General features: G+C 36.9%; 2 protein-coding genes across 3 annotated transcripts; both read left to right on the top strand.

Moving 5' to 3' along the window:
* The first annotated feature begins 25859 nt into the window (after nt 1–25859).
* LOC128858880 (uncharacterized) lies at nt 25860–33275 on the top strand. The gene is made up of 2 exons (XM_054095432.1): nt 25860–26446; nt 31430–33275. Exons 1-2 carry the CDS (start codon nt 26433–26435, stop codon nt 32952–32954), a joined length of 1539 nt encoding a protein of 512 aa, XP_053951407.1. The 5' UTR covers nt 25860–26432; the 3' UTR covers nt 32955–33275.
* A 5418-nt stretch (nt 33276–38693) lies between these two features.
* Nucleotides 38694–54593, top strand: LOC128858879 (uncharacterized). 2 transcript variants are annotated; one of them, XR_008454067.1, is made up of 3 exons: nt 38696–38777; nt 51425–51680; nt 51743–54593. XR_008454067.1 is itself a non-coding variant. In XM_054095431.1 (2 exons), exon 2 carries the CDS (start codon nt 47106–47108, stop codon nt 49788–49790), a length of 2685 nt encoding a protein of 894 aa, XP_053951406.1. In that variant the 5' UTR covers nt 38694–38777; nt 47053–47105; the 3' UTR covers nt 49791–51402. The 2 variants fall into 2 exon arrangements, 1 of the variants encoding a protein (XP_053951406.1); XM_054095431.1 differs by lacking the exons at nt 51425–51680; nt 51743–54593 and adding an exon at nt 47053–51402 and having other exon boundaries at nt 38694–38777.
* Nucleotides 54594–60693: the final 6100 nt, after the last annotated feature.

Below are 60693 nucleotides of genomic sequence, written 5' to 3'. Positions count from 1 at the left end.
ATAACGGTTTGATGACTCATGCCCAGCTCTTGGCCGATGCTACGGCTGCTACTATGCCGGTCTCTTTCGATCAATTCAGCGATTTTATCGCAATTTTTGACGACAGGCCTTCCGGACCGTGGCGCATCTTCGATCACCTCTGCACCAGAACGAAAACGTTGAAACCATCGTTGTGCGGTGGAAATGGAAACTGTATCGGGTCCATAAACTGCACAAATTTTATTGGCAGCATGAGATGCATTTTTGCCTTTATCGTAGTAGTACTGTAAAATATGCCGTGTTTTCTCTTTATTTTGCTCCATGTTTGCGACGCTATAACTCACGAACGACTAAAAGCAAACAACAATTAATCAAACACGTGTTAGCACGTGAAAAGAGCTTTCCAAAAAGCTCTAGCGTGAACCGATGCGACGAATACAACTAGAACTACGCGCTTGCAAAGACAAGCTTGCGGAATTACCGCAAGACTTTTTTTGACAACCTTATATTAAACAATTTTTCCCTTCTTTTTCTAATTACTTTTGAAAATTTTAGAAATTTTTTCCCTTTTTCCCTACTTGAGAAAATTTAAAAAAAAATTCCAGTCCTAGTTTGCCTTTTTGTAGGAAAAGTGTTTTTTTCGTTTTGTTTTTGTTTTTTGGTGGGCGAGGTAGGACAGCGAACGTCGTCTACTGCGTCGTGTGGTGTGACTACTAAAACAGTCCCTTCTCCTCTTCTGGTGAAACTGCCCTCCCGGGATTATTTCCTGCATCACTTCGGGAGAGCCCAGAGCGACGCCCATGAAATGGACCAGTTCTATTAACACACGTCTGGATCCACCAAGCTTGTAGCCAGCTTCATGCTATATACTCGTCTTCTTATGTCTCTGTCGGTGAGCTTTCACTTTGTTATACTTCGTCGAGACCTATTTTGTTTTCTCCGTTGTGCCAATTTTGTAATCAAACATTATTGTTGCATTCATGTACTGCGTTTCTATTTTCGATGCTTATCAGCTCAGCTAAAGCTCCCTGATCTGCTCTTCGTGTGCGTGTGAGGCTTAGTACTCTAGTAAACGTGAAAAATAATCCGAAGGTGTGTCCAAGATCATACCGTTAATCGGCTCTCAGCGACTTTAAAGAAATTAGTTGATGGGCTCTTCTAGCAGGGGTATTGAATCGGTTTGTTTACGAAAAAACTGAGATTGTGTTGGTGATATATGAAAAAATCAATCCAGTCCAAGGCGAATTTATTACAGGTGACAGCAAACACATATAAGTAAAACCCTACATGTATTTGTTGTTGCGTTTGGTTCAACCATCACGTCAAAATCAGCAAGCAAATGTAAACATACCAAACAAACAAGCAGAAACAAAGCACAGAGAACGTTCATTAACGTTCTCTGCAAAGCATATCATTTTGACGTAAGCCATACCTACGGTGAAAAATTCAGCTGGGTGAATGCTGTCACCTTAATAAATCCACGTTGATCCAGTCTATGCTCGTATTGCTTCGTTGCCGCCTGAACAACTACTTATTGGACGAGTGTGTTGATACACGAGAAATGAGCGAGCATAATTCTGCTGCTCAGTAGTTCGGCGTGGCTGCCGAAGTTACTCGCTCAATTTCGATTTTCACCATAGCAGATTAGCTATGCCTGGTGATCTATCAACCTTGCCTAATAAATACATACACGAAGGATTAAGGTGGGGAAAGCTTTGAGATATTTGAATTTTAGTGCAGCTTCTCTCAGTCCGATGTCCGATCGAAATTTATTCACCTACTCGCTGTCTCCGAAATTCCGTAATTGATATTTTTTGTTCGGTTACTTAGGAGCACCTGACCTAATGCGTTAGTTGGGCATGTTTTCATTGCTGCTGTTATACCGATGCAGATGAGGCGGTACAATTTGTTGAGATTATTTACTGCTTTTCGTTGCTTAACCTTAGGGCACCATGCCATGCAAGATTTAAGTACTTTAGTGAATGTCCAGTAATTTATTCTGGGGTTCTATTCTCTTCTGTTTTTCCAAAACCCTTGCGCGGGCAAAGAATACCCTTTCGGCTTTGTAGTAACTTTCTCAAGATAAGAGATCCAAGTGAGAGTCTTGTCAAGGTTGATACCCAGGTAGTTCGCTTCTGTGGGGAGTTTAAGAGTGGATTCATTTAGGAGAGGACATTTAATGTTGTTGTTCCTTTTTCTAATGAACGACACTAGCGCAGTTTTAGATTGGGTAATAGAGAGCCCTTTGACGGTGCGCCATTTGTTTATTATATTGAGGGCTTGTGTTGCATGCAGTTGTAAATGGCCTCCTCATGGCAGCCTACTATGTACCCTATGATTAAAAAGTACCGCAAATGTTTAATTTGAACGAACCGCGCACATAGGAACTGGTCCATATCTTTTTTTTTTATGTTGGTAGGACTGTAAGACACACATCTGTCACTTTTTAGCGCCCTCGGATCATTAGTGCCTTCCTGGCGTTTGTTTACATCAGTCAACTTTTTTCCATGTGTCGCATTTTACCATGGATAATTTTGTTCAACAAAAAGTTTGTTTGAAATTTTGTGTTGCGAACGAAATTTCGTGTTCTAATGCACTGAAAATGTTGCAAAAAGCATTTGGCGAATCTGCTCAATCAAGAACTAAGCATACGAGTCTTATAAAGACTTTAAAAGTGGTCGTACATCGATATCGAACACCGACGATAACGTGAAGAAAGTAAAAGAAATCGTGCTTGAAAATTGTCATACCAGCTTAAGAGAGATTTCTAGTGAACTTGGCATTTCATATGGTACGGCATAACACATTGTGCTTGATGTTTTGGGTATGAGACGCGCTACAGCCAGACTCTTTCCGAAGGACCTGATTTTCGTGCAAAAACTCCACCGAAAGATAGTTGCTGAGGAGATGATTTCTGAAGCCCAAAGCGATCCAACAAAGGTTGAGACGGATAAATACTGGCGACCAGGCATGGATCTATGAATTTGACATGGAAACCAAGCAACTATCGTCTGAGTGGCGCTTCGAAGACGAGGCGAGACAGAAAAAATCGCGCCAAAGCTGCTCAAAGGTGAAAGTGATGTTGGCTGTTTTCTTCGATTGCCAAGGCGTAGTGCACCATGAGTACCTTCCATCGGGCCAGATAGTCAATAAAGAATATTATTTATCTGTTTTGAAGGGTTTGAGAGATGCTGTACGTCGCAAACGGCCGGAAATATGGACAAACAATTCTTGGTTTTTGCATGATGGTAACACGCCATCGCACCGAGCTCAAATTGTGCCGCATTATTTGACCAAACACCAAGTAAATACCATCGTGCAAGCACCATATTCACCTGATATGGCCCCACGCGACTTCTGTTTGTTTCCCGGAAGGCGATTGCAGTCGATAGAGGAGATCAAAAAGAATGCGACGAAGGAGCTGAAGGCCATCCCTTCGTTCGCCTACCATTGTCGCATGGAGGACTGGGTTAAACGTTGGCCTATGTGTGTTGTTTCAGACGGGTCATATTTGGAAGGAGATAAAGTAAATTTGCCTGAAATTTGACTCTGTTTTGTTTTATTTAAACATTCCCGGTACTTTCTGATCATAAGAGGCTTGCCATTGTCTGCCGAGGAGGGACCGCTATTAGAAAAAAACTTTTTCTATCATTTTGGTGTTTTATGCACGGAGACTCAAAACTACACACTCCCGAATGGTAATCGGGGACCAATCCATTCGGCTACGGCGGCCGCAAAATATGCTGCCCTAACCTTATTTTTCTTTTTGCTAATTTTCTTAAATCTTTCTCTCAATGGTTCCATCGTATTTTTATTTGCATGCCTGTTTGTTAAATGCAACTCACCAACTTTAAAACCAAATATCTTGCAGTTTATTGATTCGTTTAGCAATATTTCGCCTATTATGTAGTTATTCAAGCGCCCACAGCTGAAATGTTAACCAACATTATTGCGCAAATGCCTATAAATTCAACTTGTCCATTCGCTATTGAACAGTCATTTATCATATCTACTTGAAGAAACTCACAATGGTCGTGTGACAGACAGCTGCGGAGAAAATAGCCTCCCACTCCGCAGGGATTTAAAGCCAAACTAAGATTTTCAAGAAATTCATACTCGCATGCGCAAGCCATAATTCACATTCGACTATGGCACGACTTTCAACAAATTATGTAAATTTTTCACCAACCGTTTTGGTCGATAGCCAGCTGTGCTGGGGTGTATGAGCGAGCGGTTGAGCTGATGCAAATCGCATCACACAGTGGACACTTTGCGACTTTTCCCAGCGAGTCCCAAAGTAAACTAACGAAGCATGATTTGTTGCGGAAAAGTAAAGGAAATTTGTAAAGTGGCAGGCAATATTTTCAGCTTCTCTGGATTTTTGCATATTTTTCAATATTTTGAAAGTAGAAAAAAAAAATAAAACATCAAGAAAAATAAGGAAAAATAAGGAAAAAATAAGGCTAGAGATGGCGACTCCTTGTTTGGGCAAGTAAAAGTGAAAACGCGCGAGTGGAGAGGACACACAGCCACAGCCAAAAGTAAGCACGACATTTACCGCCAAAGTGTTTACATGCGCCGCCAGTTGGTGAAACCACAGCACGAATCCAACCCATTGGGTTAGTCATTCAAAGCAAGAGTTCGTTCGTTTATGGCCCGCTACACTTCATAACTAATAGCCGAACTAAGCGATTTGATGGACCAGAAAAATGATGACTTCTTCTTCAACATCGCCTGCTTACACTTGCCTGCTTGCCGGGTCTGCATGAGGGATGGTTGTTTGGCTCGTCTGCACTGCCACTTCTGCGCTGCCTAAGCTTTCGCTAGAGTACATATTTTTTTATTTATGTTTTTATTGTCTGTCTGTTTACTTTCGTATTAGTTTGGGTTGTGCTGTTTACAGCCAGCAAGTTTTTTGAGGGTTAAAAGATGCGCGGCAGTGGACTCTAGCGCATGTGCGTAGTGTTGTGTGTGTGTGCTTTGTGTAGAATTGTGGTGTATTTAGTGTTTAATGTGTCACTGATATCCTTCTTACGATACATTTGTAAGCTGGCATATTGTTGTTGTCGCCACAATAGTCAATCGGCCTAATATTCTCAAGCGTACTCATCGGACTCGACAAGCATGAGACCCAGGTAGCAAGTAATGTTCATTGGGAGGTCCAAAAGAGATGTTAAGTTCAGCTGAGTTAGCGAGATTGGATGAAAATGTCTTGAGAACCTCTTCGTGAAAAAGAAATCCCGCAAAGCTCTCCACTTTGATCCTCTTAGAGATATATGTATAGAGTCCGTTTCATGGCGTATCTTATGCTGAAAATATTGTATTCGTGTAGAGGAATAAGTTTCCGTATACCTGCTGTATTCTGTTCCTCGAAGTATAGTCTTTTTCATGCGACTATATTATTTTTTACATTTTTTTTTAACTCCTATTGGAGCATAGGGGGTCTGCCAAAATGCCAGAAATGCCGCAGAAATAAGTTTCCGAGTACTTTTTGTGATCTGCGTGACATACAGAAAAATGCTTTCCTCGGCAATTTGAAATAGTCAGTGATCTGATACATTGAGCGATTTCTGCGTCAGCAAGTACGTGAATTTAAAGCTCTCTGAGCTCACAACGGGTAAAATTGAACTTTTTCTCAAACTTCAATTTGGCCTTCAGCTATGGAGAAAATTGAAATGGAGCGAGATCTTCGGTTGCCTCGCAAGCAGTATTTTGCTCGCTCGTTTTATACATATTCACGCGCTCGCCCAATTAGTTGTTGTTCAGACGGTAACAAAGCAACATCAGCGAAGGTTGTGTTGATTTTTTCATATAGCACCAACACAATCTCAGTTTTTTCCTAAACAAATCTCTCAGCCAATCAGTTGATGCTTTTAAAATCACTGAGAGCCGGTTAACGGTCTGATCTTGTACTGACCTCTGAAATCTGTTCACTATGCGAGCTATCGTAGTGTACTCAACGGTCATACTCTCGGGCTTTAAGAAGATAGATGAACGAGAAAGAGTAAATGCTTTCAACAGCGGCATGGCAGAAGATATTGAAGGGGTATCAAACAAGTTAGCGTTCTACAGTGGTGTAACTATGTATAATTTATTGCATACGTGCGCTTAACAGCTAAACAACTGTAATCTCATGTGCTCGTTTTTCTTATTAACCTGTGCACTCAAGAATGAGAAATTACAAGATTACGACAACCCGGAGAGTAATTGTGGCTGGAACGTACCATAAGAATAGATAAACAAGAAATAGAAGGGCGTAGTAGGGGAAATGTGCTGGTGTATAACAATAAAAATGTAAATGTTACCTCAGTAAATCAGCTGATCCTTTCAAATTCGCTGAGAGCCAGTTTACAGTATGATATTTTGTTAACCATGGAATGAAATGATAATAGATTGGGCTCAACTGGCTAAACAGTTAACTGTAAAACGAAAAGTTTTATGAAGCATAGAATTTGCTGCAAAACATCGGAAATCTATACGGCGAATCTGATGATGTGAAGAAGGATGAGCGATAGAGCAACTGCAGCTGGATGGAACTGTACTTTATTTACAAAATCGAGCAAATGGAATAAAGAAAAAGTGGTACGATGAGTTCTTATAACTAAGGATTTTTTCAAAACGCATAAATTCTTCACCTTTGAGCACTTAACAGACGAAAATAATCGCTTGATTCTTAAAGTCACTAGAAGCGTACCAGTGTGAAACTAGTGAATTTCCAGCAGGGTTGCTCAACATTTTTATTAATTTTACTTCGCCATGTGAACTTTGGGACGCAAGTGCCTAAATACATTAATATGTACATATGTATGTGTGTATGTATGTACATAAAATGCAGTGAATCGGTTAAATGTTGTGGAAGATAATCTAATTTGGTCACTTATATGCGAGTATTTGAATATTATTTGCTATTTTAACATTAAACATTAAATGTAAACGCGTGCTAGACTTCAGCGCGTACATATGTACATATAATATTTTCAACCACCCAACTGCCATTGTTGTCTAAATAAGAGAAAAATACTTTAAATAGTTGTTGCAGGTTACTTTTGGTTATGAAATTTGTGGCATGAGAATTTGAAAATTTATTTCCTGCAAATTATGACAGCTGTTGCATTATTACTTAAAACAAAAAAGCGATGGAATAAAAGAAAGAAAAATAGCTGAGCTTAATACTCCATTAGTTACTTCGATCATTTCTCAGCGTTTTCCGTTAGATGACTTTGCCCCACGATATATGCCTTACATCAGATCAGAGTGTGTACCGATTTAAAGATAGAATTACGTCTAAAGAAGCGTTTTTACAGTTTTGTGTTTGATTCAGCCAGCTGGGCGTTCTGCAGCGTTCTATGTTGGAGGTGGCAAGGAGAAAATTCGATGCAATCTTCCGTACCGCAACGACCATCGTGAAAAGTCGGAGTTAAAGATAGTGAAACAATTTCAGAGGTCTGACGAAGGTCAGTCCCTTAACCAGCTCTCAGTGAGCTTGAAAGAATCAGCTGATGGACTGACGTAACTCGGCTCATAACAAGAATAGAGTAGTTGTTGTTGCTTGTTTGCCCATTGCTTCTTGCACTACGCAGCCGAAAAGCATCACGCAAAGGCAAAGCTTTTTGCTAAGCCGACGATGATAGATATCAGGTTTGCTCTTTAGGTATGGTGAAAAAAAATGTTTGAGGGAACTTTAGATTCTACGCCATTCGTTTTGTGTTTCACAAAATTTAGTTTTAGCTTAGTGTCAAATTCGCTCAGAGAAAAATAACGGTCTGCTAGGTAGTATACTTCCAAAAATCTTTTCACCATGTTGCTAAGCTGCATTGCAAATCTTAACGAGTAGTTATGGCGACACTCATCAGCTGCTTAAGGTATTCCGTTAATAATAATATCTGCTGCAACTGCGCTGCTTTCAAATGCATTGAGCTGAGCCTGAGCAGAGGCTAATTCCCTGCGAAGAGCCAAAACATCAGTGAATCTGCTCTCAACGGTAGTCACTCTTCTCTAAATTTGCCGTTTCAACAGCCTCTCTCTCTTCTGAAGTGACCATTACTGCAGTCAATTGTTCGATGATTGAGTCTCTCAGCTCTTCCATTTTTGTTTCGATGCTCTCTAAAGTGGATTTATTATAGGTGACAGCATTCACCCAGCTGAATTTTTCGCCGTAGATATGGCTTACGTCAAAATGATATGCTCTGTTTGTATGTATTGGTATGTTTACATTCGTATGTTTACATTTGATTACTGATTTTGAAGTGATGCTTGGACCAAACGCAACAACAAATACATGTAGGGGTTTACTTATATGTGGTTGCTGTCACCTATAATAAATTCGCCTTGATTCTCTCCAACATAGTTCATGCAGGCGTCAGTTTTCAGGGGAGATGCAGGTTTTCTCGTTGGTTTTTTTATTGATGACATACTTGTACGCACCTTTTAACTATTCGTGGCAAAAAAAGCGCTGGTATGTCAGCTGAATCAACACGTATGTAGATTTCTATGTCAGCAACTGGAACAATTGGCGGATCAGCAACACTCGGCATATTTCGCAAAAATACACTTAAGAGCACAAACAAAAACACGTCTTACTCAGCTGATTGCATATTATGTAAAAAAGTACTCGTGGTGAGAAGATGTTTAGAGGTGTTCTATGTAGCAGACCGTTATTCGGCTCTGAGCGAATTTGACAGAATAGCCTGATGGGCTGGTAATGAATGGTTTTGCACAAAAATAATAAAGATTACCCAAACAATTTGAATTTTCGTTGCTTTATTTCATCTTAAAATCCGATACCTCTAAATTGGTCCGAATTTCTTTTCGGCAATCAGTTTTGAAACCCCAAAGATTGCTTCAGCCAGTGGGTTTAACATTTAATCGTGTTAAATTATGTACATAAATGCATGGATATGAATTCTAAATCACCTGAAATTAATTTCATTGCCGTCATACAATCGCATACGTAGGAGTTTAATTATGATTGACTCATATCCTGTTGGTAATTCTAACTAACAGCGCACATAGAAGTGTATATAATCGAATTACAAAACTTTATGTACAGACTTCGGCACCATCTGCGCCGGAACTTAGTACTAATTGTGGTTTAAATTACCACAACAAAGATTTATAGTGCCACCCAGTCGGCAGGTAATGAAGGCTGTAGTAGTGAAGCATGATTTTCAAAGCACTACAAACAGAAATAGCTCGGTTGAGTGGTACTGCCATCGATATTGCGCTTCAACGTAACCGCCGCCGTATCTGCTCTTTTTTTGCCCATTTGCTTTAAATGAATTTCTGCAGCGTGAAGTCCTCTTGAATAATGCTTTAGAATAATAGACCTTTCAAAGCGGATAATAGAACTAAAAATGAGCCACTCACTGGTGTGTAGGTCTCAATTCTTTATCTGCATTTCACCTCTTTCTTATTCCATATCAGGTCTACTTCAACGCACATAAAGTACTTACCGGACTAGTTGCCACAATAGTCGGCTCTACAGTTAGCGGAACTAGCGCCGGTTTAAAATAAAAAAAAAAACAATATGTTTCATTGAGTGAAAATTTAATTTTCAGAAATTTATATTCAATGGTAATACCACCTTAATCAAAAAGTTCCCGGAATATATTCAGAAAATTCAAAATACAAGTTTATTGCTCAAAAGTGATATTTGTTCCAGCTCATGAAACATTTCTGGAACTCGGTACTTGCGGTATATTCATCAGAGCCGGCTTCGATTTTTTCCTTACTTCATTTTGGCTGCTGAAACGCGTTCCCAGTAGTGGTTTTTTGACTCCATATTTAATGCGAAAAATTCTGCTTTATTCAAGTTTTGTGATTTTCGTCATACAAGAAGTAACAAAATAAACATTTATTCCATAAATATACATATATGTTTAAGCGATAACAATATTTTAGTTTAGCCAATTATTGTACAATATTTTTTGCAATTCTTTTTAAATATGTAGTGTGACTTAATTCATTTATTTTCTTAATAATTCTTCGCAGCTGTTTGTTTTTTTTTATTATTCTCCTTTTTTTCTAACTCTTTCTCCATTTTCTTTTCTTGATATTTGAGTTTTCGCTAAAATAAGTTCCTTTTGCAAACTTAGCACAAGATGGTAAAATTGCGAGTTTCTTCTTCCAACAATAACTTTCAGCTGGCGATGCCACGCTTCAATATTGTTTTGTGTTCTAGGAAACGTTTCTGTTTGCGATACATTATGGTCATGCACTGTCCAAAACTCGGTAGAATACTTGGAAGCATTATTATTTAGTATATCAATCTAATTTTTCAAACCAAACTAGTACATTTTTTACACTTTCATCATCGCAGTTATTAAGTAATGTTTGAAAGGAATTCGGTATTTCGCTTGGAGGTACGAAAGCTGAGCTATTAATCATTCGGACTTGCAGTGCGAATTCCACCGAAGTCCCATATTTTTGAGCCAATCTATACATATTATTACATACAATCTATACATATATTATACATACACAACCATAAAAGAGGCTTTCATTACCTCTCCTTCTGAACTTTTCGCCATATTAGTTGTCCAAAATGGAACAAACAGCCACGTAAATCAGTATTTGGGAAATATTGCTTAAATGCCGATATGATACCCATTTCGAAATCGTAAATTATACCCTGAGAGCATAAATTTAGTTCATGGTTACCTGTAATCGTCAGCAACTCGTTAAAAACAGCGACATATGACTTCAACGTTTTTTTGCTCATCGAGCAAAAAACGAGAGGCACGATTTCGCCATGTACTCCGCCATCTATCGAAAAAAGTTGCCTTATAACGCGAGGAACAACATGGAAAGTTCCATCAACAGCCCAGCAGTCACTGCTACTCAGCATTTCCAATGAAGATTTTGAATTATAAAAAATTCATCATCGACCCCCTTTTCTGCTAAGACAAAAGCTCGCCTTCAAGGACATATAAATTTAGTGGCATATCAATATCGTCTACAGTTTTTGCTTCTTTCATGTTCCATTTCTTTTTTCTAGTCCGCATTATTTTACTTTTTTGGGCCATTTTAGAAGGTAAAGCATCACGGCTATCGCTCGTAGTTAGCGCAATGGTTTCTCGAATTATCTGGCTAGCCGTCAAGCATGTTTTTTTAGATAACTCTTTAAGCTTTATATTAGCATCGCGAAGAAAGCCTTCCACTGCCTCAGGGGTATGGGTATGTACACCGGACCTTTTAATCACACAATGGATACCGTCTTTTAATTCAGTCACCAATCGAGATTTACAGTGACACGCTATTCTTTTGGAACACGACCAATTATAAGTCCTTTGTTTTGTTATTCTTTCTAAATAATAGAAATACCCATCAACACCCAACATTTCCTTATTTGTTTTCAAAATTCTTATTTCGGACATTTTTATCAATATAATATTAAACCACGCTCTTTCACAAAAAGTCAGCACTTAACAGAAGGTAAACAAACAATATAAGAACCGTTGTAGAGAGGTGTGGTGAAATTGTAATTCCTCATTTGTGATAGAAGTTCTCATCTCCAGGTAATATTTGATTGCAAACATATGTATGTACATACCAATGTATAACTGTTGTCAACTATAATTAATGTAGGTATGTATATATGTACGAATATGTTAAAAACAATGGGGCGCATATACTCAAATTGTGTAAAAAGTTTTACTAACAAATAACCATACCTAAATTTGACAATGAATATCCCACAATGTTCTGTATTACAAAATTCTGCATTAAAATATAATGTTAACAAAGTTAAAGGGGTAATGTAATTATTTTGAAAAAGTACGCAAAATCCTCGAGGGTGCAAAATCCTCGAGTTGTTTTCGCACAAATCCTTTCTCTTTTTGGCGAACTGCTTCACGAAACGTCTCAAAACACTCAAATAAAGGTACTTATGAACTGTCTGACCTTCTGAAAAAAAATGTTGGTGTAAAATACCGTTGTAATTCATAAACACCGTGAGCATTGCTCTCTTCATTGACTGAAAACGACGTGGTTTTTTCGTCTGGGTTCATTCGGCGCTCTTCTCTCACTTGCCTATTGTACGAATTGCATGTCGTACTCATTAACTCACGTCTAGACTACAGTAATGATGCGTTTGATGAACGTTGTGGGTCGGACTCAGCCTTGCAAAGCATGTCTTTTTTCTTATATTACACTGTAATATTTCAAATCCAACGCGGCTAAACCTGCCTTAATCGGAACGACCCTGATTTATGTTCGGATTCGGCCAAGTATTTCTAATTCACTGGAGAATGCTAACATTTATAGATAATGTTTTTGCTAATATAAACACCAACAGCAACAACTTGGCGAACTATTCTCTGGGACGAATTCTTTGAGTGGTGCACTTCGAATTCGTCATTGCTGGATTTTCTGAATTCGTCAGGTTAGACACCGACTCAAGAAAAATGCTTCTCTATTCCATGAATTTCGTATGCTCAGTCATTATTTTTGGAGTTTTTAACCGAAAATGTAGAGAAGAAGAATACTATACAACATCTTCTCTCTCTGCCTATTCGGCTTTGTCAATCTCTCATTATTTACAGATTTATTTGAAGATTTTGATGAGCTTAGATGCGTAGTTAAACAATGAAAGTATGATCAAGAAGCGAAAGATAGGAAGTGAAAAATAAGGTGAAAGAAGAAATGAGTAAACATCACTATTGCTCAATAGCATTCCTGCGACACGTGACGATCGCTGATTGGTCGATAAAAAAGTTAAGAAAACTGGGAGAGGTCTAGCGAAGCGGGAGCCATGTGCGCAAAGGAGCATAACGTGAATAGAGGGCCGAGCGATAAGAACTAAGTTTTTAATCCGTTTGTATAAAATTAGATTTAATAAATGAGATCTTTTAAAAAGTTAGTTCTGCTCACAACGTGCGTTTTAACTCAACTTGAATTTAAAAGAAAATTCCGATATCACGAGCTACTGCATTGTCATGAAATATGTATAGTCGATGCGCCTCCTGCGCCGGCTAATCTCGCCATTGCGCCTAATTTCAATAATGCTAGTGTACTAGGACCAAAGGGTTTCCGAGAGTGCACACGCAGAAATGGAGCTCCATCTGTTCTACGCTTTTCTGAGAAATAAGTTGTGCAATTCCCCTTGAAAAACGGTCAAGGGGATGCCGATAACCGCATACGAGACCTTTGAGACCAATTCTGATCAATTCTCTGAATTCTGATGAGCAATTTCATTTCTCTCTATGTTCCTATGTCGTGGAGAACACAGATCAGAGAAATTTTACCTGTACACCCGACAGAATTTAACTCTTCCTTACAGTAGTTGACCAGTTTGGATCTGTACCATGGCGTCATTTAAATTTAACTACTTCGGTTAAAGTGATCAACTAGTAAAAAAAGTATACAAGTGTAGGGGAAATTAGTATCTATAATATAGTAGTGTGCACCTCTGCTTTTCTCCCCTCTTCACATCGGTTTTTCCCCTCCTCTCCACTTATCTTATTTTCTTTCCTTGTTTTTATTTCCTTTCTTTTCATGAAATGCATTATTTATAGAGCTGCTCATCTTACGTATACATATGTACATAGGTACATACGTACGTACATATGTATGTATGTATCCATGCATATTTCATAGTCGCCAGCTCTGTCAATACAAAATCAAAAGCCACTTTTCAATTAACGCAGAGAGCAATGCACATCCAGTCCTATTACAACAATAACAACCCACATCGGTAACTTCCAAACAAGCGTACAACATACACACACACACACACACGTATACATTGTAGAAGCTATGATGATGATGGACTGTATGCACACATCCATACATATTTACTCGCATGCATGAACAAATATGTATGTCTATGCTACTCGTACCCATGCATGCATATGCACCTACACATTCGGAAGGTATAATTAAAATATTGATAACCAATCAAATCTGCAGCAACAACACAAAAACCATTACAACAACAATAGCAAAGCGGACGATTTTCGTAGATTTCAAAAGTTGCATATGACCATTGAAGATGGCAAAACAAAAGACACAAAAACAACTATAGTTGATGCTATTAAACACCGTTAGGAGAATTTTCGATCAGCTTGAAAAGGCCCTGTGAGAAAATGAAAACATTTTTGCAAATTGAAATTGAAAAGATTATAGCAAACACTTTTCATTTTATTTGATTTCAATTTATACTTTACCTAAAAAATTTAATAATTTTCCTTCAGACTACTTAAATCTATCAAAGAAAAATATACTTAATGTAATATTTCGAACCACGATGGAGAGGATAATACGATGGTGCCGATCGTGAAACCACTACTTTGCTCTCAGTCATTTGACAATATCAGCTGATTTTCGTGGAGTCACTCTGGTGCAATTGGAGGTCAGTGTGACCAGATTACCATTTTAATAATTTCATTCGGCATTTCTTTTGATCTCTAGCCTTGGAGTTTTCGTCCTTTCGCATTTTCCCAGCCTCTTTATAATGAAAATGTGATGTTTATTATTACGTAAAATGTAATTGTTTTTTAAATCAATTCAATAATTCACTCAGTTCTATTTAGCTTTAATTTTTTATCATCTGGTCACCTTGCCGGAAATTGCGTTTATTGTTCGTGATTCTGATTATTCGTGTCTTATTTATGTGTGACATTTCTGCGTTAAATTAAAAATTCTTTTACAAATTTTCTTTTTCTTCTCCTTCAAGCAGTCATATGTCTCTCTCACAACTGCAGTGCTGCTTAGTTTTGGATATAAAAAAACACTAAAATGCTCATTTAAAGAGTTACATACATCCAGAATTTTCAAAAAATCGATTTTCTATTTCGATATTTCGAGAGTATAGTATCTTAAGAATATATTGTGAAATTTTTATGCGGAAATTCCCAATACTATAGCTTCTACATCCCATTAACTAGGTAGAGAGCGGTCCGCGCGCTCCTGAACCTCAAACTTTCAACTCATTTTTCTCGAAACTACTTTTGAATTATATGAATTACTTACTTTTTCCTTCTCACACGAATACAATTATTGTGATAGCACTGAATTTAGCATTTCCTACGCGGCAATGGCTTTTGTATATATAATATTCATGTACGTGCATATGTAATTTTTCGAACAAGTAACCCCTGCTCCGCAGTGAATCCATTTAACAGTTTACAATAACAAATATTTGCATACTTGTGTCAGCAAAATTGCAGTAAATTGCAAAATTGAAACGCACTTGAGCGAGCTGTAAATGTGTACACAATAAACGTATGTACCTTTACGAGGCCATACGAGCACTTATACATACATACCTACATACCATCACCTATGAGAGCAGTAAATTCATATACATATGTATGTGTATATATGCATATTTGAATGTGTATACGACTTGCTCCCACCCGAATGCATGCCGCTTGTTAAATTTTCATCAACATTATCATCGAATGGCCTTCGTCCATTGCAGCGCTCCACCTTTCTTTGGTAGACAGTTACCGCATTCAATAAACCCGATAAACACTCAGTCAATCATCAACGCAGTCATATTTTTCTGCCCGCTTATCGGCTTATAGATGGTACATACCGCCCCTACCTTTCTCCTTCTGCGGTTGTTTTTATGAAAATGTTGCTCTCTCTCTGTGTACACCTTTCACACATCCTCTTCATTCATCACTCGCATTCGATCGCTTTACTTTTGTATTGTATATTTTCCAATTTTCATTTGACATTTTGCCCATGACAGCACTGCCAACGGTATTTCGCCGCCATATTGTGAATTGCGTGGCTTGCTGCCTTGAATATGTGGGCAAATCGGTCCACCTGTTCTTTCAACCAGCGAATTCTATAACCCATAACCCGCTATTCATTGCGCGTCCAACAATGCGCGTGGCCATGTCCGCTCGTGCCTATGTGCCTGCACGTCACCCGCATCACAATTTGTCACTCCCTCTTTTTTGTTTGCTCCATAGTGGCTTTGGAGTTTCCGCTTTTGATTAATAACAGCGAACATATTTGATTGACCGGCAGAAAAGATGCCTTCACGTGGTCATGATTGCACTTTTTTGGGAACAGAGTATGGGAGATTTTAAAACTAGGCGCGATTAAATTATTAAATTGAAATTCCGGGAGTTTATAAAACTAAGGGGAAAATGCAAAAAAAAAAAAAAAATAATGGAAATAAGGGAAGAAAGAAAACATAAAATTAAACGAAATATTAAGCATTAAATTAAATTCCAATAAATTTTACTTAATTAAAAATAATAAAAAATAAAATAAAAAACAGAAGTTAAATGTAAGAATAAAAATAAATATAAAACCTAAATTTACCTAAATAAATTAAAATAAATGGAAATAGAGCAAAATAAGAAATAACAAAATTAAAAATAGTATAAAATATAATCCAGTAAAAAATAAAAAAATAATATAGTATTTAATTTAAACAGAATATACAAAAAATATAAAACAAAGTAAAGAAAATTAAATAAAAATAAATAAAACAAGAAATAATATAAAATATATGTAAATTGAAAAAAATATATACAGGGATACAAATAAATTTAAAAACAAGAATACAAACAAACACAAAAATACAATAAAATGAAAAAGTAAAAAAATTAAACATAAAATCTATGTAAAATAAAAATAATATACAATAAAAAATAGTTCAATAAAAGAATTTAATTAAAGCTAATTAATTTAAAGAAAAAGAAACTAAAATACAAATAATAAAAACAAAATAAAATGGGAATTACACCAAACACAATAAAAAACAGAAATGGAAAACAATAATAAAAATAAGAACGAAAATAAATATAAAACGGAAATACAAATAAACAAAATGTAATAAAACAATACAACAAAAAAAAAATAAATAAAATTTAATTTAAATCAAATAAAATGAAATAGTAATTATATAAAATGGAATAAAAAAACAGATATGAAAAAAATGTAAGAACGAAAATAAATAAATAAAAAAAACAAATTTAATAAAAATAAAAGATAAAAAAAATTGATTTTAAATAAAATAAAATAAAAGTGTATCAAATAAAATTTAAAAAATATATATATATAAAAATAAATATAAGAACGAAAAGATGTATAAAACGAAAATACAAATACACAAAATTTTTAATAATAAAAAATTAAAATTCAAAATAAAAAAAAATGAATTTAAATGAAATAAAATAAAACCAGAAAAACAGACATGAAAAAAAATTGGAACGAAAAAAAATATATAAAAAAAATATGATTAAACTAAATTTGATAATAAAAAAATAAAATAAGCAAATTAAATAAATTTGAGTTTAAATCAAATAAAATAAAATGAAATTATACTAAATAAAATAAGAAACAATAGGTATGAAAATAAATATAAAACAAAAATATTATAAAATAAATAACAAATGTAAGAAAAGATAAAAAAACTGAAATAAAACAATTAAACAAAAATAAACCAAACAGAAATAAAAATAATAATAAGAACAAATATACAAATAAAAATGAAATAAAATATTGTTATTATTAATCGAACAACATAAAAGAATAAAAGAAAATTAATTAAAATATAATCAAATAAAACAAGATTTAATTTAAACGACATAAACAAAAATAACAATAAAATAAAAATAAAAAAATGTGTAAAATAAACATAAATATTTATGCTCGCTTTAAAAAAAATTGAAAACATTAAAAACCAAAAAAAGCAAAATAAAATAAAGTTTCATACAAAATAAAATTTATTTTAAATACGAAGAACAAAAAATAGGATAAAAAACAGAAATAGAAGTGCATGTAAAAATAAAAATAACATAAAAATACAAATAAATAAAACAAATTTAGGAAATTAAACAAAAATATTGTACAATAAAATAAATAGAAATAAAAAATTAAATAAAGTTTTATTATTATTATAATATTAATAGCACAAAATAATATAAATTAATTAACATAAAATAAAATTTAATTTAGGTGACATAAAATAAATTACAGTAAATTAAAAAAAAATAAAAAATTATACAAATTAAAACAAACATATTTGTATGCATAAAAATTAAAAAAAAAAAAAATTTATAATTAATTTTAATTAATTAAAAGTAATTAATAAAAAAAGCAAAAAGTGGAATGAAAAAAACAGGAATAACAGTACATGTAAGTATAAAAATAAATATGAACGAAAATACAAATAAATAAAATAAAATGACACAAAAAAAAAATTAAAAATAGAAAAAATGTAATTAAATAATAAGCATGCAAATTTTTTGATTAAAAATAAAAAAGAAAATTTTGTAAAAATACAAAATAAAAATTAAATCAAAATAAAGTTTAATATAAAATAAGATTTATTTCCAAGCAAGTAAAATAAAAAATGGAATGCCAAACCAAAAATAAAAGTGAAATAATACAAAAATTGGAAAAATGTAATTAAATAATAAGCATAAAAAATTTTTATCAAAAAATTTTTTTTTGGAAAACTGCAAAATAAAGTAAGTTAACCCAAATACACTTATGTGATTAAATCAATCGAAGAGGTACATTTAAATTAGATTAGATTAAAATGAATTGAGTAATTCTATATCCTTCAATCCTTCACATAAATAGTTGCAATACCATCACCTCCTTTCACCACTCCTACACTTCTTTCTCGATTAAACAGGACTCACTCATTCAATCACTTACTCATTGACTATATCACTCACGCAATTACTCGCCACTCCCGCACACACACACACTTATAGCGACTTTATCGCAATAAATTTTCAATCAGCAAATTGCTAACGTGATTCCCTTATTGCCAAACTTACTATTCACATTACATTCGCTACAATCACCATTCTTCGCCCTGGAATCATACCACACATATACATACACACATACAGCCATGCACAAGTGAGTGTATCCCGCATATACCCTGCAGGCAAAGTCTGAAGGTGTGTTTTGAAATTTTTTAATTCCCAATTATGCAACTCAATTTTGTTTACTCTGTAGTAAAATTCTAATTATGCAAATTCTACTGTTAAATCGAACTTAAATCTTGGCGAGAATTGCGGAACTCCACACATTGTGCCGAACTGAAGAAGCACCTCTCCCGTGGTGCAGCTGTTTGCATAGGTTCTATAGACTTAACCTATTCGTGCCTCTTCGTGAGACGAGACTAGCTTTATGCAAATTATTCCGAACAGTTTAATGACAAATCTTCAGTTCCTGGGTAATAGAATAAATGCTTACATGCCGATCCAATTCGACGATTTCTATGATTTTATCAATAAGTAAATGGTCGTCCTAACAAAACGGAAGAGTTGGGCGCTTCAATGGACGACCCATGTAGTTGGAATGCTAGTTTTTCTACCTGTTGTATAGTTTCGCCACTGCTTCTATTGCTTTTAGCTAACTCAAACGCCCTTTGAAGGCATTTGCGGAGTAAAGGCGCGTTTTAGCTGTGGTGAGTAAGAGGCCTCAGAGAGTAGTTTAGAGTAAATAGTAATCAGGATTAGGACATAGGCAGGGGGTACGTCTTGCCGAGAGATATCAATGTTGAAGATTCATTTCAAGAGGAAATCAACCAGACGAGTTTATTATTATTATTTAGAACTGGGTTTTCACTGCAGGTTACACTCAAGAGCCATTAATATTTTCCAAGATAACAGGTGGCTGGCTGCTTTATCTGCCTTAAACTTTAATATATAGAACTATATACCATATAAATACTAGGTTCGGGAATAAGTTCGTAGCGTTTTTACCGAACACTTTTATTTGAACAAAAAACAATAATCATATTAATAAGTTAATCAATTATATATTCGCCGTATTTGTTTACAACCTCTTCCCATCTCTCGACCAATTTGTTGTTGCTGTTCCGCCAAAAATCGCCTGGTCTGGTGTCGAAGAAGTTGTTGAGCCTCTTCGTGATCGAAGGTAACGCCCTCTATATGGCTTGACAAGGAGTGGAAGAGACGGTAATCGGTCGGTGCAAGGTCCGGAGTATACGGCGGATGCTGAAGGACCTCCCACTTGAGCTCTTGGAGTGCGGCTTTGACGACTTGGGCAACATGGGCTTGACGTTGTCGTGAAGGAATATGGTTTGACCATATCTATCAGGTCTTTTCTGTCGAAAAGTCTCATTCACGCGCTGTAGCTGGGCAATGTAGAGCTCCTTGTTGACAGGGGCATTCCTTTCAAGCATTTTCCAGTGCGACATGACCTCCCGGCCTCACTAAACACATGTCATGATCTTCTTTGGGTGAAGATCCGACTTGACTCCTTGCTTTGGCGTATCTTCTGGTGCCACCCACTCCTTTCTTTGCTTCGTATTGATGTATCGGCACCATTTCTTATCTCCCGTGACGATTCTGTACAAAAAGCGCTGTTTCTCACCGCGTGTTGCTCGATGAGGGACGAGATGCTGAGAAGCAATTTGAAGGTGGCTTTCTTTGTTTTTTTTTTTCGTTGAGCTCGTGAGGCACCCGGACTCCCAATTTTTCGGTAAATCCCTTGAATGAAGATGATTAAGAATCGTTTTATGATCGCAGCTCATTTCTTTCGCCAATTCACGACTGGTTTGGCAACCGTTGGCCTTCAAAAGTGATTTAAGACGTTCTTCAATGAAACAAGAGGGCCTGCCGCTGCGGGACGTGTCATTGACGTCAAAGTCGCCATTCGCCATTTTTGAATTTTGCAAACCATTTCCATGCTGTAGACTTGCCTATGACCCATTCACCTTGCACGTCGCAACTGCTCCGGGCTGCTTCGGCAGCTTTTTGACCTCGATGAGAAGTAAAGAAGAGCAGGTGTCGAAAATGCTGGTTTTTGCCTCCTGGGTATTCCTTTTCTAAGCCTCAAAACTAATGAAAAATTAAATAACTCAAAAATACAATTCATTAGTTTTAGTTTTATAGAGCAGAAAGAGTTCTTTCGAACGAATACTTACCCTTTTCCAAGCAGCGAAAAAATCGTTGTAAAATAATAGAAAATATAAAAACGCTACGAACTTATTCCCCAAGTCAATATATAGAAATATATACCATATAAGTAAAAGAAAATAGCAACGAGGTGAGGAACTGTGATCTGACGAATTTTCTAGCAGTCCGTTAGTTTCATAGTTGGAATATTCTTACGGGTACACACACAGATCTATGCACATAAATGGACTTATACAAGCATATGGAAAGTATGTATGCATGCATGTATGTAAGTATGTAAGTATTTGTGCTGGTCATGCTTTGGTGATTATACAATTTAATTTAATTTCATTTACCTATTGCTTTTGTAAATATGTAAGGTACGCATGTGTATGGGTAACTCATGTAGGCACATATGGGAGGCATGCGCCATATGGTTTGTGAATTGCTCCACCTGAAAGTATGCGCTTACATGCACTTTCACATACATATACAATATGTATAGATGTATAAGTAAATATACACTGGAAGTCAGGCAAAAGTTACGAATATTTTAATTTACTTTCAGAAGGGTTGAATTCATCCCACAGTGGTAATAAATATTGAACGAAGTCCAAGCAGTTATCCGCTGCAGAAAAACTGAACTGATGTTATTAAAAGATCCCGATTCACTTCCCCGATCACTGTTTTCCAACATCAAGACATTATTGATGTTGAATGGTTTTGAAATCATGCAATATTTAAAAACGAGTTTGTATGGACGCCTATTCTATCAACCCTGCCCACTTTTCGTAAATATGGGCTCCGACTCCATGCAGTATCCCCTCACTTGTTTTGAGAGAAATATTACGAATTTTCCAATGAAATTCACAGGAGATGTTGATTTCGTGCTTATTTTGCTAAAACTAGCATCAATATTCAGTTAATAATAGTTTTTAAGTTATTTGTTGATAAAATTTGTCTTTTACCTTCAAGAAATTTTGATACAATAAGTGCACTTATCACATTTATTTTAATAAATATTCAAACTACATTAACATACACACACGTTTTTAACTCTTTTTATTGATATATACCATAAATTAACAATTTAAATTGCATTTATAACTTGCAAACACTTGACGCGCCAGCTAAATTTACAATAACTGAAAAGCATGGCTGAATGGAGTGCTGCCAGAAGCAAAAAATAATAAAAAAATAGAATGCGATTGAAAACGAAGCAACATAGGAACATAATTTCCACACACTCTTTTTGACGTGATAACGTCTTATAATTCGATTTAACAGGCTGCACGCACGAAAAAATGTGTCGTTACCTTGATCATTAGTGTTACCTTGCTCATATTAGTGTTACCTTGCTCATATGTAGTTACCTTGCTCATTAGTGTTACATTGCTCTTTAGTGTTACCTTGCTCATTAGTGTTACCTTGCTCATATTAGTGTTACCTTGCTCTTTAGTGTTACCTTGCTCATTAGTGTTACCTTGCTCATATGTAGTTACCTTGCTCTTTAGTGTTATCTTGCTCATTAGTGTTACCTTGCTCATATTAGTGTTACCTTGCTCATATTAGTGTTACCTTGCTCATATGTAGTTACCTTGCTCATTGCATTGAATGAACTGCAAGCGAAAGCGCGGAAGGAACGACAAAGCAAACAAAGCAAACGAACGGCAACGTTCGACATCTTGCTCTCCCCTACTTAAGTGAGCGTATATATGTATGTATATGCGCATATGTACATATATAAATTCACGTATTTGTATTGGCATATGCCTTCTTATTAATTATTATTAATTTGATTCACTTGAAGAATTTAAAATAAAACCAAGTTTGTTAATAATACCTGTTGTTTTAATGTTATTATTATTAATTTTTTTATTATATATGAAGGAAAAAATGTATGGTAATATTTACAATATCTATATTAATATTATAAAGAGGAAAACTTTGTTTGTTTGGTTGTAATGAATAGGCTCAAAAACTACTGGACCGATTTTAAAAATTCTTTCACCATTCGAAAGCTACATCACGAGTAACATGGATTATATTTTATTTTGGAAATAGGGCTCGAGATATAGGTCAAAACGTGGACCCGGGTAACCTTCGGATGGGTATGTACAATATGGGTATCAAATGAAAGCTGTTGATAAGTGCTTTAATACGGGGTAATTTTCATACCTATTGATGACTAGGGTCTGGAAATATATGCCAAAACGTGGACCCGCCGTGTCTTTGCACCGAATTAAACCAAACTTACACACATTGTTAAGGAGGTATTGAAGATGGTTTCCGTATAGTTTGGATACCTATTGGTAGATAGGGTCTCGAGATATAGGTCAAAACGTGGACCCGGGTAACCTTCGGACGTGTATGTACAATATGGGTATCAAATGAAAGCTGTTGGTGAATGCTTTATGATATGTTATGTTATGTTATGTTATGTTATCTTATGTTATGTTATGTTATGTTATGTTATGTTATGTTATGTTATGTTATGTTATGTTATGTTATGTTATGTTATGTTATGTTATGTTATGTTATGTTATGTTATGTTATGTTATGTTATGTTATGTTATGTTATGTTATGTTATGTTATGTTATGTTATGTTATGTTATGTTATGTTATGTTATGTTATGTTATGTTATGTTATGTTATGTTATGTTATGTTATGTTATGTTATGTTATGTTATGTTATGTTATGTTATGTTATGTTATGTTATGTTATGTTATGTTATGTTATGTTATGTTATGTTATGTTGTGTTATGTTGTGTTATGTTGTGTTATGTTGTGTTATGTTGTGTTATGTTATGTTATGTTATGTTATGTTATGTTATGTTAATGTTAACTCATTCTCTATATCCATACAAAATATCTATCAAACAAATAAAATTAAAATTTTCTTTTGAAAAATGCAACCATTCAATCAGTATTTTCTTATGACGTTATCACGTTAAACTATCGTCAGTAAACCGACTTTACAGACCACCTCTTTTTTATTTTGGAAATAGGGCTCGAGATATAGGTCAAAACGTGGACCCGGGTAACCTTCGGATGTGTATGCACAATATGGGTATCAAATGGAAGCTGTTGGTGAATGCTTTAGTCCAGAGTATTTTTCATGCCACTCCGTGACTAGGGTCTCGAGATAGAGACCAAAACGTGGACCCTAGAATGTGTTTGTACAATATGGATATCAAATTGAAGCTGTTGGTGAATGCTTTAGTACAGAGTATTTTTCATGCCGCTCCGTGACTGGGGTCTCGAGATATAGACCAAAATGTGGACCCGGGTAACCTTTGGTTGTGTATGTACAATATGGGCATCAAATGAAAGCTGTTGATAAGTGCTTTAATACGGGGTAATTTTCATACCTATTGATGACTAGGGTCTGGAAATATATGCCAAAACGTGGACCCGCCGTGCCTTTGCACCGAATTAAACCAAACTTACACACATTGTTAAGGAGGTATTGAAGATGGTTTCCGTATAGTTTGGATACCTATTGGTAAATAGGGCCTCGAGATATAGGTCAAAACGTGGACCCGGGTAACCTTCGGATGTGTATGTACAATATGGGTATCAAATGGAAGCTGTTGGTGAATGCTTTAGTTCAGAGTATTTCCATCCGCTCTGTGACTAGGGTCTCGAGATAGAGACCAAAACATGGACCCAGAATGTGTTTGTACAATATGGATATCAAATGAAAGCTGTTGATAAGTGCTTTAATACGGGGTAATTTTCATACCTATTGATGACTAGGGTCTCGAAATATATGCCAAAACGTGGACCCGCCGTGTCTTTGAACCGAATTAAACCAAACTTACACACATTGTTAAGTAGGTATTGAAGATGATTTCCGTATAGTTTGAATACCTATTGGTAGATAGGGTCTCGAGATATAGGTCAAAACGTGGACCCGGGTAACCTTCGGACGTGTATGTACAATATGGGTATCAAATGAAAGCTGTTGGTGAATGCTTTATGATATGTTATGTTATGTTATGTTATGTTATGTTATCTTATGTTATGTTATGTTATGTTATGTTATGTTATGTTATGTTATGTTATGTTATGTTATGTTATGTTATGTTATGTTATGTTATGTTATGTTATGTTATGTTATGTTATGTTATGTTATGTTATGTTATGTTATGTTATGTTATGTTATGTTATGTTATGTTATGTTATGTTATGTTATGTTATGTTATGTTATGTTATGTTATGTTATGTTATGTTATGTTATGTTATGTTATGTTATGTTATGTTATGTTATGTTATGTTATGTTATGTTATGTTATGTTATGTTATGTTATGTTATGTTATGTTATGTTATGTTATGTTATGTTATGTTATGTTATGTTATGTTATGTTATGTTATGTTATGTTATGTTATGTTATGTTATGTTATGTTAATGTTAACTCTTTCTCTATATCCATACAAAATATCTATCAAACAAATAAAATTAGAATTTTCTTTTGAAAAATGCAACCATTCAATCAGTATTTTCTTATGACGTTATCTCGTTAAACTATCGTCAGTAAACCGACTTTACAGACAACCTCTTTTTTTTTGTTAGAATAATGAGGGAATGGGGGTTTTCAACCTCTAAGGTGTATATATTGAGTTCATAAATATATATAAATACAATATCGATATGATTTTCGAAATATAGTTCAGCTTCACGTAAAGTTCCTACGCGAAAAGGAGTACTACGCAAAAATACTGTGGATTGCCTAGCCGGAGTTGGACTGATGAGGGTTATTTTTTTGAAGTGCGGCCGAAGGCCGCCTACGCAGAAAAAAATTTTACGCAAAAATACTGTGGACAGCATAGACGATTTTTTATTCTAAATTTTCGGCTGCGGCGCTTTTTTTTTCTTTTTTTTTAAATATATATATGTATATATATATATCATATATTCAAAATGCATACAATCAAACATACTTTACTGAAAATCAAGCATTAATATATACATATATGTATATAAATATATACATATATCCATAAATATAAGTTAACACGCGCTACATTTATTTTCTCTTTTTCCTTTTCTTTTGCTTTACTTAATTGTAATTTAATAAGACAAACAAGTTGTAGACATTAGGTAAGCAATTTATTTCTTAAGCGTGCCGGAAATGCAAGTAACAGAATACTGACCTGCAGGCACTAATTGGGCAATTCTTTCCAAAGAATTAAAAATGCAATACTTGCATTAATATTGTAAAACTTAGTATAATTAATTGAATTGTAAAAATAAATTTTCAGTCTAAAACTGGAGTCCAATAAAGCGGTGCATTAGCTCCGATCTTTTTTTAAAAACTCAATTCGACTTTCGAATTAAAAACTGGCGCCCGAGCAGGGACCAGTCGCGAAAAAGTGTAAAGTGTTTAAAAGTGTCTGTGAAAGGAAGAAATTAAAAGTTGACTTCCCAACGGCACCAACCCTACTTTCCGACTGGTCATCAGGATTTCCAGCAGACTCAGGCTCTCTTGTGTTCGTCCGGAGACCACCTCGCATAGAAGTGTTGCAGCAGGAGCCGCAGTAGGTCTAACCGACCAAAAAGGAATACATCCGTGCAGCCAGCGAGGGAAGAGTAGTTCAATGCTACTCCTACTGTAAGTTAGCGTATTTAACTAAAAACATTAAGTTAAATTAAACCTTTTTAAATTTACAAAATAATAAAATTAATAACTTGAGACATTAAATAAGAAGTGAGTTATTACATTAAGTGAAATTAAACCTTTTTAAATTTACAAAATAATAAAATTAACAACTAGAGATATTAAATAAGGAGTGAGTTATTACATTAAGTGAAATTAAACCTTTTTAAATTTACAAAATAATAAAATTAATAACTAGAGATATTAAATAAGAAGTGATCCATTGTGTATTCCAATATATTTTAACTAATTTTTCGCATAGGTACGAAAAGCGTGTTCTAATTTGAACTATAGAAAATATTTAATCGACAAAAAATAAAGCGTAATAAAAATAATTTGAAAGTTAGGAATAAGATAAAGAAATCCAATTCTGGATCAAGACAAAATCTAAATACAAGTTAATTTTGACATTTCCGTTATTTAAATTATAAGGCGTAAATAATCGTGTCCAATTGCGAAGATGAGTAATCCAAGCAATCTGATAAGACCACCGGTTCTAGGGCAAATCCCTCCGGGTGCAAATCTCCAAAACGAAGAAAATAGGGGCATAGTTAGGCAAATAACAGAAGTGGTCAATAGAATACTAGACGACAGGTTAGCAGTTAGGAACGTTATAGAGGTAGACGAACCTGTTAACATAGGACCCCAAGGAATCAGTGAACTCGACAAAATTCCTGATGTTGTGCGTTCTTTGCGAGAATTTGCAGGGGACCCAGGTGAATTCGGATCCTGGAAGAAAAGTGTCGATAGAGTTCTACAACTGTACGAGCCAATGCGAGGCTCACATAAATACTTTGGTATCTTAAACACCATACGAAACAAAATTACAGGCCAAGCGGACATTGTGCTGGAGTCCTACAGCACACCCTTAAATTGGACCGCGATTTCACGTTGTCTCACAACGCATTACGGCGACAAACGAGACCTAGGTACTTTAGAGTACCAAATGGCCTCACTGACTCAGGGAAATCTAACCATACACGAATATTATCAGAAGGTTTATTCAAACCTTTCTCTGATCCTGAACAAAATTTCTTGTTTAGAAGCCGGATCAGAACCACGGAAACTTCTTGTAGACACGTATAGAAACAAAGCGTTGGATACCTTCGTTAGAGGTCTCAATGGTGACCTTCCGAGACTCCTAGGGATAAGAGAACCAACAGACCTTCCAGAGGCTCTGCAATTATGCCTCAAATTGGAGAATCAAACCTACCGAGCAAATATCGTCAGTAGGAAACCACCTGTAAATCTACGAAGGAATTTCCCCCCACAACCCCACGCCGCACCGAAACCGTTTTACCCACACCTTGCCCATTGGAGTCAACCAATGCAGAGACAAACACTCCCACCCTCCTATATCCCACCTCAACAACAAGGGCACTGGCAAAGACCCCAGAATTTTTTCCCACAACAACAAAACTTCAATTCTCAACCTCGACACCTGCCACCACCTAGACCTTTTGCACCAAAGCCTATGCCAAGACCTGAACCAATGGACATCGACCAGAGCATGCAGACGAGAAGGGTCAATTACATTAATAGGCCACCACAAAACCTAGCATTTCACGGGAAAAGACCAGCACCTCCCCAGCAAGATATGGAAAAAAGACAACGAAACTTTAACATAGAAGCGGAACAATGCAACAGCGTTGCATACCGACAAGATTTGGAATATGCAAACCAACACGACGAAATTAGACAAGACAATTATAACGTGCGAGAAACTCTCGAACAGTACGGTACAGACGACAATGCTGCAGAGGATTTTTCGGACATCCATTTTTTAGATTAGCGAACTCCTCACTTCCATATTTTGAATGTAAAACGAAGGAAGGAGGAATTTTAAAAATATTGATCGATACGGGCTCAAACAACAATTATATGCAACCCTCTATTGTACCCAATTCCCTCCCGAATGACCAACCCTTTTTTGCTAACACTATAGCTGGAAAAATAAAAATTACGCACCACACCAACGTTAGTCTATTCGGAATACCCGATCTAAAAATTAAATTTTTTTTGTTACCCTCCTTAAAGTCATTCCACGGCATCTTAGGCAATGACAGCCTCAAGCAACTTTCGGCGGTAATCCACACAAAATACAATTATATGACAATACAAGATAGAGTCAGGATTAAAATAAAACAGCAAACCATACAATCGATTAACGCAATAGACATACAGACCGACCACCTAAATGACAGACAGAAGACCACACTTAACGCAATTGCGAAGAATTTTCCCAAACTTTTTACCGAACCTGAAGAAAGACTGACATACACTACGAAAGTACAAGGAAGCATAAGGACGTCCACGGACACACCAATATACACCAAATTTTATCCGTACCCTATGTCACTGAAAGTGGAAGTAGAGAAACAAATCAAAGACTTGCTACAAAATGGTATAATAAGACCTTCAAGGTCTCCATACAATTCACCTGTATGGATAGTACCAAAAAAACCAGACACTTCAGGAGAGAAGAAATTTCGCATGGTAATTGACTATCGAAAATTGAACCTAGTAACTATATCGGACAGATATCCTATACCCGAAATAAATGGAGTACTAGCACATCTAGGAAGAAATAAATACTTCTCAGTACTCGATTTAAAGAGCGGCTTCCACCAGATTCCTCGAAAGGAATCGGATATAGAGAAGACAGCTTTTTCGGTAAATCACGGTAAATACGAATTTACCCGGCTACCTTTCGGTCTCAAGAACGCTCCTTCAATTTTTCAAAGAGCTCTTGACGACATCTTAAGGAACCATATAGGAAAGAGATGTTACGTGTACATCGACGACATCATAATATTTAGTAAAGATCAGGAAACCCACTTTAATGACATCCAACAAATCTTCGATACGTTAGAAAAAGCAAATCTAAAAGTACAACTTGACAAATGTCAATTCCTAAAAACAGAAGTGGAATTTTTAGGATTTATAATATCCGAAAAAGGCCTCAAAACAAATCCACAAAAAACCGACGCAATAGCAAAGTTTCCAATACCTAAAACTCTAAAAGAACTCCGATCCTTTTTAGGACTTTCAGGGTATTATCGCCGCTTCATCAAAGACTACGCGAAGCTCGCGAAACCCCTTACAGTCCTCTTAAGAGGGGAAGGCGGACGAGTGTCCAAAAATCAATCAAAAAAAGTCATGGTAACCTTCAACAAAGACGCCTTAGATTCCTTCGAGAAACTTAAACGATCACTCATTGGTAAAGACATAATGCTTGCATACCCCGACTACTCTAAAGAATTTGTGCTAACAACAGATGCCTCCAATTACGCAATTGGAGCCGTACTATCGCAAAACGACAAGCCAATAACTTTCATCTCTAGAACTCTTTCTAAAGCCGAAGAGCATTACGCAGCAAACGAAAGAGAAATGCTAGCGATAGTGTGGGCGCTGAATTCCTTGAGAAACTACCTTTACGGTTCCGCGAAGGTTAAAATCGTTACGGATCATCAGCCACTGACTTTCGCCCTAAGCAACAGAAACCACAACAGTAAGATGAAAAGGTGGAAGGCTAGATTAGAAGAGTATGACTACGAGCTAATCTATAAACCAGGAAAAACCAATATTGTGGCCGACGCACTCTCAAGACCGCCACAAGTATCACAAATCAATTCATTGACAGGAACGCAACATAGCGACGAAAGTTCGGCGCACAATCTTATCCCAGCAGTAGAAGGACCTATAAATGCTTTCAAGAACCAAATTTGGCTCCTAAATGGCGACGAAAATAGTTACCAATTCAAAATACCCTTTCCCACATACCATAGACACATTTTTAATCAACAAGATTACGATGAACAAAATCTAATTTCAATTCTTAAACGTTATTTAAATCCCTCCGTAATAAACGGACTTTTTACCTCAGAGCCAATCATGGGAAGAATCCAACGATTATACCCCCTTCATTTTTCTAAATTCAGAATACGTTTTACCCAAACCAAAGTCGAGGACCTTACAGACGAAGCCAGACAGGAAATAGAAATGCTAGAAGAACACAGACGCGCCCATAGGAATGCACAGGAAAATAAAATCCAACTATTACAAAAATTTTACTTTCCAAAAATGAGTGCTAAAATAGAAATTCTAGTCAGACAATGCAAAATTTGCAAAGAGAATAAATATGACCGGCATCCAAATAAGCCACAGCTGCTTGAAACTCCCATTCCGAAATATCCCGGTGAAATAGTGCATATTGACATTTATAATACAGAGAAAAATCTAGTTCTTACTGCAGTCGACAAATTTTCCAAATATGCCCAAGCTAGAGTAATAAAAAGCAGAGCTTCAGAAGATATTAGGGAACCTCTGAGACAGGTAATTTTTGCATTCGGCGTACCAAAAATGATAGTAGTAGACAACGAAAAAGCATTAAACTCAGCCTCCTTATGTTTTATGTTGGAGGATCAACTTGGAATAGAAATCTACAAGACACCTCCTTACACAAGCACAGTAAACGGGCAGGTGGAACGATTCCACTCAACCCTCTCAGAAATTGCGCGCTGCCTAAAGGCGGAACGAATCCATAGAACATTCCTAGAAATTTTGGACAGATCGGTATACGAGTACAATTGCACAGTCCACTCGACAACAGGGAAGAAACCGATAGAAATATTTTTTGGACGCAGGGTCTCTACAAATCCTGACCAGTACGAGAAGGCCCGGCAGGAAAATATCGAAGCACTTAGGAAAAAACAAGCAAAAGACTTAGAAGTGCACAATCGGAAGAGGACCCCAATGAAAACATATTTGCCAGGTGACATTATTTACGTGCGAATAAATAAAAGACTAGGCTCAAAACTTACTAACAGATACAAAAAGGAAATAGTAAAGGAAGACAAATCTAGTGTAGTTATAACAGAAAATGACCGAACCGTACACAAGAGTAATATTAGAACTTAACGCATCTATTGCTTTCAGATTAATAATACCACTCGCCACAGGCGAGTTCCGTATCCTCGATTATACAAACTCACAACTTGCAACCTTTAATACAGGATGGACCAAAATCCAAAATGGCACCTACAAAATTATACATACAATAGACACGGACGAATACCAAAGGACTTTGAACGAACTCAACTCCACGATAAGACACAAAATAACTCCCGACAATTCCTTACTCCCCTTCTTGCTCCATGAAATGTCCGAAATACAAAGTTTCCTAAGTAGATTAAAGCCAAAGGTAAACAAGAGATCCATAAACGCAATTGGTACCGCCTGGAAATGGCTCACAGGGAGCCCGGATCACGAAGATCTCGTTATGTTAGAAAATCATATTAACAATTTACTTGAAAATAACAATAACCAATTAATAATAAATAGAGCAATGAGCGGAAGAATAAATAATATAACGGAAGTGTCAAATAAAATATTTAAAATATTAAAAGATAAGGAAGATGTTCAGCATGATATGGCTGTAAATATTAAATTTAAGCTACAATTAATAAAAGATGAAATCATAAATATCAATTATGCAATACATTGGGCCAAAGTTGGCATTGTAAATTCATATATATTTTCTAACGTTGAAATGAAACTAATAAAAGAAATTATTGAGAAAAATAATATTCCCTTCACTAATATAGAAGAGGCATTTGAATTCAGTAACGTTAAGATAGCCTCTAGTAATTCTAAGATTGTATACTTAATTGAAATCCCAATAACTGACAACAATTTATGTGAATCCCTATTAATAAAAGCAATAAAGAAAGGTAATAGATTATATAAAATACCATTTGAAAAAATTATAAGATGTCAAAATAAAATCTTTGGAAAGAAAAGCAACTGTAAAGAACATAATGAAATTAAAATTTGTACAAAGGAAAATATTGTAGACATCAGTAACTCCACATGCATTCCTCATCTACTCAAAAGCCGATCGCCTAGCTGCATTACGATTAACAACCAACACATTCCCACTGTCCTAGAAGTCCTCCCAGGAATAATACTTTTAAATCGATTTAACGACACCGTTCACATCGACAAGGAGAAGATTAACTTAACTGGATCATTCGCAATCCAGTACCACAACTCCACCATTATAATAAACAACCAAACATTTCTGTCTAAAGAAATCTCCAGCGGAAAACCCCTTCCTGCAGTTCTACAACCAAATGCAACACTTACGGCCGAAGAAGAATTACTAAGCCTGGAAATGATGAAAGAACTTCACCTAAAAAACATAAACTATATCGAGACTCTAAAAAATAAAGGATTAACAACATCAATAGTCAATTTTGGGATATCTGGTATAACTTTAACTCTAATGGCAATCGGGGTACTAAAACTAACTTCAACGAAAGGCCCAAAGCAAGGGGCCAAACACGTCTCCGAATTTTTCAAAAGGGCCCCATTACAAGAGGTAACAGTTAAAAATTTCCAACAACCCGAACCACATCCTGAAGATTATCCTACTCAGACGCACGAGGACGTTCGTTTTTAAATGCGGAGGAGTTAACACGCGCTACATTTATTTTCTCTTTTTCCTTTTCTTTTGCTTTACTTAATTGTAATTTAATAAGACAAACAAGTTGTAGACATTAGGTAAGCAATTTATTTCTTAAGCGTGCCGGAAATGCAAGTAACAGAATACTGACCTGCAGGCACTAATTGGGCAATTCTTTCCAAAGAATTAAAAATGCAATACTTGCATTAATATTGTAAAACTTAGTATAATTAATTGAATTGTAAAAATAAATTTTCAGTCTAAAACTGGAGTCCAATAAAGCGGTGCATTAGCTCCGATCTTTTTTTAAAAACTCAATTCGACTTTCGAATTAAAAACTTATATATATATATATATATATATATGAATAGACGTATATAATATAGAAATAATTTGTAAAATTTTGTATTTCTATTCATTTATTATCTTCTAAAATTGTTTATTTATACGATGTCTGGCAGCACTTCGGCTGGTTGTAGTAACCAAAATAGGAGGGTTCTTGGTCAATTTTACAATTTTTAAACTCAAATAACTTAAAAACTACAAGCCGCCTGGGGGCGAGGTTTTCACTTTCAGAAAGTATAATACCCCCTCTACCCCCCCTTATACCCCTTTTTTTAAAAGAGGCGGGGGACCAAATGGGTATTTTCCCTAAATATGTATTAAGGCATTGTTATATTATGCATCCGTGCCAAATTCCATTACTCTGCCATAAATGGGTTCGAAACTATGCAATATTAAAAACTGGTCTGTGTGGGAGGTGCCACGCCCCATTTACCAATGCCATCCACTTCTCTGAGTTACTAAGATATATATATTTTTTTTATGTCCTTGTACCAAATTTTACTATTCGGACACGGATCTTCTTCTTCTTGATTGGCGCGTTAACCGCTTACACGGCAATCGTTTCTTCCCCGCGCTAACCGGCGCCTTCCCCACCTAATATCCAACGCCTAGACACGCAAAGCAGTGTATCGGGTCTGTTGTTGTTGTTGAGGTGGTTGAACATTTCCACTGAAATGCTCCTAATTAGTGATCAGCACCGTTTTACTACCACTATCTCGTGTGATGATGTTTTTATTATTTTTTATTTTTTTATTCTTTTTTTTTTTTGTTTCCAAGTCAGATCCATTTAGTGAGGTCTAAGTATAGCAGCAAATCCTTTATCTCGATGTCTGAGATCTCCTTAATTTGCTGTAGGAAAGGCTTACCGAAGGATCGGAGTCGTGCCCTGGCTAGTCCCGGACATTCACATAAATAGTGGAAAAGACTTTCCTTCGCCCTTCCACTTGACAGCTCCTACAGATAGGATTGAAGGGTAGATTGAGTCTAGCTGCATGATCCACTACTTTCCAATGTCCTGTAAGGGTTGCAGTGATGCGTGAAATGTTTGGCCGAGAACATCCTAGCAGGTCATTCGTCCTTTGGATTTTGTATGACGGCCATGTGTTTTTTGTTGTAATACATGTAGGTATTTGCTTCCATCTTCTTTCGGCTAAAGCATGATAGTGTGAAGCAATGGATGCTTTTAATGTGTTCAGTGGGGTGGAGACTGCCACCGCCTCTGCTATGTCTAGTGTCGAACCTTTTCTTACTAGCTCATCCGTTATCTCATTGCCCCGTATGTTCCTATGACCGGGAACCCATATCAAAGTAATTTCAAGCCAATGGCTGAGGAGTTTCAGCTCCTCTCTACACTGTAGGACCAGTTTGGATGAAATGTATTGTAGTTGGAGTCTAAGGCCTTAATAGCTGCTTGATTGTCTGAGAAGATAGCTACTCTTGCACCAACTTCTTGTAGAGTTCTAGGGATTTGCATGCTTCTCTGATCGCTAAAAGTTCTGCCTGGAACACGGTGGCATAATCAGGAAGACGAATTGATTGAGACAGGTTGAGTGGCTACGAATGGAACCCAGCTCCCACACCACAGCTCATCTTAGAACCATTGGTATAAATTTCGATATCGTGTCTTCCAATCACCTCTCCTTTGCTCCACTCGGTTCTCGGTGGAAAACGTACCGTAAAGCCTTTCTTGAAGTTGAGGTCGAGGACTGTGTAGTCTGATCCGTTTTTGAGTAGCGGGGGTCCCTGTAGGAGGATCTTACTGTGACCGTACGACCTTGTTGTCCAGTTTCCTATGTCTCTGAGTCTCACCGCGCTGCAAGTAGCTATTGTTTTAAAGTGTAAATCTAATGGCAATAGATGTGTTAGTACATTGAGCGCTTCAGTAGGACTGGTGCTAAGCGCTCCTGTAGTTAAGATACACGCTGTTCTTTGTATCTTGTTCAGCTTAGTTTTGTTGTATTTCCTTTCTGTTGCAGGCCACCAAACTAGTGCCGCATATGTTAGTATTGGCCTTACAATGGCTGTGTAGGACCAGTTGGATAGTTTTGGTTGGAGACCCCATTTTTTTCCCAACATTCTCTTACACGTGTAAAGTGCTATATTCGCTTTCGTTACCTACGTTGGACTTCCAGCTGAGTTTGGGGTCCAGGATAACCCCCTAGGTATTTTGCCTGTTTGGTTAGCGTGAGGCTGATGCCGTTTAGTTTTGGCAGATTAAAGTTTGGCACCTTGGGTTTCTTGGTGAATAACATCAGTTCAGTTTTTCTCGGGTTTACACTTAAACCACAGTCCGGGGCCCAATTGCTGAGTAATACCAGAGCTCCTTCCATAATCTCACTGATTGTGGTTGGAAACATTCCTGAAACCATAAGCACTATGTCGTCCGCGTACGCCACTACTTTAATTCCCTTTCGGTTGAATTTGGTAAGGATGTTGTTGGCGACTAGTAACCACAGCAGAGGGGGTAAGACTCCTCCCTGAGGGTTCCCCTGTTGACAGAGTGTTTTATCGTGCTGCTACCTACCTCACCGATGATTATTCTAGTTTTGAACATGTTCTCTATCCATTCGTTGAGACCTATGTCTGTGCCTAACATGTTAAGAGCCTCAATTATAGATCTTGTGGTAACATTGTTGAAGGCCCCCTCTATGTCGAGAAAAGCGACTAGTGAGTATTGCGTGTATTCTATGCTCCTCTCAATCGCATTTACAACCTCATGAAGAGCTGTCTCTGTGGATTTTCCTTTGAGATAGGCATGTTGAGATGGTGAAATCGTTGTGTCTGTAATCTTTTCCCTGAGATACACATCCAACAATCGCTCGAGAGTTTTGAGGATGAAGGAGGATAGGCTGATGGGTCTGAAATCTTTCGCTGTATCATGACCGCGTCTACCAGCTTTGGGGATAGAGATCACCTTAACCCTCCTCCAGCTTTTTGGTATATGCCCTAGCATAAGGCTTTTTCTGAAAAAGACCTCCAGCCAAGGAATAGTCGTTTCCCGAGTGTTCCACAGCATGGCTGGGAATATCCCTTATACGGCTGCATTATATGGTTGAAAGATTTTTATCGCCCATAATATTCTATCTTGGGATACGATGCGATTGATTATAGTGGGTGATAGTTTGGATGTTTGAACACTGTCAGTATTGTTCTCAATATATTCTGTGTTGCCTGGGAAATGTGTATTTACAAGATGTTCTAGTGTGTCGGCCGAGGATTTTGTCCACTCTCCGTTATCTTTCTTCAAGAGGGGTCTATTTTGAATAAATAAACTCGAAGTTATCAGAACAAAGCTCCTGTCGTTTCTATTTTAGGTCAGTCGAGTTAATTTTGGGTTCACCTTGTAGACAAAAAAATCTGCAAATAAGTTAGCTACTGTACTTGCAAATTAAATTTTTCATCCAACATCATCGAAACAGGTAAATTCGAACTCGACTTTTTAGATTTTACAAAATTCCAAAATTCGGATAATTAGCTTTGACGTTCCGCTCAGTATTAAGTACACGTAACCTTTCTATAACACGGTAGATAGGTTCCTAGAAACTGTGTTGTATGGGACCCAGAGCCAGTATAAAAACGGGGGTTATGTTTCGAAAACTTATTAAAAACAATGTTTTTTTGTTCATTTTTCTTGATGGTCCGGAATGTTACTTCATTCAAATTACGACTTTTTCTCCTTTCAAAAGACGATTCAAGATTTGTATATTTTCTTCTAAAGAAATAAATTTCCTCTTGAACGTTGTGTTTTATCTTTTTCGGACATAGCTTGGGTCTGAAACTTAATTTTAAAAAGTTATTCTTTAACACAAGGAACCCGCCAGGAACAAGAAGAAGAGGCAGACCATTGGTGACTTGGCAAAGGGCTATCCGCAATGAAAAAATAAACCGGCATCAATGAATGGAAAATCGTTTAATGAACTGAGATTAATATCTAGAAATAGAAGTGTTTGGAAAACTTTTGTTGAACCCTTAAGCTCCTAAAGGAGTATGGAATAATAATAATATTCTTAAACACACCGCGGCTCGACGCTGACTGCCGACCAGCACTGTGAGACATTTTTATTTTCAGCCCACGGAGATAGAAAGAAATAATTTCCCCAACACTCACTGAGATACAAATGTATACATCTCAGTGGTAACGCTGTATACCGTTAGAGCGAAACCGTGTTATAAGATGACCCGTTATAGGAGGGCTACCTGTACAAGTATATATTTTTTGAAATTCAGATTATTTAAGAATTTAAATTTCTTTTGAAAATACTTGTATTCTACAAAAAATGACTGATTACTTTAGTTGCTTTAGATTTCTTAAGGTATTTATTTTTAAGATTTTTTAATTTCTTGATTTGCTTATTATGCGAAGGTGACTCATAACGGCGTTTTTTTTTTTTAAAGGAATGTTATTAATGCAAAATTCATGCAAGAAAAATCACTGTGAATGCTCAAGTCGAACAATAATTCACACCATTTAGTTAAATTTACTTTCCTACCACTCGCATCTGGCTACTTATGGGGTTAGGGGTAGTCATAATTTTCAAAAAATTGAATTTTTGAATTTTCTTAAAGTATAATATCTTAAAAATATTGTGTGGAAATTTGGAATGAATCCGACAAATACTTTTCGAGTTATTCAACAATTAACAAAGGGCGCTCGGGCGCTCCGGCTCTATTCGTATTTTTGCGGATCTACCTTCATATCTATTGGTTTTCCGCTCTGTGCACTTCACTTTCTCCACTGGCACTTATGCTGAAAACAGTGAACGACGTAAACGCAGTCCCCTGTCAGCTGTTACGATCAAACTAATGAGAACCCCATGTAAATGACAACTTCCTTCCTTCGGTATCGTAAAATCGTAGATTTTATTTCACGATATTTGAAAATTCCCGTAAAACCCTGTCAGCTGATTGTTCTCTCACCACACAGTGTTGCCAAGCAGTACATTTCTAAATCATTAATATCATTAATAAACTTAGAAAAATTATATTATAATTTTTATTAAAATAACTTAAAAACGCTGTTGAATAATGTTAATTATAGATAAATGAACTATTTGCATTTGTTGATTTTTGGCTTTGGTTTATTAAACAATGAAAAATTCTAATTGATAACCCGGATGTGTGAAAAAGTGTGCAAGCAAAAATATCAATGGCAACATTGTGTAGATACAACCAAACACATACACACACAAACCGATGCATTGTGTAAATATGTAATTAAAAGATCGCAGTTATGCTCACGGGATGAGGCTTGTGCTCGTGAGGGGCTGCGGTAAGGGACTGCGTACGTCGTTCACTGTTTTCAGCATTAGTATTTTCGATTAGTCACACTCTTTTCTGCTGCCGTATTGCCTTATCTTCATTTTGTATTGCATTTCAATAACGCTTGCAGTTCATTTTGTTCGTTTAAGCTAATAAGTGCAACTATTTGTGTTTGCGCAAGAAGGTTGAATTAAGTGAAAAAAGACTTTAAAAGAGGTAATTCTTGAATAAAATACCTTACTAGTTATTCTCTGGGTTTGTTGTGTTTTAATAAATCGACAGTTTAATATTTTTACCGGAATTCGGTGGGTAGAAATTTTTCTTGGCGCACGTCTGCTGCCGAGTTATAATTTGTGGCATATTTCACCACAACACACTATGCATGGCATATGCAGAGAACGGAGAACGTGAATGATATAGAAAAGTCTCACCAGAGAACGTAATTTTTTCGTTATCACTGAAGTTCTCCGTATTTTATTTGGCGACCGCGTTACTCATGAGTTGAAGCTCATTGAAAATGTGGCTGATGTGCACTCGTGATGTCATTGCATTCTCTTAGAACGTGGGTAATAGGAGCATTAACGCATAATTCGTGTTAAGAAATTTAAAATGAAATGGGTAAATAATGCGTAGAGGTCTAGTAGGAATATGAAAGTGAATGCTACTGAATAGAGATGAACAATAAGGTTCTCCTTCGATTACACTAAAAACAAAAGACAGTGAGAGTATAGACTACAGTCATGATGCAAAGAATAATGAGATGGCGCCCATCGTGGTCCCGTTACTTTGCGCTCAGCGAATTTGACAACTAGTTACGTGATTTTAGCTCCAGTATGGCCAGATTACCATTTTCGTAACTTGATTTAGCATTTTTTTTTGTTATTTTTATTATTTTTTGTCTCGGAGTTTTAGTTCTTTCTTCATGACATTTTTCTAGCTGTTCTAATTAAAATGTCATGTTTATAATTTTGTGAAATATAAATTTTTTAATAATTATTTAAATAATTCACTCAGTTTTATTTAGCTTTACTTTTTTTTAACATCTGGTGGCATTGCCCGCGATTGCCGGTGTTGTTGGTGTTCTTCTGCTTTCGGCAGTGAAATCTCTCTCTCGCTACTGCAGAGTTGCCTAGCTTTGGATATAAAAACGCACTAAATGCCCATTTAAAGAAAATAAAACACGAAATTTTTATTGTGTTAAGTAAGAACTTTGTATGCGTGACAAATTGTCTGTAGAATGTGCGTTTTTTTTAAATAAATGTGTTATGCTTATGTTCAATTTAATTTATGAGTTTTTTTTTGTTAAGCGAAATTCTTTTGTTAAAGAAACGACTTTTTTGCTATATTTGAAGTTATGTAACTACATAAGGTACTCTTTTTGTAAAAATGTCAGTATGGTTTCTTTAGTATTTTCTGGTATTTTGTTGGTTATTTTTACTATGAATACACCTCTTGATGCTCTATGTCTCACTAAGGATTGATGACCGGAAGAAACGATTACACCTCTATGGTTTCAATTCGCATTCAATAAATTCAAAGGCTTTTTAAAATGTGTAAAAAGGTTTTCAATCTTAAGAAGAGTTGAGAGAGGGGCATGTAATATTTTTGCATAGCCTTAAATGGAGCCAAAAATTAAATTTGCACTTTGAAATTATCAAATTTTATAAGAGTAAAAAACTTTTCATTAGCACTAAAATCTTCTCAGAGTGGCCTTTTTTAAACTTCTTTTGTATAATAATACAGTTTTTTTTCAACTTAAGTCTCGGTAGCCTTAAATTAAAAACAAAAAGAAACAAACACCAAACTTAAAAATTGTCGCATTTTCGGTATAAAAAAGCACTAAATTTATTGCGAAGAGCAAATGGTTGGCAATACTGCACAACTCTGCAAACGTGACGTCACGTACGCTCTGATGGGCGCAATCTTCTTTCTATCATTCTTGGACTACAGTGAATCAGTGAGAGTATAGACCTTCTACTCTCTAGAGCAGTGCTGTCCATCCCAAGGTGGATTTATTAAGGTGACAGCATTCACCCAGCTGAATTTTTCGCCGTAGGTATGGCTTACGTCAAAATGATATGCTTTGTTTGTATGTATTGGTATGTTTACATTCGTATGTTTACATTTGATTACTGATTTTGACGTGATGCTTGGACCAAACGCAACAATAAATACATGTAGGGTTTTACTTATATGTGTTTGCTGTCACCTGTAATAAATTCGCCTTGGTCCATCCCATAGATCAATTGATCATTCGTATTCTTATTCTCCATCGTTCAGTCGTTAGCAAACCAGCAACGAATAAATACCAAGTTTGTCCGCGACGCTTAGTGTATGCAATACAATGCCCTGTGAAAACTTTTTTATGCTAGAAAATGCCTTTGGCGACTTGCAATGCCTTTTATGTTACAAGTCGTTCAAAGGAGGCCCACAAAAATATAAAAATTTTAGACAAAAAAGCTAGTCAGGGATTATATGAAGAAAAAAAGTTAGACTTTTTGGAAAAATTCAAAGGGTGGTTGGCTAAAGTAGAAAATGAGGAAGTTGTTAAGCAATCAAATATAAAAATGAAAGCTGAACTATCATCCATGATCAGCTTATATATTGCTAAACAAGGCCGGCCTTTTATAGATGGTGTTTTTGTTAAAAAAATTTGTTTACAAATTTTTCAAAAAATGAATCTTGATACAGACCTAGTTAAAAATGTACCCATATCCCGCAAACTGGGAATACACATTCAATCTGCAGTGAAGGAAAAAATTAATGATTGCCATTTTTTTCTCTGTGCTTGGACGAAACCACCGAAGAAGAATCATTTTATCCAATATTGAAAAGAATATCTTATCAGTGCCTTTCACTTTTTCCCACAACATATTTTTGTGAGAAAATTTTTTCGGACTTAAAGTTCATTTGCTCCAAGCAGCGCCACAGTTTAACATCAAGTCATTTATCGAATGTACTTTTATTAAGAAGCTGCCACGAAAGTATTCATATTAAAGATTTTATTAGAGATATAATATAGATTTACAAACCCAAATATATATAAGGAGTTACATAACGTTCCAAATTTTCTACTCCAATCCAATATTTATTTATTTTGGTTTAAATTTCCTACTGGGCTGCTCCCATTCTCTCGACCTCACTTATACACTCACATTTTTCATTCGGATCCCTACACTCAAAAATTACTTTTACCCATGTCTCCCTATAATTCCCGTTTGATTGGTTTGACTTTAAGTTAATTCCAATCAAACGGGAATTATAGGGAGGCATGGGTAAAAGTAATTTTTGAGTGTAGGGATCCGAGAACATCGAGCTATTATGCCTAGATCTTTGAATTCATGAACAGATTGTGGTAAAGTATTATCAATACTATAAGATGACCGGAAAACATTTTGAGTTTTGGCGAAAGCGACTTGAAAACCGTTCTTAATATATAGACAGATGCCAGAGTTAATTTCCGGTTGCAATATAAGAACATCCTCATCATATTTAATTGCAGAAAATATTTTCAAATCATCAGCAGACGAAAGAAAGTTGGCAAATGAAAAGCAGGTACTTATATCATTAATAAATAGAACGCAGAGAAGAGGCCCTAAAATACTGCCTTCTGGCACTCTTGAAGATGCAATCAAAGATTCCGTACATTCACCAACAATCGTTACCACACTTCGTCTATCGGATAAATAAGATTTCAACCATTGAAAGAAAACAGAATAAAAACCAAGCGAGACTAATTTATGTAATAGCATTGTATGAGAAACTCTATCAAATGCTTTAGAAAAGTCAGTGTAAACAGAATCGATTTGAGAACCTTCAGCAAAAGTCGAAAAGCAATATTCACCAGAAGCAGGTTGGAAACTGTAGCGTTTGAAACCGTTTAGCGTTCAACGCTAGAACAACGCCAAATTGCCGAAATTTACTTAAAAAAAAAAAAACAAATAAATCTGTTCGCAAAATTCGTAGAGCGAAGTGTTGTATTGGACCCCGAAATATCGATTCCTTATCGTTCTCAACTTGTTGGTTTTTGTCCTTCCGCTACGTGAAAAATTTTGCATCTTGGCTTCATTGTTTGGAGTGGTGACTCATTCATAATGCAACTAGCGCTTTCGCACCATTTCGTTGCACATCCTCGCTACCAACTTGTTCAACGGTTATTTACAGCCTGACTATATCCAGTCTGTGCAGTTTAAGAACCTTATTAGGTGGTTGACGTCTAAGCCAGACAGTTACTCGAGACACTTTCGAACAGTGGTTTGCCCAGGGTTGACATTCTCTTCTTCCATAGGGTAGAGGATTCACAGCAGAAATGGAAAATCGTTTCGTTTTCCTTCGGTTGTTTACAACTAGGAGATACCTATTTGGCTGCTTGCTCTCCTGTGGACCAGAAGCCAGTTATCCCAGCCGTGAGTCTGCAGGCATTCTTTCATTTAAAATTTATCAATGTTCACGCTTGCTTGTGGTTGTAGGTGGGCCAAAAGGTTCTGCTAGTTTTGCTTGTCGTCTGGTCTTTCCAGTTACAATTCGCGATTCGTAGGTACAACAGCAGTGCAAGAGCCCTGGGTCTTTAGGGGCCGTCTCTGTGGGTTAAGTGCGCTGAAAGGGACCACGTTATATATATGACAGGAGTTCGAGTAGACCTAGGACCGGTCTTATAGTATCATCCCATCTCACTGTGACGGGTCTTGAGCAATTCTGTTGCCAAGACCTAGTAGCGGCTGAGGTGTGTTACAGAGGTAGACGCGGATGGTCGAAGTTTGTGATTGCATCTGCTTATTTTCCTTATGATGCTCTGGAAGGACCACCACCCGGGAAGGCCACTAGTCTCGTGAGGTTCTGTGAGCGGCGCAATCTGGGCCTCATCCTATGTTGCGATGCTAATGCCCAGCATACAATCTGGGGCAACAGCAAGTGCAATGGACGGGGCTCTCGACTATTCGAATTAATCGTGTCCTCTGGCCTAGACATACATAACAAGGGCTCACAGCAAACGTTTGTAACAGCTAGAAGGCAGGAGGTGATTGATCTAACCCTATCAAACTCAAACCTTGGGTGGTCAATCAAGAACTGGAGGGTCCTTGTCAAAGATTCGAGCTCGGACCACAAGTACATTGAGTTTCAGTGTGGCGAGGAGGCACAAATGCCATTGTCCTCTAGAAACCCAGAAAAACAGAGTGGCATAAGTTTGGGGAGGCGTTGCGGGACCTTGATGTTACACCACCAAGACTTCGAAAAGAACAGGCCATTGAGGCGGCTGTTGAGAAATTCAACGCTGCCCTAACCGAATGTTTTGAGTCAGCCTATCCAATTCGACCTCGTGAGTCGAGAAAACTTCTAAACCGGGCCCTCAAGACTAACCTTGCAGAGGACTGGGAGCGATACCGTGATGTTCAGAAGAACTACAAGAGGCTTATTCGGGAATCGAAAAGAGCCTCATATAGGGAATTCTGCAGCGGTATTGAATCTCTGAGTGACACGGCGAAATTGGTTAGGATCCTGAAAAGGGACTCAACTGCAAAGCTGGGGTCACTTGGGAAATCTGATGGCTCCTTCACGGAGCGGCAAAGTGAGACACTCAGCTTGCTGATGGAATCTCACTTTCCTGGTAATCCTGGTGCTGTGCGAATGGGCTATCGGCAAATCCCGCCAAGACTGGTATTGTCCTCTTTACTAGAAGGAGGAAGCTTGATGGACTCGTTCTGCCAAAGCTAAAAGGAGTCACAATCCAGCTATCCAAGGAAATTAAATATCTTGGAGTAATCCTCGATAGTAAGCTCCCATGGAAATCACACGTTGAAACAAAGGCATCCAAAGCACTGATAGCTCTCTGGCAGTGCAAAGGTGTCTTTGGGGAAAATGTGGGGTCTCTCTCCTAGCAAGGTCCTATGGAAATACACGGCTATGATAAGACCCATTATCACCTATGCATCAGTGGTCTGGCTGAGTCGACTCTCTCTAGTGGGAGTCAGGAGGACCTTATCGAGACTACAACGCACTGTGGCCATCTGTTGTACAGGAGCTTTTCCGACTACGTCAGGCCCGGCATTAGATGCTCTGATTGGTTTACCACCTCTTGATGCTTTCATCTCAAGAGAGGCCATCTGCAGACTGAAACACAATGGGAACTGGCACGACCCCTGTCCGGCATTGGAACACAGAGAAGGCATGGACGTCGATCCAACGATTCTCTCCATGCCCCATGACTCCATGCCATCAAGAGTCGTACTTGAAAAGAGATACAATGTAATGCTACCAGAGGCTCAGCTGTGGGAAGACTCAGAAAATGAGCCCGGCAAGACATAATAGCCTGATGCTAACATGGGTCCCGGGACACGTGGGTATCGCGGGTAACGAGACCTCTGACTCCTTAGCCAAGATGGGCTCTGAGGCCATCTTGGCTTCTTGGCACCACAAGATCTACTCAGATTTCTTCAGAGATCGGGTAGATTTAAAGAAAATTAAAAGGGAATCCAAGTGTATTACAATGGACGTAATTAATGTCTGAGTGCTGCACTTGCTAGTTGTCCTGACAAAAAAAAAAAAAAAAAAAAAAGTTTTTTGAAGATATTGCAGTTTTGATAGCACCCAGTGGTGTGAATACCGATTCTGCAAGACCGCCATTCATGGCAGATCCCCCTCTTTCCAGTTCATCTGCTTTTTCGTTACCTTCAATGTTGCGATGCCCTGGAACCCAGATTAAGGTAACTTTATGGTTTTCACTCCTGCTTTGTTCCACCAGGTTACAGGTTTTTGTAGTTGAATCCAGTGTCTGGATTGCAGCTTTGTAATATTGTGAAAGTATAGCGATATTGCTCTTAAAACAGAATTCTGCGATTAGTAGCCTACAAGCTTCCCCAATTGCCACTACTTCCCCCTGGAAGACATTGCAAGTATTAGATAGACATACAAATTTTTCAATTCCAAGTCCGTGAAAATATATACCTGCTCCAACACCACAATCCAGGGGTCATACTTGAAAAGAGGTACATTGTGGTGCTGCGAGAGGCTCCATTGTGCCCAAACTCTGAAAATGAGCCCGGCAAACACTGTTTTTGCATTTTCACGGATAGCTCCAGGACTGAGCACGGTTCCGGCTCTATTATCTACGTAGAATCCAGCGGGACAAAACTACACTTTGCTCTTGGAATGTACGTATCTGTGTTTCAAGCGGAGGTGTATGCTGTTCAGGAAGCAATGAACAAGTGGAAAGGCAGATCTGTATATGTCTGCAGCGACAGCAAAGCTTGACTTAGACAGCCCTCCAACCACTTCAAGGGTATTTGAGTTCTGTAAATCCAGGCTGAACTATGTCGGTAGACATAATATCCTGATGCTAACATGTGTCCCGGGACACGTTGACAACTCGGGTAACTAGATATCTGATTCTTTAGCTAGAATGGGCTCTGAGGCCAACTTCTGTAGCCCAGAGTCCGTTCTGCCACTTCCTTCTGCAGCTATCAAAACCACGGTTAGCAAACGGGTTACTCCAACCCACAAGCGAGCTTGGTACGGTGAGAGAGGCTGCAGATGAACAAAACTGATGATGTTACCTGCCATGTCCGCCGACTTTCGCAGATCCTTCTCTCGTGATTAGGCAGCTGGTTGGACTGCTGACGAGTCACTTTCTGTGGGCGAAGCACATGGAAAAGATAGACTTCTCAGACAGTGCATTCTGCCCAACATGTGGAGAGAAGGATGAGACGGCGCACCACTTTCTGTGCGAATCAAGCTTGAGGTCTCTGTCACTGATGTGTTAAGAAGTGACCACCTTGGCTCCTTTGCCCCATAAAATCTGATCAGATTTCTTCGGTGCTTGAGTAGATTTAAAGAAAATTAAAACAGGAACCAGAGTGCAGTACCCGAATGGTACAATTGTCTGAGTGCTGTACTCGCTAGCTGTCCCGACAAAAGAGAAACAGTCAAAATTATAACAGCTTGGTTGAATATAAATATTATTGTGCACAGTGCACGGCGAGCTCCAATGTGGTCTCATGTGCTGACAGCCTATAATTTGAGAATTCTTATACATGTAAGTACTTTCTCAGATGTGAAGATACGAGTGTCATAATGAATTCTTAAAGTTCCAGTGTGGAATATAGGGCCACAACGAATTTCTACCATTCGGGTCTGTTTTGCGCCAATCTCTTAACTTCATCCCAGCTAAGCTGCATTGCGCTGGCTTCTGACTCCAGCAGTCGTCTCCAGATATTCGCTGGTCTTTCATGTTTGTGGCTTCTTTGGGGGTTCCAGTTGTGCTTGTTGTAGCAGCATAAACATTCCCCATACTTACATACGGGGAATGCTGCTGGAGTGGCAATCCTTGGCCGGATATAAATCCGGGTCGTTTCGGTAACGTAGAACCAACTGCCATGGAAATGTGGGGGTTCCAGTCAATGGCGGCCCTTGTTAAGTTACCATTTCCTCTACGTAGATTTCTAAATGATCGCTACAACTTCGATGTCATTCACTTACAATTTTCATTATTTTTCAGACCAACATATGGATATACTACCACACGATTCGTCATAATTTCCTTAGTGAGATATGTTGTTTGGAATTTGGAATGTCCGTACTCTATCAGAGGCTCTTAAACTCGAAGAAATATGTAGTGAAATGGATACATATAATTTGGATATAATCGGCTTGTCAGAGACGCATTGGATTGGTGTGGGTAATATTGAAACAAGACCAGGTTACCATTTTTTATACAGTGGCAACTCTGAGAGTAAGCTGTATGGCGTTGGCATACTCGTTAAGCCAGCAGCTTATAGGAGCTTTCTGGGCCACTGCCCGATTTCGGAGCGCATACTAACTGCGCGCTTTAAAACTGTCACAGGCAATCTTACCATAATTCAATGCTATGCACCAACTGAGCTCAAAGAGTACGGGGAAAAGGACAAATTCTACCAATCGCTGGAGGAGACACTGGACGATGTGCCAGAGGGTGACACAATTATAGTCGCTGGTGATTTTAATGCGAGAGTCGGAACAGACAATACGCGCTTCGAACTGGTAATGGGCAAACATGGAATGGGCGAAAAGTGCAATGATAATGGCAATAGACTGAAAAATCTTGCCGAAAAGCGTAAGTTATTCATTGGTGGTACAGGATTTGAGCATGCGGCAGCCGAGAAGTATACATATGTACAGAAAAGAGGGGGTCGACAACAGATCGATCACATACTAATCAACCAGTCCCAAAAAGAACGACTCGTTGACGTATGCAATGAGCGGCAAGCGGATATTAACACAGATCACTTGCTGGTGGTGGCCAAATTAGATTTGCAACTATGCATGGTGAATAAGTTTGAATTGAAGGCGCTTAAAGATGTACAAATACCCGCAAACTATCGTTGCAAATTAAGGGAAGCTATCGCCTCACCAGCGACAACACCCACTTGTGCAAACATCGATGAGATACTAAAACAAGTAGCGTGTGAAACTTTGGGACAGCTTTACAATCGCGAACAGTCATGGTTGAGCAAAACGACCTGGGAGCGAATTGAGAGTAGAAAAAAATTGAAATGTAGGCTTGAAAAATCTGAAAATGAAGAAGAGCGAAAGCAGATGAGGCAGGAATACAATGCAATACAGCAGGAAATCAGGGAGCTAGCAAAAGAAGATGAAGCACAGTATAATGCGACTGCAGCAATGAGGATCACTGAGGAGGAAATAGCTGTGCAACTGAGAGATTTCAGAGCGCAACATTGTGAGTACAAGCAACTCACTGTTGCACAACCACACCTAACGCCGCTGAAGGAGCGTAAAAATAGCGGACCAAGAAGAAGTAGTCGACAAGCAGCGCGCCGCGAAGCGCACATACAGAGTGAAGCAAATAATTGCCGACCTACGAACGAGCTAAAGTCGAGTATAGAAGCAGGAGCAGCAGCAGCAGGTACTCGTACAACTGCTATGCGACCTTGTATAAAGCAGTTGAAAGAAGGGCGCACTTCAATAGATCATAAAGCGCACGCTGCTCCTATGACAAAGAAAGAGAACGAACTAATAAATTTGGCGCCACCAACAGCGAATGAAATCGAAACTGCTGTAAAGCAACTCAAAATTAAAGAACCGTCTAACCCCAAAGACATACCCATCCAGCTGTTGCAGCACGGGCTAGACGAGTTGCTACCCATAATGCAGCGAATTTTTGAAACGATTTGGAGGCGAAAACTCACCAGCAAATGCAAGCCGAAGGTGTTGAAGCTAAATGCAGCGCCAGCAGTATTACAACGCATTTTAGTCGCCATTATACACCAGCGTATGGCGCCGATGCTCCAGAGTGCGCTACGCGTCGAGCAACGCGGTTGTGGACGTCGTGCCTCCTGCATAGACCTCGTAGGTGCTGTGCGCAGTATTATCAAGAAATTGAATGGAAAACCGCTCGTTCTGCTTTTCCTGCATTTCGAAGCGCCGTATGAGACTATGCGACGCACCGCTATTTGGGAAAGGTTACGCTTTTTGGGTATTCCAGAAGAGCTGGTATTACTCATCGAAGCACTTTATTTAACTTTTGATGCACGCCCAGTTGGCGTGCGCGAGGACTGCGAACTGTCGCGTTTACTGTGTGCTTTAGTGTTGGATGGTGTGCTCGCTGAAACCAACTGCATTGTAGGCAAAGGCATTGAATTGACAGCAAGTCGTGTTTTGTGCGATCTGGCATATGGCGATGATATCTGTTTTCTTACAGATAAGCTGGAGAGTATGCAGCGTAAAATGGAAGTGCTTATAAAGCAGGCTGAAAATGTGGGGCTGCAGGTGGACTTTGACAAAACTAAAGTTATGAGCTGGAATGTGGAAAATATGGAAAAATTAAGGATTACAGTGGGCGAAAAAGTTTTTAGTATAGAAAATGTGAAAAAGCACAATTATTTGGGTTGCTTACTCTCAAAGCATGCTAATACAGATGCAGCGGCAGCAGAACGCATCGATTTGGCACGGTGTAAATTTAAAGAATGGCAGACGGTTTGGGAATCCAGAAAGTTAGTAGAGAGCGAAAAATTAGATATATTCCGAAAAATTATAATGCCGGTACTTTTGTATGGTTCGGAGGCATGGACATTGTCAAAACAAGCACGCAATCGATTAGATTATTTTGTGGCGACAAGTCTATTCACAATTTGTCAGCTACGTACAGAAATGGACCAACAAAAACAGCAATGGAAGGTAGAAATAAGTGGACGAGCTGAAAATGATATAATAAAAATGGCGTACGAGTGGAAGCCGTAAAAAAACTAAATAAGTTGTACTTAGTAAATCATATAAAATTGGCTTCTGTACCCAATAGAGTATCGCATCCAAGCGGTTCCAACGATTCCATTTTGTTAATACATAAGTTAAGCAGAAATAATTGCTGGCCACCTACATAAACGAACATGCAGAGAGCTGTCAAAAGAAAGTGTCAGTCAGTTGTTATGCAACTGTGAGTAGGCTGCTGTGAGAGCGACCACAGCAGTTAACAGCAAAAAGGATTTAAATGTGCACAAATGGCAGTCAAATGTGTTCATAATTTACTTAAAGGTTTGACATTTACGAAATGGGACGCTATACGCTTGAACAAAATTGGGAAATATTGAAAACCTATTTCCAAAGTGGTGAGTCTTCTTCTTCTTTTCTGATGAAGCTCATTTTCACATCGGTGGCTATGTCAATAAGCAAAATTGTCGGATTTGGGGCTCAGCATCCACAACGAGTCACTGTTTGGTGCGGTTAAAGCCAGTCGTGGCAATCATTTGAACGATATTATTTTTCATTCATAAATGACAATATTCAATCTTCAAAAAAAAAAGTTCGAAAAAATATTGATTAGTTTGTTTTTATAGCCGATTCAAAAAGCAAATTTTACATGGCCCACCCTATATACAATATTTTTGTAAATTCTTAATGTTAATAAATAAATATTTTATAATTTGTATATGTATATCCAAGGTAAGACATGCCTTGCTAGGGCAATCGGCGAAAATGTCCTGATAATGCACAGGAAGTGAGGAATATTCAAAAATTCTGTTTTTGTCTGGGAGCGGATTATCCTAAATATAATCTTGGAAATTAATAAAAAAAATCAACGCTCAGAACTTTCTACTAAACCCAATATTTTTAATCAAAACAAAATGTTAGCAGTATGAAATTCTTTGAATTATAATTTAAATATTATATTTGATGTGATTATAACTTTTTTAAAATTATTAATGAATAAAATATTTTTTGTGCAATAATAGAAATTAATAATAAAATCTGAACCGGATTATCCTAAATATAACCTTGTAAATGAAGCAAACAAGAGTTCATAACTTTTTACTACACCCAATATTTTTAATCTTAACAAAACGTTAGTTAAGTGCAATGTGCAATTCTTTGAGTTATAAGTTAAATATTTTATGTGATTTGAATTTTTAATTTTTTTTTTAATTATTAATAAATTAAATATTTTTTGTGCCATAATAAAAATTGCAACAAAAAATGTGCTTAGTGGCTTCACTCTTCTCATCTGTGTTAAATTCGTACAATTGAAATTTAAAAAAATCTCTATAGTGTTTTTCTAACTAACTACTACTCTGTTCTACTGCTCTGAACTTGAATAGATGAGTAGTAGAATTGGCAGCGCAAAAAGCGGCATCAATTGTTTTGCTCCGCTCCAACCAAGGTGGATTTATTATAGGTGAAAGCATTCACCCAGCTGAATTTTTCGCCGTAGATAGGGTTTACGTCAAAATGATATGCTTTGTTTGAATTGGTATGTTTACATTCATACATATGTTTACATTTGTGTTTACTGAGCTCTTGATGCAAATGGAACATTTATTCACATTTGCCAATTTATTGACTCGCGGTTGTCCTTTAATTTAATTAATTTAAAATTTTAGGACAATTCATTGTGGCTGTATCATTGCTAGACCGTGGTGAATCATACAAAGCACTGGTTCCACTCGCTGCTTATCGAAAATACGTACAAAGGTCTACAAGAATTGACAATAATTGTATCTGGTTGTGGTTTATATACTGCTGCATTGAAGCTGCTTTCTGGCTTCAGATTATCACCTCTTCCCATATGGGTACGCCGCATTACGAAGGAAAGCGCCAAAGAGGCATGAGCGTGGTCACAAGAATATGAAATGACTGGTGAGAAAAAGTACTTTCTATGCAAACATTTTCTTTTCTATATGTTTTTTTCTATAATTTAGATTTGCCTCATCGCAATAAAGCAACCAATTTAGCCCGGCCACTGTTACAAAAACGCATTTATGACTATGAGTTAGAAAATTCCCCTGGCGTACGTAAATACATATACAATAGGCCGGGTCGATTTGTGGGGAGGCAAAAAAATCGCCCATTGCTCTGTGAAAATCTTATTCTACCTCTAAAACGTATTCTGACATTTGACAAAAAAAAAAAAAAAAAAAATTATAAAAAAAAACTGGCATAAATAATAATTTGTTTTTTATATCATAGAAGCTCACAAATTTAGAGGACGATACCACATAGCGCACAGCAAATAAAATATCCAAATAGATGAAATAAAATTAATATAAATTTAATTAAATTAAATAATTTATTTTTAATCAATTTTTCAATGTTCAAGAACTTATGTTCTAAATACAGGCTATAAACGTCAATAAAGTTGAATTATACAATATAAAATAAATTCACAAGCATGTTACAAATTTGTTATCCAGAACTTTTAAGTGTTCAGTCTTAGATGTAAATCATAGCGATCGATTTTCCACAAAAAAGCAAACATTTTTATGCAATATGGTATGCGCATCTCAACAGTATTTAGTATGAAGTCATCATAGGTTTTCTGAAAGCCATCAATATCCTATGAGCATATAGAACTCCACATGTAAAAATTGCAAATTAAAAATGTGATACAAATACAATTGAGCTCAATATTACATACATTACTTTCTGTACGCAGTGAGACTTTAATTTTGCCCTTGTTTCGAAGTTTTTTTGCGTTATGTTTCTCTATTTTAAACTTTTCCGCGTCCAAACTTCACTCTCTACATTCAATTTCACCTAATGCATGCCCGTGGCAAATTCTAAAATATGTATGTATTAATAATTAAAATACCGCAAACTCAAATGATTTCTTTCATATCCACAAGAACTTACAATTCACACATAATAAATCCACCTTGGACAAAAGCTACATACGAAATCTTCAATAAACTGTGGGAAATGTAGCGACTTTTTATTTTGTGACTATTTCCAGCGTACGTTTCACAAGTAAATCACACTGAAAATGAACAGCTGAATTTGACTTGTTGCTTGGACCAAAGGCAACAACAAATATATGCAGGGTTTTACTTATATGTGGTTGCTGTCACCTATAATAAATTCGCCAACGTACGTTTCGTTACTGCTAGTTACTCTGAGCAATAGTCCAAAAAAGTCTTAACTGGTCTCTGATTGGGACAGTTTTTCGCTACCCCTAATTCCAAAAATTATGTTTGTATCGTATCCAACGAGGTGAAAATGGGCTACATCTGTAGAGATGATTTTTCGGTACAAATTCTTATCTTCAACCAAGCGTTCTTCAGTCTTCAGTCTACTGATTATGAATTGTCAATCCGAATTTACTTAAAAACATTCAAGAAATGTTAAGTCGGCTGTCACGGGGAACAGTGTTGCCTATTTAAAGTTCTCCGCCTCTAAAAACAAGCACCCTTCACAACTATCGGCTAAACTTATTTACTTGATGGTGAAACGATGGTGACGCACACATTTGAGGAGGTGAGGATGTCAAAAAGTCACAAACCATTAAGCAAGACAATTCGAACGATTCTACTCGTATTTAGATTATTAAAAACAAAAAGGACGGAATGATTAAATAATTTGACCATAAACACGTGACCAAAAGCACACACAAATTATATTCATAATAAAAACTGATATACATAAATCCTTCTTTGGTCAGCAAAAACGTGCGCCTGTCCCCAGAGAGAGGAAGAGAGTGTAAGAGAAAGAGAGACAGTCACGCAGTAATCCTTTAGCAACCCTTTATAGAAAGTTTTTTCTTCGAATTTCACACGCTGCTTAACGGTTAAGCGTCAGCAAGTGCAATGCCGTTATGGAACTTCTCTCATTGACAGCTAAGTCTTTTAGCGGCTGTGGGATGACAATTATTGTGTTGTTGGTGGTGATGGCTGGTCTTGACAAAGATTTTGGTGTGCCACACATGCCACGTGGCACACTAATTTCGCACATTGCGATACAAAAGTAACAACAAAGATTACACTGAGCTTATCGGTACTGGTAAATGCCGTATAAATAGAGGCAAAGCGGCAATTTTTATTTTTTCGAAACATTTTTATTTATTTACAAATAACTTCCTTTGTCTTCTTCAAATAATGCTCCTCCTTGTGTTACGACCTCGAGTTCTTACAGCGATGCGATCTGTATTTTCTCAATCGTGGCAAATCTACGTATTTTCAACTGAAGTGAGAAACTGGAAGGGCTGCAAAATACGCTTCCACAGATGACCTCATCATTTGATAAAAAATGCTTTCGACGCTTGAATTTTTTTAGCTGCTGAATACTGTGGATGCTCTAATAACTTGAACTTTAATTCATGGATTCTACCCGTTGTCAAAATGCTCTTGTGACACAGTGCATTGTCCTCATGAAATACAATATATAATTTTTTCTTTTCAAAACTGTGTATTTTTTTCTTTAGCTTCAGTTCTAAAAAGTTACAATAATATTCAGAATTTATTGCTTTACCAGTCCACAAACAAAATTCCTTAAGCATCCCAAAAGACCGATGCTAATACCCTTTTGGCCGATTTCTGGAGATGAACTCGTTTTGGAAGCAAAGAACTAGGTTCGCACCCTCTCTCGCACTCTTTAGCCTCTTGTTTTGATTAAGGATCATGGTGATAGATCTGGGCCTCATCTATAGTGATGAATCGATGCACAAAATCCACTTTATCCTTTCGAAAACGGTCTAAATGTTGTCGAGAAAGCCGAATTCGAATGTGTTTTTGTTCCATTGTTAGCGAATGCGGCACCGACAGTGGACACAAGTTTCTGAAACCCAATACTTGAACAAAAATATTGCTTACACTGCCCAATGAGATGCCTAAGGCTTATACTAAATCTCTTTCAGTCACTCGACGAGATTTTTCTGTATTTTTTCTACGATTTCTGGTGTGGTTGCTGTTCCTGGACGTCTTTGACGTTGACAGCGCTCTAGCATGAAACCGGCCAAAGACTTTAGCGAGGAAACGGCAGCAATGGAAGTCTTGTATTGTAGCACTTTCGATACGGCGTAAAAGAAATAAATAATAATAATAATACGAGAAAACTTCACTTTATACTTATAAAAAATCCAATTTTCACTGTAGACTCTTTATTCGCTCGTATGCTCGCAAACTTCGCACTTTTACACACATTTCTTTTAACTAAGTATGTGCTCCCCAACCTTATCCACCCCTACGAATGCCGATGACGTGTGACTAATTTTGCATGCATTCATGCACGTAAGTACACATGCAAATACTTCAGCGAATTACCGCGTTGATTGCCCCACGCTAAAAGAGCCAAGAAATACGGCATCATTCAAATGGAATTTATGTTGAAGACCGCGCGATAATATAAATATAAGTAGAGCGAATTGAAGAAGTGTTGACATAGTGTAGCAAAATTTGATGATAGGAAAAAAGTTTCACCGATCTGTAAGTTCCGCTAGCCGTTTCTTCAAAGTGGGGAACAAATAGTAGTCCGAGTGATCCGAGAGAACTAAGTCTGGAGAATAGCGGGGATGTGAAACGAGTTGGAACCCTATTTCCATGAATTTTGCGGCCTCAACTACTTGGGTGTGAGCTGGTGCGTTGTGGTGGTGGGAAAGGAATATGACTCGACTTCCTCGATTTAAATGGAATACCAAACACAAACAATAGACCGATCTGGTTGAAATTTGGTGTTCTCCCAAGAGATGCTGCTAACTTCATAAATGTATCCTCGATAGGCGCTAGTAGTGCCACCTCCCGGACTTTGTAAGGGCTTTTCAAACGACACTCGTACATTTCTAGTACGGAGCGTCGGATAGTTTTATGCAGCCTCCGTATGGAAGTGTGTTTTATGAGAATTTCTTTGCCGTCCTTTGTTTTTCAATGACCAAGCACTATTCATTTTTTTTTATTTCTATTATTTCAACGTCCTTCGGTGTTCAGTTACAGAATCTTGTCTAGAGGTATCGCCAGCAATATTCATGCACTATTTTCAAACATTATTAAATCCAACTCGCTGTGCACCATGCATACAATATGTGGCAAATTTAGTAAGGGTCTAGACAGACCAATCTCAATAGATGAAATCAGATTGATGTTACAAAAAACGAAATGTGGAAAAGCTCCAGGCTCAGACAAGGTTCCATATGAGTTTTTTAAAAATGCCGATGACCGGTTTCTTGTTGAGTTGGCAAACGTTTTTAATAGGCTATATAATATGGGCCAAGTATCTGAATGTTTCGAAACAAGTCTGATATATCCGCTCTTTAAAAAAGGCGATAGGAAATCTCCCTCCAATTATAGAGGTATCTCATTTATGAATTGTGTTGCAAAGATAATGATGGGCATTTTAAATGAGCGACTGACAAGCTGGGTAGAAAATAAAAATATTATAACAGAATTTCAAGCAGGTTTCAGAAAGCGACATTCAACTGTAGATAACATATATAACCTAGCAGCAATAGTCCATATTAAGTTTAGGGAGAAGAAACAAGTGTACGCGTTTTTTGTGGACTTTAAAGCCGCTTTTGATACTGTCCCTAGACAACTATTGCTATACAAGCTTCACGAAATAGGAATCTCCACCAAAATAGCAATCTTTATTGAAACTTATTATAGAAATACATGTTCGATAGTAAAAGTGGGAGATGAAATGAGTGAAAAATTCAAAATATCGTCAGGAGTAAAGCAAGGGTGCCTGCTTTCACCTTTGCTCTTTGCTCTTTACTTCAATGACCTGCACGACTACTTGGAGGGGGGACTCTTTATAGATGAGTTAAATATCCGTTTGCTATTATATGCTGACGATATCGTCATATTGGCAGATAAGGTTAGTGCTCTTCAATGATAAGCAACTTAGAAAAATACTGCGATAAGTGGAATATGCAAGTAAACTTATCTAAGTCAGCTATAATGATTTTTCGGAGAGGCGGTAGAATAGCAGAAAAAGAAAAGTGTTTTTTTCACGGCGAAGTTATACCAATAACGAAAGAATATAACTACTTGGGTGTAAAGCTAACATCAAAACTCAGTTTCAAGCAACATATAGAAAATAGAAATGTTCTAGCGAAAAACAGCATAAATGCAACTTGGTGCACATTTCTTAGTAAAAATAAAATTAAGTTGTCGGCAAAATGGAAACTGTTTTTAGCGGTGACTAGAGCAATCCAGAGTTATGCTGCTCAGGTATGGGGAAACTCGTTGTTTGAAGAAGTAGACAAAATTCAACTTTATTTTTTAAAAAGGGTTCTTCATCTCCCGAGTAATACGCCATCTTATTGCATTCTCTTGGAGACAAATGTTCCAAGTTTTCATTTGTATACACTGCAGCTTCACTTAAAATATATATTCAAAACGTTATTTGAATATGATGATAATAGATTGCCTCATATACTATCAAAAAAGATTTTAGAAAAACAGATATTTTGGGTTGAAGAAATTAGTAATCTAGCACAAAAGTTAAATATAACATGTAACTGGGGCACTTCAAATAAAAGAGAGTGGAATAGAAATATAATTTCAATAATAGAAAATCTTCATGATTCGAATATTCGAACTTTATGGGAAAGGGCACACCAAAGCACCCGATTATATAAGGAATTAGACCATAACAACGCCAGAAGCTATTTAAACGATAATACTGGAATCTATAAAATTATGTGGATTATGAAAGCCAGATGTGATTTAATATACTTGGGAAGCCAAAGGAATTTAAATTGCACTTTATGTAACTTAAATGAATTAGAAGACATCACACATTTCTTAGGAAAATGCCCGATCCTTAAAAGAATTCGTCAAAGATTTTTTGGAATAGTTTAAACCGAGATGAAATCATAGACATTTTAAATGGCGTTGGCCCTTCTGGATATAATAACTTATTTAAGTTCATCACTGGTGCTATAGAATATAGAAAATTAATTTTAAGCGAATTCAATACATAGTACCATAGTAACATATGTAAAATGTAAGATTTTGTTTTTTTCTTTTTTCTTCCGACAAACGACCTAGTGTCACTGTCGTACGTTCTAATGTTAATGATTAAAAATTAAATGTAATGTTTATTTTAAGAAAGTCGAACAATAAATAATAATAATAATAAATAATAATTATTTCAAGATTCATATCCTCAGCGGACATCGATCTCGTGGATAGCGCCAGTGTGATAGGCACACACAAACATACTCGCTAAACAGTGGCCACTTATTTTGATCAGTAAACGTGGTTTTACACTGGCTATTCCTCAGCTGAGCTTTCGAACTCAGCTAAATGAGTCTGGAACCCAATAAAGCTCTGGCATCCAATGCGTAACATAAGATTTTTTATAGTTTAAAAATTAATCCTTCCATCCGGCTACACCCGTCCACGGTTAGTTCACTCTTACGTGCGTACATTTTTCTGCATTCGTAATTGACTAATTCACATAACTCATCTTGGCCGCCTTAAATTAAACAAAAGCTCTATAAATGCGCCAAACGTCGAATTCAACGTTTCATAACACAATTCATTCATAGCCGCCATAGGTGTGTATGTGTATGTGTGACTTTGAATTTGTCCTTTTCGTCATCACATTTCTTGCGCTGACATGCAAAAATGCGTGGAATTTCCGTTCCAACAGTTGGGAGACATCAGCTGATGTACTCGTATGCAGTATATTTGTAGAGAGAGAGAGAGTGTGTGTGTGTGAGTAGAAAGCGCTGATGTAGGAATGCAGTTGGAGCCACAATTGGCACTTTACGCCACCCAATTCATTACGGGCACTATTTAATACCCCATTGTTTGGTGACATTCGACGCTGAATTACAAAGAAATTCCTCACTTTAATGAGATTATTAGTTCGTGACTCCTGCTAGAGGATTAAGCATAGCTGTTAAATTACGATGGCGGTTGGGAGAGGCAGGTTTTAGCCAGCTACAAAAATATGTGAATTTGGTTATGAATGGGCGAATAAGCGCCTGACAGCGGGACTTGGACTTAATACTCTTATCTGAAATATACGAATCCTAGCGAGTAAGTGTTAAGAAGTGAGCGGTAGCTGAGCAAGAAGGCGAGACTGGATCACTAGTCCTTAAAGCTGCAAATAATTCCGTACAAAAACATACCGGGAATCGGTCAATAAAACAATAAAAAAAATTTAAACTGCACGAATTTCGATAAAAAAATTATATTCGGAATTATAAAAAAAATAATAATTGGTGCGCGCACTTCTGTTAGGTGTATGGCCGAGTTCCTTTCCTATTTTGTTGTGTGCGTCTTGATGATGTTGCACAAATGGAGAGACCTACAGTTTCAAGCCGACTCCGATTGGCAGATATTTTTTTACGAGAAGCTTTTTCATGGCAGAAATACACTCGGAGGTTTGCTATTGCCTGCGAAGGAGCGCCCGCTATTAGAAAAAACTTTTTCTATATCTATTTTTCTACATCCGGAACCAAAGTTGCAGAAATCAAGTCTATGGACGTATGCATTCCACAGAACAGATTGCCTGTAGACTCCAAGCTTTTTAATTCTAAAACTATTTTCATGTTTTGGAGTTCCAGTATTCCATTTTCGCGACTTTTTTTATTTTTGCATATTGATTTCGAGCCCGATCATGAGAATTTGTCAGTTATGAATAGATAATTCGTGACTAGTCTGGTTCTGGATACACACAATACAGTCTGTCCAATATAAGCGAAAAAAATGAAACAAAATTCATTAAAAATGTTTCTGATTACCGAAAAAAATTGCAATAAAAATAATTAAAAAAATTTTTTTTTACAAAAAATTTCAGTAAAAATATTTTTTTAATAAAATTTGTTTTTAATAATTTTTTTTTTTTAAATGCAAATTCCAGTAAAAATATTTTTTTAGATTTTTTTAATAAAATTGTTTTTTTATAAAAAAAGTTCTTTAATATTTTTTTAGTAAAAGTTTTTTTTTATAAAGTTTCCAGTAAAAATATTTTTTTAATATCTTTTTAATAAAATTTGTTTTTAATCAAAAAAATTCCAGTAAAAATATGTTTTTAATACATTGGTTCTTAATAAAAAAATTCCAGTAATATATTTTTTTAATAGTTTTTTTTTAATAAAAATTTTTTTTATAAAAAATTTCAGTAAAAATATTTTTTTAATAAAATTTGTTTTTAATAAATTTTTTTTTTAATGAAAATTCCAGTAAAAATATTTTTTTAATAAAATTGTTTTTTTTATAAAAAAAGTTCCAGTAAAATATTTCTTCATTGGAGAGCTACTGTCGTAAGGCACAAACGTCAGTATAAGTTTTTTATTTGAAGCGTAAACAACAATATTTTTACCACACTTGAAAATGTCGAATTTCGTGCCAAATAATGTGTTTTTGCGGGGAATTCTTCTTCATTATTTTAATATGAAGAAAAAAGCAGCCGAAAGTCATCGTATCTTGGTGGAAGTTTATGGTGAGCATGCTCTATCTGAGCGAACGTGCCAGAAGTGGTTTGCACGCTTTAAAAGTGGTGATTTTGGCTTGGAAGACGAAGAACGCGAGGGTGCGCCGCCAAAGTTCATGGATACCGAATTGGAGGAATTGCTCGATCAAGATCCGCCTCAAACGCAAGAAGAGGTTGCAAAAACTTTGGGAGTTGATCAATCAACCATTTCCAAACGTTTAAAAGCCATGGGAATGATCCGAAAGGTAGGCCATTGGGTGCCGTATGAATTGAAGCCAAGAGACGTTGAACGCCGTTTTATGGCATGCGAACAACTGCTTCAACGGCACAAAAGAAAGGGTTTTTTGCATCGAATTGTGACTGGCGATGAAAAGTGGGTCCATTACGACAATCCAAAACGTCGGGCAACGTATGGATACCCTGGCCATGCTTCAACATCGACGTCGGCGCAGAATATTCATGGCCTGAAGGTTATGCTGTGTATCTGGTGGGACCA

Source organism: Anastrepha ludens, chromosome 3, assembly GCF_028408465.1.
Source record: "Anastrepha ludens isolate Willacy chromosome 3, idAnaLude1.1, whole genome shotgun sequence".
In the NCBI taxonomy this organism is placed as follows: domain Eukaryota; kingdom Metazoa; phylum Arthropoda; class Insecta; order Diptera; family Tephritidae; genus Anastrepha; species Anastrepha ludens.
The sequence above is the reverse complement of the archived record's forward strand: the minus strand, read 5'-3'. Positions and strand labels throughout refer to the sequence as shown.

What these genes read in the sequence shown, in the direction of transcription:
- LOC128858879 (XM_054095431.1), top strand. Translation starts at nt 47,106, where the DNA reads ATGTTGTTTGGAATTTGGAATGTCCGTACTCTATCAGAGGCTCTTAAA.